The sequence below is a fragment of the Lagenorhynchus albirostris genome, chromosome 2 (assembly GCF_949774975.1).
Source record: "Lagenorhynchus albirostris chromosome 2, mLagAlb1.1, whole genome shotgun sequence".
NCBI classification, from domain to species: domain Eukaryota; kingdom Metazoa; phylum Chordata; class Mammalia; order Artiodactyla; family Delphinidae; genus Lagenorhynchus; species Lagenorhynchus albirostris.
Genome location: NC_083096.1, coordinates 158,277,577 through 158,347,275, shown reverse-complemented (window position 1 = coordinate 158,347,275; position 69,699 = coordinate 158,277,577). Strand labels below are relative to the sequence as shown.

The 69,699-nt window shown below is 39.3% G+C and overlaps 2 protein-coding genes across 21 annotated transcripts; one reads left to right on the top strand and one right to left on the bottom strand.

Moving 5' to 3' along the window:
• Nucleotides 1-9,076: 9,076 nt before the first annotated feature.
• On the top strand, nt 9,077-46,836 carry ZMYM1 (zinc finger MYM-type containing 1). Of its 19 annotated transcripts, none has more exons than XR_009538996.1 (14): nt 9,103-9,155; nt 9,802-9,846; nt 21,040-21,209; nt 22,330-22,402; nt 22,607-22,856; nt 29,039-29,213; nt 29,303-29,515; nt 32,436-32,589; nt 33,478-33,615; nt 33,802-33,836; nt 34,191-34,422; nt 36,022-36,482; nt 39,835-39,970; nt 44,293-44,362. XR_009538996.1 is itself a non-coding variant. In XM_060140612.1 (14 exons), the coding sequence occupies exons 3-13, from the start codon at nt 21,114-21,116 to the stop codon at nt 39,947-39,949; spliced, it is 1,536 nt and encodes a 511-aa protein (XP_059996595.1). In that variant the 5' UTR covers nt 9,103-9,155; nt 9,802-9,846; nt 21,040-21,113; the 3' UTR covers nt 39,950-39,970; nt 44,293-44,362. The 19 variants fall into 19 exon arrangements, 16 of the variants coding, with proteins under 16 accessions (XP_059996582.1, XP_059996584.1, XP_059996595.1 ...); XM_060140612.1 differs by lacking the exon at nt 36,022-36,482 and adding an exon at nt 39,074-39,128; XR_009538997.1 differs by lacking the exons at nt 36,022-36,482; nt 39,835-39,970 and adding an exon at nt 46,623-46,836 and having other exon boundaries at nt 44,293-45,317.
• A 2,701-nt stretch (nt 46,837-49,537) lies between these two features.
• SFPQ (splicing factor proline and glutamine rich) lies at nt 49,538-64,993 on the bottom strand. Of its 2 annotated transcripts, XM_060140583.1 has the most exons (13): nt 64,054-64,993; nt 63,187-63,375; nt 62,518-62,819; nt 62,319-62,414; nt 61,225-61,421; nt 61,038-61,122; nt 60,593-60,710; nt 60,135-60,183; nt 59,933-60,054; nt 54,287-57,473; nt 51,141-51,188; nt 50,553-50,641; nt 49,538-49,627 (listed from the first exon to the last, which is right to left on the bottom strand). In XM_060140583.1, exons 1-10 carry the CDS (start codon nt 64,873-64,875, stop codon nt 57,336-57,338), a joined length of 2,118 nt encoding a protein of 705 aa, XP_059996566.1. In that variant the 5' UTR covers nt 64,876-64,993; the 3' UTR covers nt 49,538-49,627; nt 50,553-50,641; nt 51,141-51,188; nt 54,287-57,335. The 2 variants fall into 2 exon arrangements, with proteins under 2 accessions (XP_059996566.1, XP_059996565.1); XM_060140582.1 differs by lacking the exon at nt 54,287-57,473 and having other exon boundaries at nt 64,054-64,992.
• Nucleotides 64,994-69,699: the final 4,706 nt, after the last annotated feature.

Here is a 69,699-nt window from a genome sequence, read left to right as displayed (position 1 = left end):
AGCCGCATAGCACAGGGAGGTAGCTTGGTGCTTTGTGACCACCTAGAGGGGTGGGTTAGGGAGGGTGGGAGGAAGGGTGACACAAGAGGGAAAAGATATGGGAACATATGTATAACTAATTCACTTTGTTATAAAGCAGAAACTAACACACCATTGTAAAGCAATTATACTCCAATAAAGATTAAAAAAAAAAGAGTTTGCACGTCACAACTAAGGAGCCCTTGAGCTGTAACTAAGGAGCCCGCCTGCTGCAACTAAGGAGCCCGTCTGCTGCAACTAAGGAGCTGGCAAGCCACAACTAAGGAGCCCACCTGCCACAACTAAAACCCAGTGCAACCAAATAAATAAATATGTTTTAAAAAATAAAAAAAATTAAAAGTACCAAGTATAGGAAGGAGCCATCAGCACTAGTGATTTCATAAAATTATCATGACCAGATAAAAGACAGCCCAGCAGTTACTCAGCACCAGATTAACAGTAAGCAAGTAAAAATAGAGTTCAACAGATATTCTAAAGATGAGAAAAGTGAATCAAACTTTCATCTCTCAGGTGATAAAACAACTAAATGGCCCTACTACTTATAATAAAATACTGGTTAGAAATACCTAAGTTTTCAAGCAGAATGATGTTATGTAATGGCAGGATGATTGATTAGGGACTATTGATCATGCAAAACTTAGGGCTTACAAAGTTTCCAGTATAGACACTAAGCTTCAAAAATTAAAAACCATAAGGACGACAGAGAGTTATGTCTTATGATATTTTTTTAAATTTTACTACTTAAAAAAAGGCTTTTAAGTTAGTCTAAATTACCTTGAACAGCAAAACTAGGTCTTAAATCCCAACTAAGAAAGAATTAGTTGATATCGCAGATCCCAGAACCTCAACTGGTCTAAAATTGCATTTTTTTCTATTGAATTTGGTAATATTTCTGAAATCCCAGAAATATTTAAAATAATATTACTGAAACCTTAAGAAGATAACGAAGTATAGGTATAATATAGGTATAAACTTAAGAGGTATAAAAACAGTGCAAAAATAATGCAGTAATATTTAACCTACGGCATTAAATAGGTTAAATATAAGTGTAGTCAATTGTGTAATCTTTGCATTTGTACATGCTTTGCTGATTTTTAAGGCATATGAGATATTCAAAAGTATCAGCCAGGGACTTCCCTGGTGGTGCAGTGGTTAAGAATCCGCCTGCCAATGCAGGGGACACGGGTTCGAGCCCTGGTCCGGGAAGATCCCACATGCCATGGAGCAACTAAGCCTGTGCACCACAACTACAGAGCCTGTGCTCTAGAGCCCGCAAGCCACAACTACTGAGCCTGTGTGCCACAACTACTGAAGCCCGCATGCCTAGAGCCCATGCTCTGCAACAAGAGAAGCCACTGCAATGAGAAGCTCGCGCACCACAACAAAGAGTAGCCCCCACTCGCTGCAACTAGATAAAGACAGCGCGCAGCAAGGAAGACCCAAAGCAGCCAAAAATAAATAAATAAAGTATCAGCCATATTAAATTTGTAACTGCAGTTTAAATTGTTTAAGGAAGTTAAAGTAATCAAACGTGTATTCCATGTTTAATGCTCAAGAAGAAAATGATTTCAACATATTGTTTATTAGAAATATGACTTTAGTAAATTGGGTGTTAAGCAACAAACAAGTAGCTCTGAGTATTCTCCCCCAGGCACAAAAGTCCCCTGGATGTAAAAGAATCCATCAAATATACTGAATCATGGGCTTCCCTGGTGGCGCAGTGGGTGAGAGTCCGCCTGCCAATGCAGGGGACACGGGTTCGAGCCCTGGTCCGGGAAGATCCCACATGCCGCAGATCGGCTAGGCCCGTGAGCCATGGCCGCTGAGGCTGCAAATACTGAATCATAAGTCACGAAGTAGATAATATGCTTTTACTACTCCTTAGGAAGAAGAGAATGTAATAAATGGGGAACTGGAATAAAGGGTTGGTTGAAAGAATCAGGGAAACTGTGCCACATACACTTTCTGAGAAGGACAGACAACCAAACAGATAATTAGTCTACAGTGTGGTGAGTATTACAGAAGAGATACTCTGGGAGCACAAGGAAAGAGAAGTTAACTCAAAAAAAAAAAAAGAAGTTAACTCAACCTGTGTACCCTTTACATACCAGACATAATAAAATACTATGCAATTGGCCAGATGTTTGTAACCAAAATCACGGAAACCTCACATCCAATGGCCACAATCTGAATCCTTCAACCACCTAAATTTGCTCCACCTGTGAAATAATATATTAAGATATCCCACTTTCTGACTACAGCCTTCTACCTTTTCTATTTTCTCACTCAATTTCTCTCTCTAAAGCTACACTTCTATCTTATGAAGACATCTGGTTCCTTAATCAGTCTATTTTCATCCTATTAACCTTCCACTGTCTTCTCTTCCTTTTAGATTTTTGTACTAGTCACTTGCCAATACGCTCACCTTTCTCCTGTGGCCCTTCTGTTGTACCTACCTGGAAAAAACAACCCTGAATCAACTTCTCCATGCCTACACCTGGGCTGCTTACTATTGTTGGTAAAAAATCATACAGCCTACCAGGCTGGCATGAATATACATTCAAGTTCCTCAACCTCAACTGTGCTAATGGTATTGTCCAGAAATCTTCCCATGCCTTTTTTGTCAGTTCTCTCTTTCATTCTTCACAATGACTATTCAGAGTTTCTCCCTTCTCTTCAAATCTGTGACCCTTTCATCTCACTCATGGCAGATGACCTGACCTCTTAGTCCATAGAGAAAATACCATAGAAGCCATTAAATAAGAACTTCTTCCGTTCCTAGCACCAAACTCACAAGGTTTTCTGCAATTATACCAACCATTCTTTCTTTCCTCCAATTACAAAGGAGGGAGTGTCTCACCAGCTACCACTTTATCTTCTTTGTCATAACAACACACCTCTTGGAAGAGCTGATTATACTCACTGTTTTCATTTCTTCGTATCACACCCACTCTTCAATCCACTGCTATGATACCATATTCACTGCTTTGTGATACAATATTCTCGTACGCCTTGGTCATTTCTTTTTAATCTCTTTCCTATGTTCCCATATCTGTACTAATTTTTAAATTATCAGTGCTCCTCAAGGTCTCTCTCTTTGGTCTTCTTTTCACCTCATTGTACCCACAATAGGTGTACTCTCATCACCCACTTCTGTGGCTATAATCATCAACACTGTGGTGACCCAATGCTATAACTCTTTCCCAGATGTTTCTTCTGAACTGTTCCAGCTGCCTATTAAATATTTTCCTTTGGGTATTCCATAGGACCTGAAACTCAACAAATCTAATATTGCACCCATTATTTGCCCCAGTGCCCCACCCCCTCAACTACTTCTCCTTCTCCTGTGTTCCCTATTTCATGGAATGATACCACCATCCACCAGGTTTTCTTTCCACCACCACCGCCCCCCCCCAATTGGCAGTGGAAGTGCGAACTCCTAACCACTGGACTGCCAGGGAATTCCCTACCAGGTTTTCTGATCATCATGCTTAACTCCTTCATCTCATACTAATCCATAGTGATTTTCTCTTAAACATCTCTTTAATAGGTCCTTTTTTCTCCATCCCCACTTCTACTCCTGGGTCAGACCACCATCATCTCTGATTTGGATTACTACAGCAGTCTCTGAACTGGTCTTCAGAAGTGGTCTCTGTACCTACAGCTATTCTGCCCTTCCTACCCTTACCCCCAACCAGCCAAAGCAATTTTTCTAAAGTGTAAATCCGATCAAGTAACTTCCTTGATTAAAATTCTTTTGTCTTCCCACTACCCTTCCCACTCCCTAACCTAGTTTATAAGGCCTAACATGATGTGACCCCCATCTACTTCCAGCCTCAATTCTAGCTGCTCCTTCCACTTTGTATAATAGGCTTCAATAATACTGAATTTATTTCAATTCCTCAAATGCTTCAAGCTCTTTCTTGCCTCAGCCTTTGAACAGGCCGTTTCTAGAATACTCTTCCCCCTTCTCTTTGCCTGGCTAAGTCCTACTCAGACTTCTTTTATCAACTTTTATGTTATTTTCTCCTGGAAGCCTTCCTTGACCTCCAAGCCTGAGCTAGATGGGAACTTTTATGGGCCTCCCAGCATCCCATACTTCCACTCTCATAGGGTCATACTGGTAATACCTAGTTACATGTCAAAATCCCCCACTAGACCAGCTCTATGAAGGCAGGAATTTGTGTCTATCTTGGTGCTTTTTTTAATCCCTACCATCTAGTATAGTGCCTGTCACATAAACAACACTCAACAGATACCTGTTAATTAATAATAATAATTAATGATATTCAGCACTTACTTTTGGGCAGATATTATGCTTTATATACATTTTCCCGTTTGATCTTCTCAGCAACCCCATAAAGTATTATTGTCATTTCCATTTTACACATGAGGAAACTGAGGCTCACACAGGTTAACGCCCAAGGTCATTCAACTAGTAAATGAGAGAGCCAGAATTTACACATGGGCTGTCTGACTCCAAAGATAGTATTGTTATATGCTGATCTTTAAAATGGGAAGATGAGCTAGCAGGAAAAGAATACTATTATTTCAGATATTACCAACTAGGTTGGCCCAGATTAAGTGACTCCAAGAGTTCCATGGAGGTCATGATGGAAACACTGGGGAACAGTGCCAAATGCCAGGCCCCTGTAAGATTTAATATCAGCTGAAAAAAATAAGCCAATTTCAAGGTGAATTTATTTAGTATTTGGTCATTTGTATTCATAGTCCAGAGACAGTAACAATGAGAAATAGAAACAAAGACATCCTGAGGCAGAAATGATACATTCACTGATCCATTCATTAAACAAACATTTATCGAGTGACTCCTTGTCCACTATTGTGTTAAGTGCTAGGAAATAAGATGTAAGAGGCAAAGACACCCAGTTTCAGAAACAGAGAAAGTGCACGTGAGGCAGAGATGCAGAGCAAGACTCACACAAAGAGTTTCATCTGAGTTTGTTTGTGTGATAACCAGCAAATAAAATCTAAAATGTATTTCAAAGAATTGTCCTGAGACACATAATTAAGGTGCTTTAAAAAAAAATTTTTTTTAGCATAAAGAACTTTGAGGAGGGAGAAGGGCTCTTCAAGGAGACAAACAATTGACACATTCTTACTCTCCCTGTGGCACATTGTTCCACATATTGCCAGTTAGCTACGTACTCACAAGCTGGTGAAATCTCACACTACAGTTTTGCATCGTTCTTTGACTCTTGATTTCTTTCTCCCAGCAAATTTATGAGGATTTTTCCCCATTATAAAAGTGATACAAGGTTATGGTTGGGGTGGTGGGGGAGATAAATAAATAAAGAAAGAAATATTTTAAGTTGTAAGGGAAAAAGAAATCTACCCTCAGTCTCATTGTCTCAAAGACAGCAATTCTTTACATTTAGCATATTTTCCCTTATCTTCTTTCCGTGAGTTATTTTTTAAAATGTATTTGAAATGATGCTACTTATGCAATCCTCCATTCCAACTGTCCTCACTGTGTGGTAGCCATGTGCTTCAAAGAGGACTGATACTACCACTCAATTCCAAGGGTTGTTCCTGATATAATTCAGTAACAGTATCCTAAGACTCCTTACCACACTAATTGGTTCAAAATCAGCACAAGATCCCAGATAGGCCAGCTGGTTGTGAATGAGAAAGTATACTCCATGGTAATGAGCTTGCTACCATGAAGGAGGCCAGCTTGAAAATAAAGTCAATCAAAGAAGGCAGAGCTGGGGCTTCCCTGGTGGCACAGTGGTTGAGAGTCCGCCTGCCGATGCAGGGGACACGGGTTCGTGCCCCAGTCCGGGAAGATCCCACATGCCGTGGAGCGGCTGGGCCCGTGAGCCATGGACGCTGAGCTTGCGCGTCCGGAGCCTGTGCTCCGCAAGGGGTGGGATAGGGAGGGTGGGAGGGAGACACAAGAGGAAGGGGATATAGGGATACATGTATATGTATAGTTGATTTACTTTGTTATACAGCAGAAACTAACACAACAATGTAAGGCAATTATACTTCAATAAAGATGTTTAAAATTTTTTTAAAAGGCAGAGCTTCATTATGTAATACACCTGAAACTAACGTACCTAAGTCAACTATATTTCAACTAAAAAAAAAAGAGGGTAGAGCTGAGAGAATTACAGAAAAATACAACCTAGTCCAGACAAGTATGGAGTTTATCTTCTTTCTATACTGTTCAATTTTATGACTCAATGCATTCCCTTTATTGTTTAAACCTGTTAAAGTTGAGTTATATAATACTTGCAAACAAGCATGCTAAACGGATATACTACCCAAATGGGATAATCAAATGAAGGAATTTTAGCACTAGACTTTAAAAAAATAAATGAAGCCTGTTGTGGGGCGGGGCATAGAATACAAAGAATAAAGTTGTGGTATTAATTCCCATTCTTTCTGAACTCCTACTCTTGGGCCAAAAGCAGGATACTCTTAATATCTGGGTGTTTTCCTAAGGGTATGAATGTCATTGATTATGGATGAGATCCTGAGGGCTTTTCTTGGACTATGGCTTGACTCCTACTGGGCTTCTCTCTTTAGATACTTATTTCAAAGAGGTAAGGCAAGGAAACAAGTTGGGTTCCCATGCTTCATCCAAAAGTAACAGGTATGAATTTTAGGGCATACGCAAGTATGGAGGAAATAACTTACTTGTTTTCTCATAATCAGCTTAAATCTAAATCTGAGACCTCATGCTTACACTGGCAGAAAATTTAATCTCAGTCATTATTGGTGTTCCCGAGAAGAATGCCACCAGAGGTATGTATAGGTCCCATGGTGGGTCTTACTCGCCACCAAAGCATCATGGAATCTCTGCAGCTATTAGCTCAGTAGTCCAGACTGGTTACATCAGAGATGACCATTGCCCCAGTCTGCAGGTTCTCATCAGGACCAGTGGCTTGATCATGAGTATCTTCGGCAAGGATGTAACTCCTTATTCTCAGGGTCCAGCACTCTCCCCATAATGCGGTTGAAGAACATGTTGCAGGTCCCCTAAAATCACAGAACTATAGACCTTCATCCTCTTCCTGTAATTCTGAAATCTTTTCTTCCTTGGTTTCCTCTAAGGCATGTCTCTGCCTCCTGTCTCCCCTAACAACTCTCTCTCTCTCTCCCTCCCTTCCTGGATAATTTCATACTCTTTTCAGTCAGACTGAATTTTTACAAAACACGAGACCAGCTCTTGACTTCCAACAGCTTCTGCTTTTGGTCCTACTAAAATCCCTGAGATAATGATACAAGGGAGGAAAAGTGTACAACAAATAACACAAATTAATATCTCAAAAATTAGATAACTGGGGCTTCCCTGGTGGCGCAGTGGTTGAGAGTCTGCCTGCCGATGCAGGGGACACGGGTTCGTGCCCTGGTCCGGGAAGATCCCACATGCCGCGGAGCGGCTGGGCCCGTGAGCCATGGCCGCTGAGCCTGCACGTCTGGAGCCTGTGCTCTGCAACAGGAGAGGCCACAGCAGTGAGAGGCCCACGTACTGCAAAAAAAAAAAAAAAAAAAAATTAGATAACTGCCCCATGAACAAGCAGTTTGCACACCCGATGGAAGTCCTCACCCAGAACGAGGATTCAATTTTTTTTATAGTGTTTTTTTTCTTTTTCCTCAGTCCTGTTATCAGAAGCAGAGGTATGCACTCACTGCTCCAGTTCTCTTAAAGTTTCTACACAAAAGGTAAGGCTTGTCTCATGGATATTTTTTACTCGTAAGAGTCATTCATTAGAAACAGGAGCCTATACATCTTATAGGCTCAACTGCTTTATCTTGCTGAGTGAGACAAACTTTATGAACCTAGAAAGTAAAACACATTTATTGTTAGGAATTGCTCATGAGTACATTTATTAAAAGACAGGATTTTGTGGACTTCCCTGGTGGCACAGTGGTTAAGAATCTGCCTGCCAATGCAGGGGATAGGGGTCCCATCCCTGGTCTGGGAGGATTCCACATGCCACGGAACAACTAAGCCCATGCACCACAACTATTAAGCCTGCGGTCTAGAGCCCGCAAGCCACAACTACTGAAGCCCACGCTCCATAACTACTGAAGCCCATGCACCTAGAGCCCGTGCTCCGCAACAAGAGAAGCCATCACGAGAAGCCCACGAGTAGCCTCTGCTCGCCGCAACTAGAGAACGCCCATGCACAGCAATGAAGACCCAACGCAACCAACAATAATTAAACAAATTTATTTAAAAAAAGACAGGATTTTGTACTGCAAGTGACAGAAAACCAAGTCAACATAGGTTAAGAAAACCTAGGGCTTCCCTGGTGGCGCAGTGGTTGAGAGTCCGCCTGCCGATGCAGGGGACACGGGTTCGTGCCCCGGTCCGGGAAAATCCCACATGCCGCGGAGAGGCTGGTCCCGTGAGCCATGGCCACTGAGCCTGCGCGTCCAGAACCTGTGCTCCGCAACGGGAGAGGCCACAACAGCGAGAGGCCCGCGTACAGCAAAAAAAAAAAAAAGAAAACCTAATGTGTCACATAATTTGAAAGTTCAAGAGTTGGACATCTGGGGCGTCCCTGGTGGCGCAGTGGTTAAGAATCCGCCTGCCAACGCAGGAGACAGGGGATCGAGCCCTGGTCCGGAAGATCCCACATGCCTCGGAGCAACTTAGCCCGTGCGCACAACTACTGAGCCTGCACTCTAGAGCCCCCCAAGCCACAACTACTGAAGCCCGTGCGCCCCAACAAAGAGAAGCCACCACAATGAGAAGCCTGCTCGCTGCAACTAGAGTAATCCTGTGCGCAGCAACGAAGACCCAACACAGCCAAAAACACAGCAAATAAATTAATTTATTTTAAAAAATAAAAAAAGAAATGTCCAAATCTGGCTGCCACCTATAATACATAGGGCTTCAGGGCTAAACTCCTAGTCCCTAGTGAGGGATCTGAACAGCCCCCTCACCCACCCCCAAGGCTGCCTTTTCCTATTGACGGAAAAGTGGCCCAGAGCCTGGGTGGGCGGGGGTGGGCGGCGGATGCACTGCGCATGCTCGGCCGCAGAGAACGACGGGGAAGGGGTGGGGCCTGCGCGACCGTTTCCCGTTGAAGTTCTTTTGAGAAACGTAGCGCGGCGACCGTCGGTGAGAGAAATTAGTAAGCCTTCTTAAGCGCTTGTAGTGTCGGTCTTTATTTCTGTGCTTTACCAGAGACGGGCAGAGAGTTTGGCCAGGCGGAGGAAGGATGAAATGTCTGGGAGGGCCGGGGTTCTAGGGACTCAGCCCTGCGTGCGGATGCCGCCATGTGGGGGCCGGGAATTCGGGGTCAGGCCCCTGGATAGTGTTTGTCGTCTCCTTTAACCTAGTCTGCAGAGAGTCGGGGCGTTTTGCCACCCCCCGACCCCCCCGCCAGCTTCCTGCGTTTCTCAGCGCCTTCTCTGCTCCTGCGCCGTACCTGCCTTCAGCCTTCGGTCTTTCTCCATGGCCTCCGTTTCTAAAACATTACTTTGATCCCACCTGTGGCTCTCCCTCGTTAAGCAGTGATTTTTTTTCAAACTGAAAAAAAAATCATGGAACTCCTTTTGCAAATAGAGTTGTACATGGGATCTTAAATAAAAGGTATTTTTTAATTATTATAAATGTTTGGCTCGTCATGAAATGGGATTTGAAATTTTGATTAGATGAAGGTACAGTCTTTGTCATTTTATGTTATGTCATTTTGCTTTTGTGTACAAGATTGAATCGAAAGTATCTTGGTTGCATGGACTAATGTTTACAAACGGTGACTTTTTTAACTTTCTCAGGTTGCAATCTCATCATACTTTTAAATTAAACTGACTGGAAAGTAGGTAAGTGGAGAATTTTCTCTTTAAGTATTGAATCACTGATAACATCTGACGATAGCTTGTATTCCTCATCACAAATATATAAGACAAGAAGCCCCCGAAATTTATAACAAGAACTACATTTAGTCCTAACACTTTGCACATTGAACTCTTAGGTTGAGGCAAGAGTATTAAAGGAGTAGATGCCCTTGCTAAAACAGTAAATTCACTTCTAGGATTTTCTGTGAGTGGACGTATACAGTTTAGAACCCAAAAAGCGTAAGTGCAAAGCTGTAAACTTCCTCATCAATGACACAGCTACAAGGCATTGAATTATATTCACCCTGGTGGCAGGAAAAGCTATTTTCTGAAGGTCTCTGTTAATCTAGCACAAATTAATGCTTTGGAGGTCACCAAAATACTTCACATTTGGTATGTAACACAGTTAAGTGTATCTCATAATTTTATTAGTTTTTTTAAAGTAAATTTTTACTTAAAGAAATATGAAGTGTTTGATGAACCCCAAAAGCTACTGATGTTCAAGACTTAAGTTCAAGGTTTTTGGTATTTAAGGACTTTCCGGATATGAACCACATCTGCTTTTCCAACTTCATTTCCTTCCACTAGCACTCTTGCATTTTATCTTCATCAGTAACTCCACTTCTTATAGTTCCCATATATTTGTGTTTTTCCACATACTGTCCCTATATCTGAAATATCCCCCGTGATTGCTTCATAGACACCTACTTGAAAACCTAGCTCAAATATAACCTTCTAAGACTTCTTTGACCATCTTCTCTTACCTCATTTCTGCTTTGTACCTCATGTATGCTTACATTGTGCTAGGCAGAGTGTTATGAGAGTCTGCACATGGTAATTATCTCTATAACCCCAGCACCTATGCACTTCATCAGTAGTGGCTCCCCATTGCCTACAGAACTAAAAATGGACATTTTAGTTTGGTGTGAGAAGCGTTTAGCCTTCTGCCTCCAGTCTTCCTATCATTCCAGTAAAAGAGCTTGCAGAACTCAACGAATAAAACAAATCTTTGGAAAGTGTAATGCGTAAAGAAGTAGCTGTAATGCAAAGAAATAAGAGTATACCTGCTTCTGGACTCTTACATTACTCATTTTATTTTTGCTTGTGTCCATACCATACCATCTTAACTACTGTAGCTTTTTAGTAAGTCCTCAAATTTTTTTCTTTTTTGAGATTGTAGTGCCTATTCGAGGTTGTGTATACATTTTATGTACATTATGGTCATCTTGCAGGTTCAACAAAAACTGGGATTTTGATCTGTAGCTCAGTTTGGGGAAAACTGACTTAATATTGAGTCAATCACTGTCTCTCTCCATTTATTTAGATCTTACTTTATTTCTCTCAGCATTGTTTTGTTTTCAGTCTAGAGATCTTGACGTATTTCATTAGATTTATTCCAATATTTGATGTTTTATGACACTATAGAAAATAGTTATTTTAAATTTTTAAATTTCTAATTCTACAAAGAAATATAATTGATTTTTTTAATATTGACCTTGCTAAATTTACTTAATAATTTCAGTAGTTATTTGGAAATCCTTTTGGATTTTCTATATACACAATATGTCATCTATAAGTAATGATGATTTTAATTTTTTTTTTTTTTTTCCTTCGGTACGCGGGCTTCTCACTGTTGTGGCCTTTCCCGTTGCGGAGCACAGGCTCTGGACGCGCAGGCTCAGCGGCCATGGCTCATGGGCCTAGCCACTCCGCGGCATGTGGGATCTTCCCGGACCGGGGCACGAACCCGTGTCCCCTGCATCGGCAGGCGGACTCTCAACCACTGTACCACCAGGGAAGCCCTCACTTTTATTTTTGAAGAATGTTTTTACTGACTATAGAATTTTAGATAGATTTTTTCCCCCCAGCATTTTAAAGTTATCCCATTGGCCTCTGGCCTTCATTGTTTCTGACAAGACAGCCTTCATTCTTATTTTTGTTACCCTGTATGTTAACGTCCTTTTTTTCTAGCTGCCTTTAAGATTTTCTTTTTATCTTTGGTTTTCACCAGTGTGACTATGATGTGCAGAGTTGTCTTTTCCTTATGTTTATCTTATTTTTATTCACAGAACTTCTTGAATTCGTGTGGTTTGAAACTTTTGTTCATTTTGGGGAAATTGTCCAGCCAGTATTTCTTTAAATGATGCTCCTGTTTCATTGCCTGTTTTCTCTTATTCTCAGGCTCAGTTTACATGTGTGTCAGACCATTTTGCTATTTCCCACATGTTGCTTACATTATTTGTATCCTTTTATGTATCAGTCTGACTACTTTCTACTAACCTGTCTTCTAGTTCACTAATTTGATATTAAATTCATCTGTTGAATTCTTAATTTCCCTATTTTACTTTCCAATTCTCAAATTCCCACGATTTTTTTTAAAAATTGAATTCCAGGATTCTGCTGAACTTTTCCATCTTTTTCTGTATTTTCTTAAACACATAAAAGTTCTTGCCTACTAACATCAGTATGAGCCACACTGGGGGTCTGTTTCTGTTGTCTTTTTTCCCCTTGGTTTTTAGTTTTGTTTTGTTTGATTAAATTATTTATTTGGTTGTGCTGGGTCTTAGTTGTGGCAGGCGGGCTCCCTAGTTGCGGCATGCAAACTCTTGGTTGCAGTATGCGAACTCTTAGTTGTGACATGCATGTGTGATCTAGTTTCCTGACTAGGGATTGAAACCGGGCCCCCTGCATTAGGAGCACGGAGTCTTAACCACTGCACCGCCAGAGAAGTCCCTTCAGTTTTGTTTGTTGGGGGGTTGGGGGGAGTTTGCTCATACATTTTTATTCTGGACATTGTGGGTGAAAATTTTGAAAGACTCCTCCAGAGAGGACTGCAGTTCATTTAGGTGTGCAAATAGTACTAGCAGATTACATTGATCCTGTTGAGGGATTCTGTTAGGCATTAATTAGGGCTGATCTATTTAGGTTTGCCCTTTCTTCTAGGAAGTAGTCTTTTCTCCTGGGTTGTGGCCCTTACTCTTAGGGCTTGGCCTCCTGGAGTCTCAACTGAAAGTCCACATCTTTACCAAGTCCCCTCTTCCTTATCTGGGCTTAAATTTCAACTGTTCTTAGTTTTGCAAAGCTACTGTAATCTCTTTTAGCCTCCCAACTGCTGTTTTCTGCTAGGTTTTTTGGAGTCTTGCTCTGTAGATGTGCAGTTTAAGGGTTAGCTAATAAGTGGAGATGGGGAATATTTGTGTGCAAATTTGGGGGCTTATTTCTCTGAGGTTCTTTCCTCCCAGATTGTGCCTCTTGAGTTCCAGCTACTTAGGCACCCAGAACTCCTATCTCCGTAGCTCACTATGCTGCTATTCTCTGCTTGGGCATTTTCCTTTATCCTGGAAGGTGCCCTCAAAGGTAAAGCCTGTTAATTTTTTTTTTTTTTTTTTTTTTGCGGTACGCAGGCCTCTCACTGTTGCGGCCTCTCCCGTTGTGGAGCACAGGCTCCGAACGCCAGGCCCAGTGGCCATGGCTCACGGGTCCAGCCGCTCCGCGGCATGTGGGATCCCCCTGGACCGGGGTACGAACCCGCGTCCCCTGCATCGGCAGGCGGACCCCCAACCACTGCGCCACCAGGGAAGCCCAAGCCTGTTAATTTTATAATTGTTTCCAGTGGAAGAATTTAGCATACTAAAAGCTATTCTGTTATACCTAGATTTATCTTATCTAGGCATATCTTATTTTTAATTCTTGCCAATTTGATAAAATCTAGAGCTGAGTTGGTTTAGAAGCTGAGTAGAATTTGAATAGGCAGAAATGACTTTGCAAGTAGAACAGTAAGAGCACAAGTGTAGTGGGGAGGGAAATTCTCTCTTTCTTAGATTGACAATTAATCTTTCATTGACAGGTTTATGTATGCAATATTGTGCTAATTTTCCAGGAGGAAAGTGTATACATTCCGTCTGGAGGTCTGTCTGTGTGTCTAGAAGTAACTGCTAATAGCTTGCCATTTCTTTGCAGTCTCAAGGGTTTTTGTTTGTTTTATTGAAGTATAGTTGATTTAAAATATTGTGTTAGTTTCAGGTGTACAGCAGAGTGATTCAGTTATATATATATTTCTTCAGATTATTTTCCATTATAGGTTATTACAAATATTGAATATATATATATATATATTTACTGTGCTATACAGTAAATCCTTGTTGCTTAGCTATTTTATGTATAGAGGTTTGTATTACTTAATCCCATACTCCTAATTTATCCCTCCCCCTTCCCTTTCCTTTCGGTAACTGTAAGTTTGTTTTCTGTGTCTGTTTGTTTCTATTTTGTGTATAGACTTATTTGTATTATTTTTTAGATTCCACATATAAGTGATATCATACAATATTTGTCTTTGAGTGACTTACTTCACTTAGTATGATATTCTCGAGGTCCATCCTTGTTGCTGCAAATGGCAATGTTTCATTTTTTATGGCTTAATAATATTCCGTTGTATATATATACCAATCTTCTTAACCCAGCCATCTGTTAATGGGCACTTGGGTTGTTTCTATATCTTGGCTATTGTAAATAGTGCTGCTATGAACATTGGGGTGCATGTATGTTTTTGAATCAGAGTTTTCATCTTTTCCTGATATATGCCTGGAAGTGGAATTGCTGAATCACATGGTAGCTCTATTTTTAGCGGTTTTTTAATTTATTTATTTATTTTATTTTATTTATTTTTCACTGTGTTGGGTCTTTGTTGCTGTGCGCCAGCTTTCTCTAGTGGCAGCAAGCGGGGGCTACTTTTTGTTGAGTGCGCAGGCTTCTCGTTGTGGTGGCTTCTCTTGTTGAGGAGCACGGGCTCTAGGCGCGCGAGCTTCAGTAGTTGTGGCTCACAGGTTCAGTAGTTGTGGTTCGTGGGCTCTAGAGTGCAGACTCAGTAGTTGTGGTGCATGGGCTTAGTTGCTCCGTGGCATGTGGGATCTTCCTGGACCATGCCTCAAACCTGTGTCCCCTGCATTGGCAAGCGGATTCTTAACCACTGCGCCACCAGGGAAGCCCTATTTTTAGTTTTTTAAGGAACTTCCATACTGTTCTCCATAGTGCCTGCACCAATTTACATTCCCACTAAAGTGTAGGAGAGTTCCCTTTTCTCCACACCCTCTCCTGCATTTATTATTTGTAGACTTTTTGATGATAGCCATTCTGACTGGTGTGAGGTTATACCTTATTGTAGTTTTGATTTGCATTTCTCTAATAATGTTGAGCATCTTTTCATATGCCTGTTGGCTATCTGTATGTCTTCTTTGGAGAAATGTCTATTTAGGTCTTCTGCCCATTCTTTGATTGGGTTGTTTGGGGTTTTTGATGTTGAGTTGTATGACCTGTTTTTATATGTTGGAAGTTAAGGCCTTGTCGGTCACATCATTTGCAAATATTTTCTCCCATTCTGTAGGTTGTCTTTTTGTTTTGTTGATTGTTTCCTCTGCTGTGCCAAAGCTTTTGATGAGGTCCCGTTTATTTTTGCTTTTATTTGTTTTGCCTTGGGAGACTGATCTAAGAAAATACTATTACGATTTATGTCAGAAAATGTTTTGCCTTTGTTCCTTTCTAGGAGTTTTATGGCGTCTTATATTTAGGTCTTTAAACCATTTGGAGTTTATTTTTGTATGTGGTGTGAGGGGGTGTTCTAATTTCATTGATTTACATGTAACTGTCCAGCTTTCCCACCACCAGTTGCTGAAAAGACTGTCTTTTCTCCATTGTATTTTCTTGCATCCTTCATCATAAATTAATTGACCATAGGTGTGTGGGTTTATTTCTGGGCTCTCTATTATGTTCCATTGATCTGTATGTCTGTTTTTGTGCCAATACCATGCTGTTTTGATAACTATAGATTTGTAGTATAGTCTGAAATCTGGAAGCATTATGCCTCTGGCTTTGTTCTTTGTCTTTTATGGTTCCCTATAAATTTTAGGATTATTTGTTCTACTTCTGTGAAAAGTGTCATGGGTGTTTTGATAGGGATTACATTAAATCTGTAGATTGCTTTAGGTAGTATGGCCATTTTAACAATATTAATTCTTCCAATCTAAGAGTATGGGATATCTTTCCATTTCTTTGAATCGTGTTCAGTTTCTTTTATCAATGTTATATCGTTTTCAGTGTATTGGTCTTTTACTTCCTAGTATAAATTTATTCCTTAAGGTTTTATGGGAGTTTCTTTTTTTTTTTTTTTGCGATACGCGGGCCTCTCACCACTGTGGCCTCTGCCGTTGCGGAGCACAGGCTCCGGACGCGCAGGCTCAACGGCCATGGCTCACGGGCCCAGCCGCTCCGCGGCATGTGGGATCCTCCCGGACCAGGGCACGAACCCATGTCCCCTGCATTGGCAGGCAGACTCTCAACCACTGCGCCACCAGGGAAGCCCTATGGGAGTTTCTAACATGATTTTGAATGAGATTTTTTTTTTTAACTTTCTCTTTCTGATACTCATGTTTTCCTTTAAAAACATGTGAATTTTGTTTTCTGCTCCATGATATATCCCTCTTTGGTTTAAATTAAAATGTTTTAAATTACTTATTACCAAGTAGTACTAACTAGCAGAAAGATATTTATCCTATGACGGCTAATAGTCTCCAACATACATAGTTTAGCCCCAGTTGGGGAAGATGGGTGCGACTATGTTAAAAAGAGGTCTCTAGGATTTATTTTACTCCTTTGTTCATTGTACTGAAAAAGGAAGTAATGAATTTGTTATTCGTATATGTCTTTTGCTCTTTTTGGTTTTTTAGTAGCTAAAGAAATGTTATATACCATTTTCCTCTACTTCAGAAGTATATATATATTTTTTAATATTTAACTGCTCTGCCTTTTTTTATACTTTATTTATTTATTTGGCTGTGCCAAGTGTTAGTTGCAGCACACAGGATCTTCATTGCCGGGTGCAGGATCTTCGTTGTGTGGCCTGCGGGATCTTTTAGTTGTGGCACGTGGTATGTTTAGTTGCAGCATGCAAACTCTTAGTTGCAGCATGTGAACTCTTAGTTGTGGCATGTGGGATCTAGTTCCCTGACCAGGGATCCAGCCCGGCCCCTTGCATTGGGAGTGCAGAGTCTTAGCCACTGGACCACCAGGGAAGTCCCAGAAATATATTTTAGATTAATTACACTTTCAGGGTACTTTCTATTCTTTGCCTATGTGATGACTGACATGTATGAAGGGATTCCTAGATGTTTTATTTTTAATTGATCTTTAGACTTAACATAGCATATTTACTTTCAGATGAAGGGAATATACAATCTAGTAGTTAATTTCCAGTGAGTTTTGCTTTGCTGGTTGTATGTAACACTCAGATGGGTTGAGCAGAGACTATATGAGCTTTTATTGCACTTCACAGTCAGACCTTATTTAATTTTCTGCCTTGGGATAGGAGTATCAACTACAAATTAGCACTTGCCGTTGGCACTTGCCAACTACCTCTACAAGGATTAAATCATGTGCTGCTGCAGCTGCTGACTTTCAACACCCCCTGAAAGGAGTTCAGGGTGGAGAACAGAAATGAGGCACTCTGTGCTCTGGGAAAAACTGGCAGAACAGGTCTTCAGATAGTTAGATATTTTCAGGAGCCGATTTTATGAGCCCAATTCTTGTTATCTCCTCATATCTAGAAAAGCACTAAAATCCTTCATGGTGATGACTGCTCCTCCGACTAGCAGAAATATACTCCCCCTTCACCAAAGTCACATATATACTGACCTTCCCCCCTACGTCTTTGGAGCAGTTTCTCAGAGCTATCTGAAATGCTGTCTCCCTGTCCTCATTTTGCCCCAAATAAAACTTAACTCGCAACTCTTACGTTGTGCATTTTTTAAGTCTACAGGAGCTTTCAGTAAGAGCTGAGTTAAAGATCAGTGAGTTGAGTGGCAGAGTCCCAACCTCAAAAATAAAAGACAATTACAGAACTTCGGGGTTTTCAACGTACTAACTCAGAATAAAACCACAGACCTGGAGTTAATCATATCTGTTCTACTTATCTCCTACCCTCCATAATCATTAGTTGTAAAGCCCTTTTTTTAAGAGTATCCTTTTCTCTTGGAGGTGATGTAAGAGGAATCCAGGAGACTTGTCCTCTGCAGCCAAGTTAGGATTGCAGGAAGGGAAAGAGTTCCAAAGGATTTAGAATTGGAGGTGGCAGCTACAAGTAAAATGGAAAATAGACCTCAGTTAAGGAAAAAGAAGAACACAAGGAACCAGTCTGTCCTTGAGAGAAGAGGCCTTGGAGCTGAACAGTTGTTACCTGAAAACTGGGTTTGCCCCTTGGTGGGCGTCAAGCCAGTAGACGCAACCAAGCCAAAGATCTGGAGAAGGAAGGATTTATTTATTATTACTTGCAGCAAATAAGGAGAACACTGGGGATCTTTACCAAAGCAGTATCTCCCCAACAGCAAAATTGGGGAAGTTTTAAGCTAAGGGTACATGCCTGTTCACGAAGGGACTTGAGCAGAGGAGAATTCAGCGTAGAATTGGGGGAAAGGTCAACAGAGTCCAAGCTTTAGTTGATTGAAGTCTGGAGGCGCAGCATCATCTTTCCATCCTCCACCTGGGTGGGAGCCTTAGCTCTTGCAGAACTGAAAGATATATTGTTATTCCCTTGAGGAACCAGGACCCTTGCCCCAAGGCTGCACTGTTGTTTCTTGACTGCTCCTCCCTTGTTTCTGTATTCCCTCAAGATCATTAATTACTGAGACCTGTTCAAGGCCAAGCATTGAGGCCAGGCTTAGATCACAAAATGGCTTAGGCCAAAATGGGTTCTCTTATGTCAGGAAAGCCATTCCTGGTTCTCTTTCTCCAGGGACCCCCTGAGCTATCTGCTTACACAATCCAAGGCTCCTGTAGTTCCTCAAAAGTTATAAAATGGAATTCTTTTTTAAGCTTGAATGCACAGCAATCTTTTATATTGATTTTGGATTTTAGCTATTGTTTGGGGGGTTTTTTTGCAGTTTTTTTTTTGTTTGTTTGGCTGTATTGGGTCTTCATTGCGCGCGGGCTTTCTCTAGTTGAGGCGGGGTCTACTCTTCGTTGCGGTGCCTGGGCTTCTCATTGCGGTGGCTTCTCTTTGTTGCGGAGCACAGGCTCTAGGCACACACGTTTCGGTAGTTGTGGCACATGAGCTCAGTAGTTGTGGCGCACGGGCTTAGTTGCTCCGCAGCATGTGCTATCTTCCCAGACCAGGGCTCGAACCCGTGTCCCCTGCATTGGCAGGTGGATTCTTAACCACTGAGCCACCAGGGAAGTCCTTAGCTGTTGTTTAAAAAGAAAAAAAAAAAATTCAACCCAGTAAATTTGAAGATCTAACTGACCTTATTCATGAATCTGGCAGTATCCCATCTAGTAAATAGCAGGGCACTCAAGGAACTGTACAAGATGGAACGTTTTTATAGGCAGAAAGAGGGTAGGACAAGAAAGCTAAAAGAGTGGACTAGTTTAGACAGGGTCACCTTCCCTTAGGGGAAAGCAGGGGGTCTTGGGCAGATGACCTCACTAGTGCTGACCAGGAAATTAAACTGACTGGCTTAAAATTCCACTCCTTGGAGAGACTGAAACTACAGTTCTGTTAGGAATTATCAATAAGTCTTGGCGGGGCTTAGCACAGTTAAGGCCAGCTTGGGCTTGTTGTTTCTTCTTAACACTATTTACCAAAAAGGAATCCGTTGATGGGGGGGGGGAATTAAGTATAATGGGGAAATAGCTTCAAGACATAATTAGAAGGTATATTTGATATAATTTGGTGATTAGATGTGGGAGAAGAGGCATTTAGGACTGTCCCTAGATTTCTGGCTTGGGAAATTGAGTATATACCATAGTGTCATTTCCCAAGAAAGGGAACATGTGTAAATCAGGTTTATGTGGATAATATAAGAATATGATTTTAAATCTCCTGGACTTGAGGGACCTGTAGAACATACAAGTGGAGATATTTAATAGGCAATTGGGTATATGGGCTAGAGCTCAGGTATGTAGGGGAAAAATAGCCTATAGATGATAGTTGAATCCCAGGTTGTGCCCATAGAGCAAGCAAGAAGAGTCCTGAGGAATTGTGCTTTGGAGGAACACAGATATTCAGAAGCAGGTGAAATAAATGTTTGAGAAAAAGACTGGCAAAGAGGTAGGAGGAGAGATAGGTCTTGGAGTCTCAAGAGTCAAGGAAGGAGAGGGACTTCCCTGGTGGTCCATTGGTAAAGAATCTGCCTTCCAATGCACGAGACATGGGTTGGATCCCTAGTTGGGGAGCTAAGGTACCATGTGCTGCGGGGCAACCAAGCTCATGCACCACAAGTACTGAGCTTGTGCACCTCAAGGAGAGAGCCCGCGTGCCACAAACTACAGAGCCCATGTGTTCTGTAGCCTGTGCGCCACAACAAAGAGCCTGCACCTCAATGAAAGATCCTGCAGCCTCAACAAAGACCCCTGCATGCTGCAACTAAGACCCGACGCAGCCAAACAAATAAAGAAAATAAATAAAAGAAATCCTTCGCCTTTAAAAAAAAAAAAAGTCAAGGAAGGAGAGAATTTCCAAGACAAGTGAAGGAACAGTCAGAGGGAGGGCAGTAGCTTTAGAAATTTTTGAATGTATTTAAATGATTCTATGAGAGAAACCAATAAGGAGGGGAAGAGGCGACCTGAGGGAATAGAAATAGAGACTAGTCTCTATGCAAGAAAAAAGCATAAAGGTTTATCTACTGGAGAAGGCAGAAAGCAAAGCTATATTGGGGAGTAATGGATGAGGGAAGGAAGCTAGTGTTGTGAAAGAACGTTTTGTGCTTCCAGAAAATTACTATATTTGAAGGGACTAATGTTTAAAAATCAGATTCTTGAGACTTCCCTGGTGGTGCAGTGGTTAAGAATCCACCTGCCAGTGCAGGGGACACACATTCAATCCCTGGTCCAGAAAGACACCACATGCTGCAGAGCCAACTAAGCCCGTGTGCCACAACTACAGAGCCTGCTCTCTAGAGCCCTCAAGCCACAACTACTGAGCCCGCACACCACAACTACTGAAGCCCGCACGCCTAGAGCCCGTGATGCGCAACAAGAGAAGCCACCACAACGAGAAGCCCGCACACCACAACAAAGAGTAGCCCCCGCTCACTGCAACTAGAGAGAAAGCCTGCGTGCAGCAGCAAAGACCCAACACAGCCAAAATAAATAAAATTAAAATCAGACTCTTTATCAGTTCGTATTTTATTTTAGGAATCTGGATACTGTTCTCCAAGAAAAAACCCATTAGTTTGGAACTGGAGGATTTCTTTGCATCAGATAGTAAGATGAAAGAATCAACAACAGATGGTGAATGTGACAAGGCAGTGGCGCCACAACTGAAGAGGCTAGATGAAATTAAGGCAGAACCTGACAATGCTCAGGTAAATATTTTACCTTATTTTCTATTTTCTAGAGTAGCATTTAATTATAAATTTTAGTTATGCAGGTGCTGGTTTATCAGTTGAAAATCTTAATTCCTTCCCCAAAGCAGTTGACCAAGTAACAACAGGGTGTGCAGTAAGTGCTGTAGTGAGCATATGCAAGAATATGAGAGAAGGCTGGACTGTTTGGAAGTGGGTTTGGGGGTTGATAAAAGGATTGCTTAGGGTATTATGGGCGTAACTGAGGTTAACACATTTTTGTTTTCATTTTTCTTAACTTGAAACAATACAAATAATTACTTATATGTTTTTATGCTGCTGTCTCTATTAAGTAGTAGAATTATTTAGTACATTTTAAATTCTTAGAATTTTTCTTTATTATTTGTTTATCCAAATTAGTTTCATATTTATCCTTAAACTTCTTTAAACATGTCAGATGCTAAAGAACCTATAAAGGAAAAACTGAATCAAGCTGTGAGTGTTTTGTAAGTAGGGCCAAATTTCCTTAGAATGTTTATATATGAACCAGCTGAAATTTATAGTGAAATGAAAAGTAATTTCATTTTTAATTAATTTCTAGTATTCTGTTTACAAATAGCTAAAGTAAATCAATACCAAGTAAGGATATGACTCCCATTGAGTTGGTGACAATGGGAATATTGTCCATCTAGGAAGTACCCGTTGTTCCTTCAGCCCGTGGACATTCAAAGACATAGATCAAGTTTAGGTAAATTGCCTGCTGCTCTGAAAAAAATCCTCCTTCGTTAGACTCATTCAGCCTAACCTAACAATTTTTGTGTTTAAGGACTTTATGAAGACAATTAGCTATTGGTGATCAGAACAAGAAGGGAAAATAGGTATCATTGAGTATGTCTACTCTCTTTTTGTAGTAGCTAGTGAGGGACTCTGTTAACAAAACTTTATAAAGTCATATCTAGGTACAGCAGGAAATATTGTAGTAGTTGATGGGTGTTATCAGCCAAAGGTCACCAAAAGGGTAGTGCTTACTTATGTACCATGGTTCAATTCAATTATGCAATTCACTGAACAGACTTGAGCATAATATATCATTTTCTATTGATTGACTGGTCGTTTTCATTATTTTTCAACTCTTTTTTAGGAGTATAGTCAAGCCCAACAGCCCAAAACTCAGGAGAATGACCTGAAAATAAACACTACGTTTTCAGACAATGGTAATAGAATTACTTAAGTTAATCATATTTATTCTGACCAATGTGATAGCCAGTTTATTCTGCTTTTTTAGAATGCCTTTGAATAGTGCATTGATTGTTTTGGGTTTCAAGTCCAAGAGAAGTAACCTCTATGAGATAATGGAAGAATGCATGCTTAATATTATGTAAATACTAATTTTTTTCCTTCCTGTTTTGTGTTTATAGCTTCTCCGATGACTACAGGCATTCAGCTTTCTCTGGCCTCATCTGGCATGAATAAGATGCTTCCCTCAGTTTCAACCACAGCTATTCAGGTTTCCTGTTCTGGCTGTAAAAAAATTCTTCAAAAGGGGCAAACTGCTTATCAGAGGAAAGGGTCTACTCAGCTTTTCTGCTCCACACCGTGCATCACTGAATACATTTCATCTCTCAATTCACCAGCTCTTCCGAAGAGAACTTGTTCAAACTGCTCAAAGTATATAATTTTAAATTATGGCCCCTTTTACTTCCCTACATAGATCTTGATCAGAATCTTGGTTGTAATTTTCCGCATGGGTTTTTTTTTTTTCTGAAGAAGTAATCACCTAGGTTTAGGTAAAAGAAGCTACTTCTGCTTTTAGTTCCTCTAATAGATTCTTCAGAAATAGTTTTTTTTATCAAGAGATTTCCAGAAATTAAAATGATAGGAGCTGTGTTTCTCTTCACCTTTAAATAATGACTTCTGAAACTTATTTTCCTATTCTTTTCATTTGAAATTCTCTGTAAGTGGGGTTATTGCATGCCCATTATATTTTATCATTTAACTGTATAGTGAGCAACCTACTAAAAATTTAATCATATAACAGTTATTTTTTTGACCTTCCAAGGTGTAAAGTTATTTAATGTTTCTCTTGTAATGGCAAGTGAAGTAGTTTAATTGTTTTGAAAATTGAATAGCCTTAGGTAAACATAGATGTATGTATGTAATCTTTTTACGTTTTCTGTGAACTATTATTGGGGTCTTTTTTGCTAACGTTTTTACATATGTAAAGCAATTTAGATGAGAAGAAGGGAAGTAGTAGTGATTTCATAATGTCCAGAACTTTGAACACTACACTAAGATGTCTAAAGGATCAGTGCTTTGAGAGTCCCATAGTATTATAATTCTGGTTTGTTAGCACTCGTTAAATGCTAGTGTTAAGTTTAAATGTCTTTGTTTCAGAACGAGAAAACGCATAGGCTACCAATTTTGCCAGTAAATATAAATTCCTTTCAGATAATATCTTGTTTTGGAATCAGATTGCCACAATTTGAATCTTGCTTCCTCAATTTACATTTTGCTACTCTATGTGATCCCTGAGCCACTATACAGCATCATCATTTGGGAGCTTGTTAAAAATGCAGAATCTCAGGTGTCACCCAGGCCTATTGAATCAGAACTACATTTATCCCCAAATGATTCATATACGTGCTAAAGTTCGAAAAGCATTGAGAACTTCTTTTTTAGTATTCCCATCTATTTTGTTAAATGTATGTAAGAATTTTGATCATTAAATAATATATTTAAGTGATCAGAATAATATTTGCATGTAATAAGAACCCAGTAAATGTTGGCTGTCACTATTATTCTCTTAACAAACTCACATACCCTTTATACTGGTTGCTTCAGCTCCTCATTTGGCTGCTGCTTCAGGAGTTAACCTTTGCTTCAAGTCTTCCTCCACAGAACTCTACTTACCTTTCTTTTGTGCTTTGTAAACCCTTTAACACTATACTTTGTCCTTTTTCTTTTTTGCTGTGAGCTGTATGGCACTCTCTTCAGCATGCTTTCTTTCTCTGCAGAGTCATAAAACTGGAAGGGACCTTAGAGATCATCCAGTCCAAATATTTTCTTTTGGTTTTGAGGAAACTGAGGCTCTGAGAAGTTAAAGTATCATGTTGCTGTGTTTGGAGTTTACCCATTATACATCTTCAGCGGAGCTCCCAGACAGATGACAGATTGAAAAGGCTGAAGCAGGAAAGATTTAGTGTGTAAGTTGTTCTCTAAGGCAAAGAAATCCAATATGAACAAAACATGAAATAAGTTTTACTTCCTTTGGAATAAAAATGTTTTGATAGAAAATACTATTTTATAGGTTGGTGGAAATGTGGTACAGTGATGCGTAGGCTGCGAGAGGCTGTCCATTGTTCAGAGTAACCTTTACTGTTTTCAGAACTTTTTACTGTACATTCATTAGCCTCTTGTATTAGGTATGTAGTTCTCAAGATTTTACCTAATTATCAGTTGAGGTTTTTGATGAGGTTTTTTTTTAATAGTGATTTTAAATCTGTTCTGAGTCGCTATAGGTTTTTTTTTAAATTGAAGTATAGTTGATTTACAATGTTGTGTTAGAGTCAATGTAGTTTTTATTGTGTTTCATGAACCAAATGAAAGATAACTTTGAAAATGACATTTAAAGTCATGTTAGAAAGATAAGACTGTTCTTTTGAGAGCTATGTATTTAAGTGTATTTCTGTACTTCTGTATCCCAATTGAAGCTAACCAGAGGTCCTGAAAGAAATTAGTGGAGTTTAAAATAGGCCTATGCACTAATGATGTAACACTTATTTGTAAGAAAGTTGTTCAGACCTATGCTCAGCCTTTGGTTAAGCTAATTTTAGGCACTTTTAACAAAATTCATTTTTGATTTTTTTTTTCTTTAAATAAGGCCTTAGTAGATTAGAAGCTAGCAATCTAATATGCTAATAGCAGTAAAAGCCAATAAGCATTTTCAGACTTCAGTGCTTCTGCCAGTGCTATTTCTTCTGCCTTCCTTCCCATCTGGCTAATTTCTTACTATCTTAAAGGTCTGCCTCAAATATCTGTACCCTTTGTCTATTCCCATACCATTCCTTCCTCTTATTCCCCCCAGCCACCCAGATAATTGTTCCATGGTCTGTGTTTCCATAGTGTTCATAACTCCCAAAACATTGATTGTAAAATTAATGTTATTAAAGAATCGATAATGCTACAGTTAGACTATGAACCTCTTGACATTAGGGACCAGATTATACTCATTTTTATGTCCCCAAGGCCTAAACACTGCTTGGCAGACAGTGAATCCTAGAAAAAAATTTGTCACAACTCAGATACTGCATGTAGAGCTACATCTTAAGCCAGTAAAATGACTGGTGTTGTGATAATGAAAATTAACCTGTAATTTTGGTGCTGTTTAAGGAGGCAGAAAGATTATAGTACAGATAGTCCCTAACTTACAATTGTTCTACATAATGATTTTTCAACTTTACAGCGGTGCTAAAGCGATACACATTCAGTAGAAACCTACTTCGAATTTTGAATTTTGTTCTTTTGCTGGGCTAGTATGATAGTATGCAGTATGATATTCTCATGATGCCGGGCAGCGGCAGTGAGCCCCACCTCCCAGTCAGCCACGTGATCACAAGGGTAAACAACCCATACACTTAAAATCATTCTGTACAACCATTCTGTTTTTCATATTCAGTAAACCACATGATATGTTCATCATTTTATTATAAAACAGGCTTTGTGTTAGATGATTTTACCCAAGTGTAAGCTAAGGTAAGTGTTCTGAGCACCTTTAAGGTAGACTAGGCTAAGCTGTGGTGTTCTGTAGGTTAGGTGTATTAAATGCGTCTTTGACTTATGATATTTTCAATTTAAGATGGGTTTATCTGGACATAACCCCATTGTAAGTCAAGGAAGATTTGTACACTAAAAATTTGTGAATATTGAGGTTTAAAATAGTGTTGATTTCAGGAGTATTTCATCTGGAAAACTATTATCCTGAAAGATTGATATTCTGAGGGATCTAGGTAAGCCAGATATCTTGGTATTTCCTGTAGTAGCAGTTCTCACATTTTCTGGTTTCTGGACCCCTTTACAATCTTAAAAATTTTTGAAGACCCAAAGAACTTTAGTTTATGTAGCTTACATCTACCTATACATATATTGTGTTAGAAATTAAAACTGAGGAATTTTTAACTATTAACTCATTTAAAAGTAATAAACTCTGCATGTTGACCTAATTTTTTTTTTTTGAATAATAGCGTTTTTTAAAATTTAGGAGAAATTTTAAGAAAAATTTAGTGAGCACTGTTTTATTAGTTTTGCAAACTGCTTTACTGTCTGGCCGGGTTCTCATATCTGCTTCTGCATTCACTTGGTTATAAAATGTTGTTTTGGTTGAAGTCTGAAGAAAAGCTGACCTTACAAATAAGTATTTGGAAAAGGGAGGAGTGTTTTAATAGCATTTCATATAATTGTGGAAGTTCTTTGATACTACAATTTTCTTAAAGGATACTACAGTTTCTTAAAGGTTAGTTACAATGTAGAATCTGAAGCCATATCAATGAATTTTTTGTACTGTCACGTTAAAATTTATTGGTCTAGGGCTTCCCTGGTGGCGCAGTGTTTGAGAGTCCGCCTGCCGATGCAGGGGACACAGGTTTGTGCCCCGGTCTGGGAAGATCCCACATGCCACGGAGCAGCTAGGCCTGTGAGCCATGGCCGCTGAGCCTGCACGTCCGGAGGCTGTGCTCCGCAACGGGAGAGGCCACAACAGTGAGAGGCCTGCGTACCGCAAAAAAAAAAAAAAAAAAAAAAAAAAAAGTATTGGTCTATTTGTACTTTGAATTGTTCTTCTACCCACAACTGATTTTTGCTTCATGCTATCATCATTTGGAAAATATTGATTCCCTGAGGTATGCAGATCTAAATGTCGTGTTTCATTATGCAGTATTTTAAAAATCACATTTTAGAAAATATCACTAATCTCACTAAGAAAGTCTACATATTAGGAAGCTATCAAGCTGGAGGTTTTCCAAAATTCTAATTTTCAGTGAAAGCTCATATTTTATCATTGGCAATAACTACTGCCAGTTGTTTTCCTTGAGGTAACAGTCTTACTTTATTCATTTTTGAGAAAATATCTGCCAGATACCTACTTCTGGTTAATAGTTTCCCTGATAGTCATTCTTTGAAATAAATAGGTATTCCATGAAAAAAGTAGCTAACTCAGTTATTTATTTGTTTGTTTGTTTATGGCTGCGTTGGGTCTTTGTTGCTGCGCGTGGGCTTTCTCTAGTTGTGGCGAGCAGGGGCTACTCGGGGGCTTCTCTTTGCGGTGGCTTCTCTTGTTGCGGAGCACGGGCTCTAGGCACTTGGGCTTCAGTAGCTGTGGCATGTGGGTTCTAGAGCACAGGCTCAGTAGTTGTGGCACACAGACTTAGTTGCTCCGTGGCATGTGGGATCTTCCCGGACCAGGGCTCGAACCCATGTCCCCTACTTTGGCAGTCAGATTCTTAACTACTGTGCCACCAGGGAGGTCCCCTAACTCAGGTTTTAACTCTTAACATTCCTACATGAGATTTTCCTTGAAACAACCATCATACTTTGGTGTGCAGGAGAAATAATTTATGCCTACGTCCCATTTCATCTCACAGAATCTTAAAAAGATGTACTGAAGGATTGAGTTTTAATAAAGTAAATAACTTACAACAAATTCATGGTTGTGAACAGTGCGAATACTGGTACCTTTTGGCGTCACTGCCTTGATTTATGCTAAATAAGGCTCTGGCAGTTTTACCCACCATCGCTTTTTTTTTTCCTCCCTATTTATTGAGGTGAAATTCATATAACAAAAACCATTTCAGTACCTTTTAATACATTTACAGTATTGTACAACTACCACCTCTATCTAGTTCCAAAACATTTCTATCATCCCAAAGTAAAATGCCTTATCTGTTAAGGAGTTTCTCCCCATTCCCCTATCTTCACTCCCCTCAACCCCTGGCAACCACCAATCTGCATTCTATCTATGGATTTATCTATTATGAATATTTTATATAGACGGAATCACAACTTGTGACCTTTTATGTTTGGCTTCTTTCCCTTAGCATAGTGTTTTCAAGATTCATTCATGTTGTGGCATGTGTATCAGTACTTCATTCTTTTTTTTTATAGCCGAATAATATACCACAATTTGTTTATCCGTTCATTTGTTGATGAACATTTAGGCTGTTGCTATCTGTTGTAACTGTTAGGAACCCTTGTGTATATGTACTTTTTTGAGTACTTTTTTTCAGTTCTTTGGCATATATACCTAGGAGTGGAATTGCAGGGGCCCACCATTGCTTTTGCACCATCCGTTCAAATGTCAACACAGTGAAAAAGGCAAATAACATGTTAATATTATGAAAATAGTTTTGATCCTGTGGACCTCCTGAAAGTATCTGGAGAATCCCCAGGAATTTGTAGATCAAACTTCTAAATCCTCTGTCTTGTAGATTCCAAAGTTTGTCAGGTATGAATATGTGATTTCTCATCATCACTCTATAATCACTAGCACCAACTAATACAGGCAAGGTAATCCTCAAACTGTACTATCAGATGTGTTTATAATCCTTAACGTTATAGATGAAGAAATTAACATTTAGGGAATATAAATGACTTAATCACTGTTACTTAATGTAAGTGATAGAACTAGGTACCAAATTCAGGTTTTCTTATTTCAAGGCTGATGTTCCTACTATTTCACAGTTCTTCGGGTAAATGAAACAACAGGGGAGAGGGTTATTTAAGGGAGTGATTTAGCTTATGAAAAGAAAGAAATAATTGTGGTAAAAGAGTTTAATGGTACCCTTGTTATTTATTTTTAGAGACATTGTAAATCTAAAGGATGTGATCAGTATGCAGCTGGAAGATACTACCACTAGTAAAACTTTTTGCAGCCAATCTTGTCTTTCATCATATGAAGAAAAAAGAAAACCATTTGATACCATATGTACTAATAGCATTCCAGCCAAGTGCAGCATGTGTCAGAAGACTACTGTTGTAAGTTGCAATATGTCTTAACCTTGAGGGACTCTGATTATTCTGCTTAAATATCAGAGTTTTTACTAAGTCTTTTTTTTAAATCCTAGATTCAGTATGAAGTAAAATACCAGAACATGAAACGTAGTCTTTGCAGTAATGCCTGTTTTTCAAAGTTTCACTCTGCTAACAACCTCATGATGAACTGTTGTGAGAACTGTGGAGCTTACTGTTCCACTAGCTCTAGTCTGTTCCATATACTTCACATGGAAGCACAGTCTCATTACTTTAATAGTTCAAAGCGTATTACAGCATATAAGCAGGTATGAATAAAGATCTATTGCATAAAGTGAGGACCACTCCATTTGAATTTGATTGCATAAGACTCAAATGAAAAATGGAAGGTTGAGTTCCTTCCATTAGTTGGCTTGTGAATGTTTCCACTTTAGGAAACTGGCGGTATAGATTTTAGTACCATTGGGAATATTTTTCGTTGGTAAGATGATGAAGGAGATGATATAAAAGACTTCTGACAGTTGTTTTTCACATAACAATTCATGATAAATGCTGCATGGAGATTTTCCTAAAGAATCTCAAGGTGATGATCTTGTCTTGAAGAAAAGGCAATCAGAGGGAAGCTTATTTATAAGTTAGATAGCAAGCATAACAATAGTCTATTGGTCAGTAGGACTCAACCACAGAAATGTTTTTTATTTTTTAATTCCATGTATTTCTTACACCTAAGCAAGGTTAAGATAAATCAAGAATGTCACATGCTTTTTTCTGAATCAGGAGTCCTAGTAGGCAGTAAACCAATGAGAAATAATCCCCTATTTCTGATAGGAGAGCCTTGGATGGGTGGCTCTGAGAGCAGAGAAGCTGGCCCTGCTTTGCAGGACTAAGTGAGCTGAACACAATAGTGGTCTGAGCCCCTTTCATGAGGTGGACTGTCCCATGTCTTGCTTGTTCTGGTGACGCTTTGAGACCCAATTGTATCCCTATAAATTCTTCCTTAAAAACAAGCAACTGAAGATGGGAGTCTTAACAAGCCACAGTTCAAATAGGTCATTTGTGAGCCACAGCTTTTCTATGACAGAATGCCCACACCATGAGAGTACCCTGCCTTGGGACCAGAAATGGGAGAACAGAGAGCATAGAACCCTTTGTCTGAAAGCAGTTAATGCCATTCCTTCTTTTCTTTCTTTACCCCTCACACTCAATAAATAGACCTTCTCCTGTTTTTTTGTTTTTTTTTTTTTTTTGCGGTACGCGGGCCTTTCACTGTTGTGGCCTCTCCAGTTGCAGAGCACAGTCATCCAGACGCGCAGGCTCAGCGGCCATGGCTCACGGGCCCAGCCGCTCCGCGGCATATGGGATCTTCCCAGACCGGGGCACGAACCCGCGTCCCCTGCGTCGGCAGGCGGAATCCCAACCACTGCGCCACCAGGGAAGCCCCCTTCTGTTTTTAAGAGCCTGTATTTGAGTACTCAGTTATTCAGCATATGTGAAGGGGCACGGCTTATTTGGCTAGATGAGTTAAGAAGCACCACCTAACACTATGCCCTGCTGCATTTAAGATATTGTATGATTGTGATAATGTAGAAAATCCATATTGTTAGTGAACTGTAATCAAGAATTAGATTCCCCGGCGGTCCAGTGGCTGGGACTCTGCGCTTTTACTGACAAGGGCCTGGGTTCAGTCCCTGGTCAGGGAACTAGGATCCTGCAAGCTGCACAGCGTGGCCAAAAAAAAAAAAAAAATTAGTAAAGCACTCAAACTTATGAATCCAAAAATGCAAAAATGGGGTGGCTTTTTATTTTAAAAAGTTGATTGGTATAATTGTAATTATTTTGGCCACATCTTTTAAAAAATTAATTAACTTATTTATTTATTTATTGCTGCGTTGGGTCTTCACTGCCACGTGTGGGCTTTCTCTAGTTACAGTGAGCGGGGGCTACTCACTGCACGTTGTGGTGTGCGGGCTTCTCATTGCGGTGGCTCCTCTTGTTGCGGAGCATGGGCTCTAGGCACGTGGGCTTCAGTAGGTGTGGCACGCAGGCTCAGTAGTTGTGGCGCGTGGGCTTAGTTGCTCTGCAGCATGTGGGATCTTCCCAGACCAGGACTTGAACTGTGTCCCCTGCATTGGCAGGCGGATTCTTAACCACTGCACCACCAGGGAAGCCCCCAAAATTCTTAAAAGTATAAATTTCTGGGTCAACATACAGGGATACTTTAAATATTGATAGATATTAATGTTTTGTGAATCTTCTCAACCACTGTGCCACCAGGGAAGTCCCTGGCCATATCTTCTTACTAGAGTACATTAGTTAAGTATTAGCTTTCCCACATGAGTAATAAATTAGTTATAAATTATACCACTACTGTTGGTTAATGTAAACATTGGTGAGTTGTTATATTTCGTAAAATATGAAAATTCCTACTAATAAGGGACAAAAATAGTAATTTTCAAAATTACACTCTACTTTTTGTTTCATTGTTCCTTTGCCAATATCCCATTCTTTCCCAGAAAAAGAAAATCTGTGTAAGATTTTCATTTGTCTTTGCACTTTGTGTACCCCTAAAAGCTGTTCCATTTCATCATTGTCGTTAGTGTTAACTTAGTATTAAGTCCAGGAATGATGGCTCCTGTTTCACCCAGAAGAGTAGGTGGTGAACCTCCCCATTTTCTATCCTTTTCCTTTGCAACCTTACTGCTTACAGAATGCACTATGTTCTGTACCTCTTACTGCTTGTGTGCTGCTTTTTTACAACGTGCTTGAATTTTCACCATGAAGTTAGGCTAGCAAAACAGTGTTTCCCACAGCATCTTGTAATGTGTGTTAGGCACCCTTTTTTGGCTCCTCCTTAGCACCAGTAAAAGGCTTTCCTTAGTTGATGCGCAAGTTGGCATTAAAGACAGACCTGTAATTATAAGACTTTTGTTGATTTGTCCAGTTGGCTTTAGTTGCCTGGGATGATGAACATCTTTTATGACCACTTTCTTCACTGCTTGCATATGTATTGTTATAGCTATTAATATACCTGACAAATAATACAAATAGTTACCTACTAGATTGATCAGTTTCCTTCATTTTAGTCATTACAATCTATAAGTGCCTTTTTCCTGTTTTTAAGAAAGTACAAAAATATGACTTCATTGTTATTATAATATTTCAACTAAGCAATGGTTGTGAGCATATGTCATATACCAGGAATATGAATATTATTTTACTCTCTAACAGAAACCAGCCAAAACACTTACATCTGTTCTTTGCAAATCACTGAAACCCTCAGACGAAATGATTGAGACTACCAATGACTCGGGGAAGACAGAGCTTTTCTGCTCTGTTCATTGTTTCTCTGCTTACAGTAAAGCTAAGATGGAATCTTCTACAGGTACTGTTTTTTTTTAGCAGTTACCAGAGATTTAGTAACTGTTGAAGAATATTACTGCTTTCCTTTAATTTGTAACCTTGATTCATTTCTAAATTAAACTGACTTAAAAGTCAAAACAATCTAAAACTTGTTTCAAAGAACAGTTTCCAGTATTTTTGCATAAAAGGAAGGCTACTTCATCACCAGAGATTTAATATTTATTTGTAAAGATTGTCATATTAGAATATAGAATCTTCTAGTTAGCCCTGCTTTGTAAAAACAAGGCTATTAGTTACATTTTTCACATGGAGTAGAGCTAGTCGGAAATACTTTGATGTTCACTAATAGAAAGGGACAGAGAATCCAGAGCCAACTGTGTATTCTATCAAAGAGCCTCATATAGGACCAGTGGTGCTAATTTCATAGACGGTGGAATGAATGATTCCCCTGGGGCTTGTGCATCATGCAGACTGGCTTATTATAGAAAGCTCTTTAATACTAGCTTAGACACCAACTCAGCTCCATTCATACTGAGTTTATGAATCCTGGAATGGTTAGAAATGATACCCATTAGGAGATTCTCTAGCAATGTTCTTCATGGGTAATTTCACAGTAAAGATTTGCTTGACAGTTCAAGCAAATAGTATAAAAGGACTGATAAACTGCGTGCAAAGGTAAAAGATATAAAATGATGGGAAATGTAAATTATCTGTTTAATGTTGATATTAATCTTATCCTAAAGAACCTGGATATTCCTGAGCCCTAATAAAAATTACTCCAGTACCCACTAATACTTAAAGCAATTATTGATAGATATTTGCGTTATTCGTTGAAACACTTGTAATTAAACAGTGCTTTCTGACTGATTGATTCTGCCTGGTTTATAAGATATCATTTAATTTTTATCAGTAAATGTTTCCATGGTGCATGATGCTTCAACAGATCTCCTTTCTCCGAAGAAAGATACAACTCCAGTTATAAGCAATATAGTGTCATTGGCAGATACTCATGAAGCCCTGCCCGTCATGAACTCTGATGTATTACAAGGTAAAAATTGATGTGACGTTCTTTGACATATACACTGTTTTGCCATACTTGATTAGAATATAGAATCTGTCTTTAAGTTTTCTTTTGGTTGCCTATGAAACCAAAAGAAATAAGCAATTATATAGTTAATGATGCTATTTTATAGATTATGGTATAAGATCTAGAATTTATGCTTTATTTTAACAGGTACAGTTTCTTCAGTAACAGCAAATGTTGAGGATGTAAGTTTTATTCTTAACTGTTTTTGCTACTATCTTTTTTAAGCTTTCTTTTTTAAACATATTGTGCATGTGTGTATTTGAGCATATTCATTCCTGATTTGATCATAGAGCTCAAAAATGTAGAGCAATAAACACCTTTTGTTATTCACGTTCAGTTTCCCAAATCTCAAGTTTGACTTGAAATTATTAATAAGAATACTAAGTTATAAATAATTGTTAATGTTTCCCCCTAGTGGAGCTCATACTGTTACTCACCCATTGATTTTTTTTGTTATTAGAATGGATATGTTCGATATTTTAATTGATTATTTGAAAACTGTTCAAAGAAATGTTATTTTGTCATTTTCTCCCAAGATTTCTAAGACTTCACCCAGTGAATCAAGTAATGGTGTTGCTAATAGTAATGTGGAACAGCCAAGCCTTGCACCATCTTCATCAGTACTCAGTCAGCATACAACTGGCTGCAGTATAGAAGTACAAAAAGATCATGTGTCAAACCAAGATGCTACAAACAGTATGAAATCCATGAAAATAAGAGATGGACTACGTCACCCAAAATTTACATCCAAAGTACAAAAAGTTAAAGGTAAATCACGAAGTATTAAAAAATCTTGGTGTTCAAATTTTCAGCAATTAGAAAACAGTATTAAAAAGGATGTGATATTCTGTTATTCGTGTCAGTTGTTCTGCCAAAAAAAATTTAGCTATGGAGGAGAGTCATTTGCAGCCCAAGGAATTTCCAATTGGAAAAAAACTCTGGAAAAATTCAGAAAGCATGAAAAAAGTGAAATGCATTCAAAGTCATTGCAATTTTGGAGGGAATACCAGTTTTGTGATGAAGCCGTTAATGACAGTTTATCTAATCATTCAAAACAGATTGAGGGAAATAAAAAGTACCTAAAGCTTATAATTGAAAATATTTTATTTCTTGGAAAGCAGTGTTTACTCTTAAGAGGAAATGACCAGTCTGTTTCATCTGTGAATAAAGGCAATTTTTTAGAATTGTTAGAAATCCGAGCAAAAGATAAAGGAGAAGAAATATTTCGACTTACGAATTCACAAGTTGACTTCTACAATAGTACACAAATTCAAAATGATATTATTGAAATAATAAAGACTGAAATGTTACAAGATATTGTAAATGAGATCAATGTCTCCTCAGCTTTTTCAATAATATGTGATGAAACAACTGATAGTGCCACTAAAGGGCAATTCTCTATTTGTGTAAGATACCCACAGAAAACATCAAAGGCTATATTAATTAAAGAAAGATTTTTGGGTTTCATAGATGTTGAAGAGATGACTGGGACCAACTTACACAGGAGTATTAAAACTTACCTGCAGCAAATTGGAGTTGATTTGGATAAAATACGAGGCCAGGCCTATGATAGCACCAGTAACTGGAGGGGAAAATTTAATAAAATTGCAGCAGAATTCAAGAAGGAAGAGCCAAGAGCTTTATACCTGCATTGTTATGCACATTTTTTGGATTTGGCGGTGATTAGGTTTTGCAAAGAAGTAAAAGAGCTCCGAAGTGCTCTAAATACTCTCAGTTCTTTGTTCAACACTATTCATGGGGAAATGTCTGTAAATTTTCAAAACATTTATAAGCTAAGTCAAAACAAAACATGCAAAAAACATACATCACAATCATGTTGGACAGTCCACGATCGTACGTTACTATCTGTGATTGAGGGTCTTCCAGAGGTTATTGAAACACTGGAAGTTCTATCAAGCCATTCTTCAAACACAAGTTTAGCTGATGAATTGAGTGATTTGTTGGCATTGGTTTCCAAATTTGAATTTATCTTTTGTTTGAAATTTCTTTATCGAGTACTAAGTGTTACAGGAATTCTTTCCAAAGAGCTTCAAAGTGAAACCATAGACATTTTTTCTTTGTCTTCAAAAATAGAAGCAATTTTGGAATGTTTATCATCTGAAAGAAATGATACTTATTTCAAAACTATCTGGGATGGAGCAGAGGAAGTATGTCAAAAAATAACCTGTAAAGGTTTTGAAGTTGAAAGGCCTTCATTTCAGAAAAGAAGAAAAATTCAGAAAACAATAGATCCTAGCAATTCAGACAGTATGTTTTTTCCTACCTCAACAGAAGAACAATATAAAATTAATATTTATTACCAAGGCTTGGATACTATATTACAAAATTTAAAATTGTGTTTTTCAGAGTTTGATTATTGTAAAATGAAGCAGATTTCAGAACTGTTACTTAAATGGAATGAACCGTTAAATGAAGCAACAGCTAAAGATGTCCAAGAATTTTATAAACTTGATGCAGACATCATCCCAGAACTTAGATTTTATCGGCAATATGCAAAGCTCAACTTTGTCCTAGATTATGATTGCATCAGCTTCAGCAATCTTGGCCATTTGTTTATTCAGCATGGTCTTCACAATAATATTCCTTGCATATCAGTGCTATTATATATTGCTTTGTCTTGGCCAGTTACTTCAGCAAGTGTTGAAAATTCATTTTCTACACTGTCTCGTCTTAAAACATATTTATGTCATACCAGGGGACAAGAAAAGCTTAGTGGCTTAGCCCTAATGGCTGTTGAGCAGGAATTGGTAAATAAACTGATGGAACCTGAAAGACTCAATGGAACTGTGGAAAAGTTTATCCTACAGGTGAAAGAAATATAAAACTTGCTAACTTGAATTTACCTGAAAGAATTTTGTATTTCTGTTGGCTATCAGTTTTTATTTCAAATTTTTGTCTTTTAAGAAAAGAAGTTTTTTCATCAGAACATGTAACGTTCATTTGGTTCAAAATTCATGACACAGAATGATATACAGTGAAAAGTTTCCTTCCCTTTTTTAGTACCCAGTTTCCCCTCCCAGAAGTATTAACTGTTTTTTAAATATCCTTCTGGAGATACTTAATCATAAATGTACTGTGCAGTGCACATTGTTCTTCAGCTTGCCGTTTTCACTTAACATGATTTTGTGAGATTGTCCCATATCAGTACATAGAGTTTCTTGATTCTTTTTTTAATAACTGCGTAAGATTTAATTGTATGGATGTACCATAATATATTGGAGCAGTCCCTACTGACAAACATTTTCTTTCCAGTCTCTTACTCTTGCAAATAATGCTGCATTTAATAACCGTGTACATAGGTCATGTTGCACATTAGTGAGTTGCTGTGAGAAAAAATTTTAAACTGAAGTTATTAGGTCAGAAGATTTGTACATTTTTATTTTTCGTAGATATTGGCAAATTGCTTTCTATAAGGATTGTATCATTTTATACTCCCACCAACGTGTGAGAGTTCCTATTTCCTCGAATCTTTATAAAGTATTAACAAACATTTTGATCTTTGCCAGTCTGTTGAATAATGATATGTTAATCTCTGTGGAGATTAAATCTCAATAGAATTTTTTATTTTCACTTAAAAATAAGGTTGCGTATCTGCTTGAGCCATTTGTATTTCCTTTTCTGTGAAACCTCATATATTAAACATTAAAACTCTAAATATCGCTGTGGTTTTGGTTGACTTAGCTGGGTGACACAATAGGAATTCCTAATCTACTTTATGAAAATATGACTAATTTTTAAATCTGAAAGAAAGAACTCTTTCTGTCTTAACACTTTAGAAAAGTTTAGATAACAAGGGAAATGTGTTCCTCAGAGATTTGAAAGAATTTAGTGGTAGATATATCTGAGGCTGGTTTTCTTTTATAACTTGTAATTTTTCTAGAAAGAGCATCTATTTCATTGAGTCCTTCTTTCAAATGAATTTGCTTAGAGTTGTAGAAAGTATTCTCTTAATTTCTTCTATATACCTATACTTGCTTTCTTCATTGATCTTCTATACACATTTTCTTTCTTGATTAGGCCAAAACTAGTGATTTATTTTTAGTTGTTTTCCATACACATTCTTAGGTTTATTTATCAATCCTACTCTACTTTTTAATTATGGTTGATTTTTAACATAAAAATAAAAGAACGTAATAATTAACATTTAGTTCTATTAAATCCTAACATTTTGCCATGCTCCAGATTTTTATTTCAGAAATAAAATATTATAGATTGGGTTAAAGCTCCCTTGTAAATCTTTTCCTGATAATATTTCTGTTTTTCCACAGAGGCAATGATTATTTGGTGTGCATCATTCCATGCTTATATAATTTTATACTTAATACATAGCCTTGTTGCACATGATTGTAAACTTTATATAAAACTTTAAGTTGCATTGTGCTTATCTTTCTGCAATTTGCTTTCTTTCACTCAGTGTTGTTTGAGATTTATATGTGGATTTCTAGTTTGTTTATTCTAATTGCTGAATACCATTCCATTATATGAGTATACAAGTTCATCCTTTATTTATTTATTTTGTGTGCGCGCTGAAATTTTTTTTTAACATCTTTATTGGAGTATAATTGCTTTACAGTGGTGTGTTTCTTTTGTATAACAAAGTAAATCAGCTATACATATACATATATCCCCGTATCTCCTCCCTCTTGTGTCTCCCTCCCACCCTCTCTATCCCACTCCTCTAGGGTGGACATCCTTTATTTAAATGGATATTTTATATGTCTGATTTTGCATTTTTATAATATTCCAGTGATCCTTTTTTTTATATAGTATGCACATTGAACAAATATTTATTGAGCAAGTACAATATACTAGATGCTATTCTAGCTGCTGGATATCCAGCAGAGAATAAAATAAGGCCTTGACTCCAATGAAACTTGGCTTTCTAATGTGGAAATCCAAGAAAGATATTAGAAGAGGTTGCTTACCAACTCTTCATGTAGATAGATAGATGATAATACAGAAAAGAATATTTGTATGCTTCATAGCATAAAAGATGAGGCTTTGCGAGCTGTGGCCACCTGAGGCTTTACCCTACTGGCCCACAAGTTGGGAAGGTCTGTTCTAAGGTACTTACTTAGAGGTGGACTTGATGGGCCAAGGCTATGTGCATCTTCCACTTTAATTAGACTTCTCAGTTATACCATTTTTCTACTCCCACCCACAATATCTGTGTCTGTTGTTCCACATCCTTGCCAACATTTAATATGGTCATTTTACTCTCTTTAAAAAATACATTGATTTCTACTTTAATAGAAGGCAGTTAATCTTTAGTATTCAATGCTTATTGCTTACATTTTCATTCTTTTCTGTTTGGTAATGAAAGTGCTTAACACTATGAACTTTCCTCTGAAGTGACATTTGCCTACCATGTGTTCTTCTCATTTTCATTATTTTCTAGCTATTCGCATTTGTGATTTCTATCTTACTGTGGAAGCAAGAGTTAATTTCAAGAGGTAGGGTGGTTTTTTTCCCTTTTTTTTTTACTTTTTTAATAGTCTACTATAAAGCCAGTAAAATAAGAGCTAGACCTGAAAAAGAAAAAAAGGATAACTACAGTAATTAAAACAGCTTTCCTGGGAATTCCCTGGTGGTCCAGTGGTTAGCATTCAGTGCTTCCACTGCTGGGGGCCTGGGTTCAATCCCTGGTCGGGGAACTAAGATCCTGCAAGTGTGGCCAAAAAAAAAAAAAAACACACCAGCTTTCTTTGTTGAATACCTACTATGTAACCTAGTACTTTTCGCAGTGCTTTATGTTATTTCACTTCTCACAACCTATTATTTTATGGGAGAAACTAAGACACAGAGGTTAAAGATCACATAATTAGTAAACAGTGAATCTAGGATTTGTACCCAGGCAGTGTGACTCCATAGCTCATGCTTCTAATCACTGTGCTCTACTACCTTTTATATAAACTGTTATCACAGATATTCCTAAATAAAAAATTAACTACCAGAAGTACATTGAAGAATAGAAGATGACAGAAATAGCAGTGTATTTTTTTAATCTCCCAAATCCCTTCATAAAAGCAAAATCCCATGCATGGCATCTATAGCAAGTCTTGGTGACAAGGTATCCCCACAATCCCAAAATAAAATTAGATAGTGACAAACTCAAAAGCAACTGTAAAACCTGAGTAGTGCCATTTATCTGTATGGAAGGTCATGGATGAAAATCAGTGGGACGTCTGATGGCCTTGAGAATAGATCTCCCAAATCAACAGGTTTCCACTGGAAAGCATGGCTGGCCAATTTGAAAACTGCAGCCAAAAAGTGACCTGGAGATGCCAATTTGCAGGTGAGTTAAGGGGACTGTGCTAAATTCCAAATTTGTTGGAGTAATCTAGGTCCTTATGGGCTCTTGAAACTAACAAATGTAAGCTTCATTCCAAAACAGAACCCTTTCAAGGAGAAACTGCTGGCTGTATACACCAAATTCTGCAGGACAGGGACAATAGGGTCAAAGGAAAGACAATGTATAGTGTGAAGTGAGGGAGAGGCAAAGGAAGCAGGTCTCAGAACTAGGTCATTTATTTTAGTCACTTTGTGAAAATAATAGTATTTCATGAACCTTGAAGACGGAAAAGTTAATTCTGTCTCAAAAGTACAGGTAAATGTTTCACTTAAAACTTAGCAACAGAAAAGAATTGTGAAATATACAAAATTATAAGAATAAAGAACAGTAAATCCTTACAAAACAAAAACCTGTTTCAAACCAAGCTAAAAGAAATTAAATGATAAAAGCTATAAAAGAACTATAAACAAGAATTAGAAAAACTCAGATGAGTGGATAAAAAGAAAGGTTTAAAAAGATAAATGACAAGAATTCAGGAAAGCATTAGAAATTAAAAGAAATAAAAGTCACTGTAAAAGTGAAAACTAATCTAGAAGGAACTCAAAAGTGAATAAACAATGGATAATCCCTAAGAGAAATAGAGGGTGGAAATAGAAAGAAGGAAAATGTTTTAAATCAAGAGAAGAGTGATATCACATATTGAAAACCTGATATCCATATAAATAGAGTCTGCAAAGAAATCCAAAGCAATGGGAAAGAGCAAATACTAAAAACTATGTGCCAGTTATGCTATTTTCTATGCACCCACCCCTCTATACTCGGCTTTGTGGTGATCATTTCTGCTTTAGCAGGATTTATGTTAGCCTCTGCCAATAGGAGTCACTAGAGGGAGACTGCAAGTCTGAAGGAAAGGATTTGTTCCATCCTGTCTACTTTCTGTGAGCTTTATGTCTGCTTGTGGTTCTTGTGACCATTATGCCAGCAATGCTGTCTTCATCCAGCACTTCCTTCCCTAGCAGCAGCTGAATCTGGTTGCAGTTTCTATTACACTTGCAGAAGCCTTATCGTCATGCTTCCTTCTGACAGAGACACCTGCAGCCCCTCTTCAGGGATCTAGGTCTTAGGCCCAAGCTCAGAGACCAGCACCAGCATCATCCCTCCTCAGAGCTGTAACTTCCAGCTCCATGAGGCCCCTCTAAATTTAAATTCCTATCTCCTTTCTTTGTTCTCTCATCTCAGGATATTAGCTGCTACCTCCAAGACATCTTGATGTTCTCTTTATCCTTTCAGTAACTTAGTTAACTTTATACTTAATGTGTTTTTACATTCTCTCTGTTCAGATAACTAGTATGGCTTCTGCTTCCTGACTGAACCCTGGCTGATGCACTGAATTCAAGAGAACTTGCTTGAAATTAGAAAGACTTTATGTATTGAAAAGACACTGTGCACCTAGGAACACTGACCCAGGATGGTCAGTGCTGAGTAATGGCCTAAAAAAAGAATGAAAAAATTTTTAAAGGGTTTTTTGAAGAAAAAGTCCTTTGAGAGTCCATGCCAAAAAAAAAAAAAAAAAAAAGCTGGTATAGGGAAGGTAAATCCGATTATTTTCACACTTTTCCATAATGACACTCTATGCCAAAAGACAATGAAGTAATATGAACTTACTCAGGATTTTATATCCAACCAAATGGACTTTAAAGCGTAAGAGTCACAGGCTATCATCAATATGCAAATTCATGGAACATTGTTTCCATGACCCCTACCTGAGGAATGTATTAGAATAGGGTTCAGATAACCAGATTGACTGAGAGGCACTGATGTAAAGCATGGTAAAGTTTTGCAAGTATTAAATGATGAATAAAATTAAAATAGTACCTTGTTTAATTAATGCATCTAGGCAATGATCATCATTGGCTGCTAACATCACTAATACAGCCAGACATTGTGTACTTCTAATAGACATATTCACCAGCTGAGATATGCATCCTTCTCAGAGGTCTGAATTTAAGGACTCTTCTTCCAGGCTTCTAAGTATTAATAATTCCAACTTCTCTTTTTTCTCCCAGTCCTAGCAGCTTCCTACAGTTGCTGCTGCTGTAATACCTTAGTGCTCTAGCCTTTCTAGTTCTATAGTTCAAATAACATGTGGTTCCAGTCTCCTGGCTGGACTTTGACTGATATAGCACTACCTATGAAGTAATCTTGCCAAATAATTTGATCTTGAATCTTATCAAGACCCTAGATCTAGCTGCATGTTTACTGGAAATACAGTGGGTCAGAGGAACATATTAAACAACATCAATGGGATTAACCAGCAAAATCCAAATCCTAGGAGACTGCACAGGATAAACAAAAAACTTTAACAAAAACTTACAAGGAAAACATAAGATGGCAGAGAATCCTATAGATTAAAGAAGTAGGAGTCATGTCAATGAATTGCAGTGTGTAAACCATGTTTAGATCTTTAAGCAACTGTGAACAATGGATATTTGTAATGACGTTGTGGTTATGTGTTTTTTTTTAAGTCACTTTTAGGGACTTCCCTGGTGGTGCAGTAGTTAAGAATCTGCCTGCCGATGCAGGGGACACAGGTTCGAGTCCTGGTCCGGGAAGATCCCACATGCCGCGGAGCAACTAAGCCCGTGCACCACAACTAATGAGCCTGCGTTCTAGAGCCCACAAGCCACAAATACTGAGTCTGCGTGCCACAGCTACTGAAGCCCGCGTGCCTAGAGCCCATGCTCTGTACCAAAGAGAAACCACTGCAATGAGAAGCCAACACACCACAACGAAGAGTAGACCCCTTGCCACAACTAGAGAAAGCCCGGGTGCAGCAACGAAGACCCAACGCAGCCAATAAATAAAAAGTCACTTTTAGACAAAAATACTTCAGGAATTAGTGGATGAGATTACATGAAATCTAGGGCTTCAAAATAATAACGGGAGAGGGGGAGTACTTGAGGGTCAAGATGAAACAAGATTGTCCGTGATTTCATAGTTGTTGAATCTAGGTGATAGGTACATAGGGATTCATTGTATTGTTACTCAGCTTTTTTTTTTTGGCTGCATTGGGTCTTCATTGCTGCGCACGGACTTTCTCTAATTGTGGTGAGCGGGGGCTACTCTTCATTGCGGTGAGCGGGCTTCTCCCTGTAGTGGCTTCTTTTGTTGCGGAGCATGGGGTTTTGGTGCACGGGCCTCAGTAGTTGTGGCTCACAGGCTCTAGAGCACAGGTTTAGTAGTTGTGGCGCACAGGCTTAGCTACTACGCCGCACGTGGCATCTTCCCGGACCAAGGCTCGAACCCGTGTCCCCTTCATTGGCAGGCGGATTCTTAACCACTGCGCCACCAGGGAAGTCCCTGTTACTCAGCTTTTACATGTGAAGTTTTCTATTATAAAAAATTTTTTAAGTGATGCACTATTACCCATTGCAGTTCATGTCAAGAATGTAAAGGTGTTTCAATATTAGGAAATGTATTTATGAAATGCAACAAAATATATCAAATTAAGAAAATGATATCAATATATACAATAAAAGCATTGATAAAGCTTTAACTTTTGTGCCTGATTTTTAAAACCTTGGTAAAATTAGAATTAAAGGTTTTTTCTGTTAACAATAAAATGTTGGTAATATATTTATTAATGTGTATGTATAGACCTAGACAATAGTATGTATAACATCATGCTTAAAGGTGAAATATTAGGAGCACTACCACAAAAGTATCAGAAACAAGACATAGATACTATCAACCATCTTATGTAACACTTTTAAATTAAGATATTTTAAGATAAAGTAGCAAGAAATAATACAGAAGGATCTCATATATCGTTCACCCAGCTTCCCCCTATGGTAACATCTTGCATAACTATAATACAGTATCACAACAGGAATTTAAACATTGATACCATCCACTGATCTTATTCAGATTCACCAGTTTTACATGTACTCGTGTACTTGTGTTTACTTTTATGCAGTTTTATCATGTATGGATTTATGTAATCACCACTATAGTCAAGATACGAAACAATTCCACCAACACAATGCTCCCTTGTGATACTTTTATAAGTACACCAACCTTCCTCTCTCCCTTCTATCCCTAACCATTGGCAACTACTAATCTATACTCCATCTCTATAATTTTGTCTTTTCAAGAATGAATGGAATCATAGAGCATATAGCCTTTTGGGACTGCTTTTTTCACTCAGCATAATACCCTTAAAATCTACCCAAGTTGTTAACGTGTCTAAATAGTCCACTCCTGTTTGTCCCTGAATAATGTTATTGATGTACTTGTTTAACAGTTCACTATTTTTTTTTTTACAGTTCACGCTTTGAAGGACATTTGGATTGTTTCCAGTTTTAGACTATTACAAATAAAGCTGCTATGAACATTTGTATACATGATTTTTGTGTAAACATAAATTTTCATTTTTCTAGTCTAAATGCCCAGGAGTACCATTGCTGGTACAAACAAAAAAAACAAAAAAAAATTGCTGGTATAAAAAAAAAACAACCAAAAAAAATGCCAAACTATTTTCCAAAGTGGCTGTACCATTTTACATTCCACCAGCAATGTATGAGCGATCCAGATTCTCTGCATCCCTTGCAACATTTGATGTTATCACTACTTTTTATTTTAGCCATTCTGATAGGTGTGTAGTTATATCCCACTGGAGATTAGATGATAGATGATAGATGATGATAGATAGATAGATATAGATATATATACCCCCATTAATTTGCATTTCTCTTAAGGTAATGATGTTGGGGATATTTCCATGTGGTTATTTGCCATCCTCTTTGGTGAAGAAGTTGGCCTCAGCTAGAAATATGGACAGTTCATCCATTATAACAGAAGAAAAAGAATATGTAGGTACAGGGACTTCCCTGGTGGTCCAGTGGGTAAGACTCTGCACTCCTCATGCAGGGGGCTGGGGTTCGATCCCTGGTCAGGGAATTGGATCCCACATGCATGCCGCAACTAAGAGTCCGCATGCTGCAACTATGAGCCCAGATGGCACAACTAAAGATCCTGCATGCCACAACGAAGATCCCACATGATGCAACTGGGACCCGGCACAGCCAAAATGAATAAGTACATTTTTTAAAAAAAAAAAAGGAAAATGTAGGTACAGATGTAGGTAGGTGGGGAGATATGACTGTAGAAGCTTGTGAAAGTTCTGAGTGTTTCTATTTTCTCAGTGAAACAGAAAAGGTCATCTTCTGAAAATGAGGATGAAAGAAGAGGCATTGGAGCTTTGAAGAAAGAGGATATGGCATGAAATAGAATTTAATAAAGACAAAAATCGTGTGGTTGCTGGGCAGCAAAAAGGGATCCCTAGAGATCAGTAAGCAGACTTTAAAGACAGTCAATGTATATGGATTAGACAGAGAATTGGATTTTATCATGACTTTGATTTTTGCCAGATGAGTTCAATTAAGCAGAAGGCAGGCAGAGGAGTTAGAATGTATGCAATGCCAAATTAAACTTACCAGTATTAAGTATCTACCAGTTTCCCGAGTGCTTACCATCTACTAGGAACATTAAAAAGTAGCAAAGTATTGAAAGTAAACTTCTTATCTCAATCCATTCTTATATCTAGGAAATGGTGTTAACTCTTCATTCTGCTCCCTCTTTAGGCAGGCCAAATCTTCTAGGGAGATGGCAAGGGCAATAAGCACGCTGAAAAATGTTTCTAGATTACTACAATCCCAGGCCAGCTCACATGGGACAGTGGTAGAGAGCCTCCCTGTGAGCCTCCTTGCCCCTTTTCTTTAGTTCAAGGTTTTCTTCATGCAGTGATACTTACAAAATAGCAAACAGTCAAAACAAGGTGGGTATACAATTACGTGCTTCATTAATTACAATGACATTACTTGAGCCCTCAGGAGAAGCAGCACAGCTCCAATACCCTGAAAGTTCTCCAACACGCATGTTTAAATTTATATATGCATACAAAACCAAAAGCCCTCTCTTCTTTTTCCCTTGTTTGACTCCACCTGAGTGTCCACCAGTATGTCTCTTGGTAGAAGTCTATACCAGTTCCATGGACTACCCACTTTCACGCCCCAGAGACCTTTGCTTTTACACCCATCTTGTTTTATTACCTTTATTAGTATCTGCTCAGTTCTTCCTTAATGCTAGTTATAATGTTAGTTGGTTTTCCTCCAAATATGTGGAAGGTATATTTTGCTTTTTAATCAAAAGTATGCCCCCCCAAAAAAAGTATGCCCCCCAAAATATATGTGTGCGTATAATCTATTGCTTGTTTCTCTGAAGAACCCTAAGATGTATATACTTATTCCACTAAATAAAATGAGTCCATAGAAAACCAAAGAAAATCTTTTCTTTAGAAAAAAAAAAAAAAAACTACTGAAACTCATATAAAGCAATGAAATTTAAAATATGACATCTATGTAGGAATGGATAGTTCACTGGGCCAGATATATAAAGAAATCTAGTATATGATGAAGACAGCTGAACTAGTGAAGGCAATTTTGATTATCAAGTGACCGAAGCAATTCTATAAAGCAGTGTTGGTAACTAGAGTCACCATGTTATACATTAGATCCTCAGACATTCATCTTATAGCTGAAAGTTTGAAGTGGTATTTCGGGGTTTTGATTTGCTTTTTTCGTTTGTTTTTGGCCAGACCGAGCAGCTTTTGGGATCTTAGTTCCACGACCAGGAATCAAACCCAGGACCCCTGCAGTGGAAGCTCAGAGTCCTAACCACTGGACCACCAGGGAATTCCCTGCACTTTCTTATTGACTAATGATGCCAAGCAACGTTTCATGTACTTAATTGGCATTTCTGTATACCTTCCTTGCAGAAATTTCTATTTAAATCCTTTGCCTATTTCTCAATTGGGTTTATTTTTTACATATTCTGGATACAAGTCCCTAACCAGTTATGATTTACAAATATTTTCTTCCATTCCATGAGTTTTCACTTTCTTGATGATGTCCTTTGAAGCAGTGATTAATTTTGGTAAATCCAATTTGCCTTTTTTGTTGTTCATGTTTTTGGTGTCATTTAATAATCTAAGTTTTATAATTTCATTCTTACATTTAGGCATTTCACTCTTTTTTAGTTAACTTTTGTATAGGTGTGAAGTAAGGGTCCATATGAAACTTAGAATCAGCGTTATCAATTTCAAGAAGTCAGCTGGAACATGGTAAATGAGTAAATTATTTTGGGGAATGCTACGTCAATGAACACGGAATGTTTTTCTATTTGGATCTTTGTCTTTTTCCCCTCATTCCCTCTTACCTCAAGCACGTTTAGAACCCAACCCACTTTAGATGCAAAACATTACATACCTGATAAACCATTTGTTAAAAATCTTGAGGACTGGGGCTTCCCTGGTGGTGCAGTGGTTGAGAGTCTGCCTGCCGATGCAGGGGATACGGGTTCGTGCCCCGGTCCGGGAAGATCCCACGTGCTGCGGAGCGGCTAGGCCGACGAACTATGGCCGCTGAGCCTGCGCGTCCGGAGCCTGTGCTCCACAACAGGAGAGGCCACAACAGAGAGAGGCCCGCATACCGCAAAAAAAAAAAAAAAAACAACTTTGAGGACTTGTTTTGAGCTTTAAGCTCCCCACTCGACTCCCAACACACTTAAAATACCAACTAATCAACATACAACCCTGCTAGGCAGGGAATTTTTTAATTTCTTTTGGCTGCACTGGGTCTTGTGACATGCAGGATCTTCAGTTGCTGCATGCAAGCTCTTGGTTGTGGCACGTGGGATCTAGTTCCCCGAACAGGGATGGAAGCTGGGCCCCCTGCATTTGGGGTGCAGAGTCTTAGCCACTGGACCACCAGGTAAGCCCCTAGGCAGGGATTCTTAATCCTATTATAACATCATGTTAAGAGATTATGGAAAAACTCAAAACTTTTTGGCCAAACCAATATACAACTTGTCCAAGTTAAATGGTCTCTCCCACGAATCCCAATCCTCAGTCCTAAGGATCTATTACTAATTTCCCCTTGTGGACTCCACAGTCTAAAAGCTTACCAAAATTAACAATTTCCTATTCTCTATAAAATATAAAAATCCTGGACCTGTTGCCTGTGAACCCTGATAACTAGTAAATTTATTTGAAAATGCCACATGCTCCTTTTGTTTTTGTCTCCGTGCAAGTTCATTTATGTACACCCACCTTTTACCCCAATGAAGAAAAAGTAGTATGTTCATCCTATTGATGAGCAACCTGCAATTCAGGCAACTTGCCAGATAATGCAACTGGGCAAATTTCAGAATACTTGAACTCCAGTAGCAAGACCCTGTAACTCCTAACCAATATATTATACTGTAGATTTTTGCCTTGAGACCCATAAAGATGCTAAGCAAGCTGGCAATCAGAAAGGAGTAACAGGGCTTCCCCGGTGGCGCAGTGGTTGGGAGTCCGCTTGCCGACGCAGGGGACGCAGGTTCTTGCCCGGTCCGGGAAGATCCCACATGCCGCAGAGCGGCTGGGCCCGTGAGCCATGGCCGCTGAGCCTGCGCTCCGCAATGGGAGAGGCCACAACAGTGAGAGGCCCGCGTACCGCAAAAAAAAAAAAAAAAAAGAGTAACAGTTGAACCAAGACATGGACTCAGATGATTCTTGATTTGGGATCTCTCATTTGCCTCTCTGAAGATATGCCAATCACAGATAATCAGAATGATTATGAACACTTAGAGCAGGATCTTGGGCCTCATCCCTGGTACTGACTACACACAGCTTTTCAAAGCAAATTCCATGGGACCAGTGACTGCTGTGGCTTTCAACTCTCTCCCTTTCCAGTTACAAGGGAATTCCCCAGTGATCCAGTGATTAGGACTCTGTGCTTCCACTGCAAGGGGCACAGGTATGATCCCTGGTCAGGGAAAGTAAGATCCTGCAGGCCATGTGGCACGGCTCCCAAAAAAACAAAACCAAAAAAAAAAAAACACCAAAAAGCAAACCCCGAATTACTTTTAATACGTACCTCATATTAATTTGGTGTGAAAGATCCCTTAAACAGTTTGTCAAGTTTTAATGAGAGCTTCAAGAATGGAGGGGGCAAGCAGATTTTATAGCAAATTCCAGAATTTTACACTGCGTATAAAATTCAACTCCACTTTAAAGAAATTGCTACTCAGGGTAACCAAAATATGGTTATTTGGCAAGACGCAATTCAGTCTCTACTCGTTAGTGAAGTAATGTCTTGACTACCCATAACCATAATCTGATAATCCTTTTGTAATATACAAAATGCTTTTTAACTGTTAATCACATGGTAATCTCAGGAATAAAACTTACTAAGGCTGAAGGCAATTTTAAAATAATGATGGCTAAATCAGGTGAGTTTGATAGTGTAGGGCCATCAGGTTGATTAGTAATTAAGAGGCTGAAGCAGCTCTGCCAAAAAGGCCTCAAGAAGTAGAGTCCTAAATTATGTAGTTTGTTTTATACTTACAACATGGAATGACTTTTTTAATGTCACCTAGAAACAAGTTGCTGACATATACAGAAAATTCTGGAAAACGGAAGAGTCCTCTCTACTTAAAAACAAAACCAAAACAAATGGAAGGACAATCTGATTTTAAAATGTCTTTATTAAACAACAGGTTGTTTTATTCTTCTTTGCTCTCTTCCTCACTGGTTTTCGGGACAGAGTTCACCGGATCCTGTCAATTAAAGGAAACAATTACTCCAAAAGACCTAAGAATCACATATCAAGGTCTCAAATATTTATCAGCATCAACCAAGTAAACTTCCTAAACAGCAAAGTAACATTAATCAAGTAATGTGGTAGTAATAGTATTTAATGATCTTTAGATAACTAAGGATTAAAGAAGCAGAAATGATTTTAATATCAGACTCACCCAATGAGTTTATTAAATTTTACTTCCATTTTCTACAAGAACTTTCTTACAAGGCAGATCTCTAACATTCAAGACACTCCATTAATTGGCACCCTCTTTCTAGGTATAAGATATAGCCTCAATTCTTCCGTTTTTGTTAATTTCAAACTGATTATGACAGCCCTTTATACCTAAGTGATACCTTGAACGAATGCAATTTCTGTAAGATGAAGGGACAGTAAGGTACCATCTACAAGTCACCTTTTTGTAAAAAAGTTTTATTGGAACACAGTCATGTCCATCTGTCTACGACTGCTTTCCAGCTAGAACAGCAGAGTTGAGTTGCCAATCCTTCTAGATCATCATCTATATTTATTTTTTCTTCCATCTATTCTCAACTATAGGTAATCCCACCATTTAACTATCTGATGAAAAACAGGGAACTTCAAATCTTCTGAACCTTCTTCTCCATGGTCTTATGGACCCAGAGGTGAATACAGATATATATTTTTATTTAAAACTTAAGTCCTGTTTTTGTGAGGCTTTAGCCAAACAGACAAGGTCTACCACACCTCAGAAGGCTGTAAAAATGTTTAAATATTTAAGTGTGTGCTATAAAAACATATTTCCTGTAAGAAAGTTTTAACGTAGAATAAATTAAAATGAGATATCCACACGAGTAGTTATTTTTATACCACCCGAGAGTCCTCCTGAAGGCAGTTTACAGAGTAAGAATCACTCAACTCACCTAGATATTTCATCAGTCTAACAAGCTGTAGCTTTCCTTCTTGATCAGCTCATGCTGTGTGATGTCTTGAGAACAAATATCTTATCCACCTATCATTAAAATATTAACTGTGTTAAAATAACATATTCAGCATATAACAGGTTGAATGAACCTGTTGAAAACAGGTTTTCCCTCCTACCAATGACTAGACAACTGTTCCTCACAATTTATTATGTAAAAAGGAATGGGATTTTGAATTGGTCCAAAGTTCATTTTAAGAGTACTGAAAATACATGTCTCCACTAATTCAAGCCATCTTTTCTGATCTAAATCTTTCATCTTTTTCTTCTATTGTTTGACATCTTTGTAATAATTTGTAATAATTGGGATTTGTAATAATCCCAATCTTTTCTCTTTCCAACTCACATACACCCACACGCATGCACACACATTAAAAAAAATAAATAAGGGTATTATCTTAGGAGAGGCGAACATCTTAAAAAAGAGTCAAACAGTTTTCACCCCACATAGCTAAATCAAATTATTTAACCATTAAATAGAAGTCAAACCCAAAATCCTCTACAGGTTAAACCTTCCAAGGAAACTTACTTCAACGGAATGAACACTCCAATATCAGCCAACATCAATCATTCTTACCTAAAGAATAATAAGAAAAAGTTAATATAAAAGACAAGGGCATAAAGATTTGAAAATGCTAGTTAATTTCAAAATTTAAAGAGTAAATTCCAGAGACAAAGATTGGGGGCAAGTTACAGCATAAAAAATAGGAAGAGACTTCATGGGGGGAAAAAATCTAAAATCATTCTGACGTAAGGTAGCAGTAGACACCTGAGTTCGAATGAGAATTGTATCCTCTTTAAAATACAAAAGCCTAACTGCATTTTCACCAGTCTGACCACAATGAAGTTTGACTGCAATCCAAAATATACTATCCCTTATGTGAAGGTATGTGACAACGTTTACCTTACCAAATGAGTTTTAACATCGGCTCTTTTCATATAAAAGCACGTACCCTGCTCCCCACCAAGCATGTCTTCCATTCTCAGGTGGACTGACCACCTTCAGCAGGAGTCCACCAAGAGAGCCCTCCCCCTTCCACAGTACACAACAATGCAGTTGTTATCCTGCAATCCTATATATTTGCCTCATTCTTTCCCTCTTAAGTCCTCACTGAGTTTTAAGTTAGGGCAGGGAAGCTATGCCTTATCGGGACAGCAAGGAACCTGAGTTTTTCTGAGGGAGAAGACATTCACCTTCACTATATATGCCTGGCAGGGCCACAGTGCACAAAAACCAGAAAGATCAGCCTTAATTCAAATTCCAGGTTTTTCTTCCTCCCTGATTATCAGCAACTGCCAAGGGTATATGAAATAGTTCCCTGTTGCACATGTACCATCCATAAGGGATACTATATCGTTTTGCATTCTTCCTCCATTCTCCAGATTATCCTATGCTGCATCCAGCCCCTTTTTCACCCTCCAAATAAATCTTTTCAGCACTGGTGTTCAAAAGCAACATTTTTATGTTTGATGGTTTACCAACTGTGAGCTTTCCACAGTTGAGTCTTAAAAATTGCCAATCATTATCTAGCAGCAATGACAGATGATTGGGAGCAGCCAAATCCTCTGAATTCTTTCCCTAATAGGCAGCCATTTGAGAACTGCACTAGCTGACAGAGCACTGAAACATTATCAGCTAAAGCCAAAACCAAATAAAGGCCCAGAACAAACATCCTGGCTCTCTAAAACCTGTCCAAAATCATTAAGGGAAAGGCAGTAAATGCAGGACTGTGTATCATGTCACTGCAGCTGACAATGATTAACAATAGGAAACATGCAACCCCCATTAAGGTTAAAAGTCCAAAACTAGTCACACGCATCTCTTTATTGGGGAAAAGTGAAACTATTATGCATTCTTTGTAGGTTTTGCAACCTTATGTGAAGAGCACCCATTGCATTTCTTTCATCTTTCATAAAGCACCGGTACCTGTTCCAAGGGCCTAACAGTACGAAAATGCATTCTGGCATCACACCTCTGAACTTCCGACCATTCTCATTAAAAATAATTTTGGTTTGTAACAAGAAAAGACTATGAAATACAATGCGAGCACCTCGGTATAGAGTTGTTACTGAAACCCATTTATCCCCAGCTTTTTGACTGAGTGATTTTTTTTAAGACCCTCTGCACTAAGATTCACAAATTACAGCTACATACAAATCAAAACTAGTAAGAATTGACTAAAGTCACAGGTTTCTCATCGAAAGTGCAAAAGCCTATTCATCAAGATAAGCAGAATGAAGCAAAATTACCCCCCCACCCCAATGATGTCCATATATTGTAACAAGTACATTCTCTCAAAATTGTTATTGACTGTTAAGAAACAAACCTGCGCTTTTATTTCTAAACAATCACTGAACCACGGTAGCAAGTGCTGGCCACCGACTTAATGGATTATGCCACAGGAAAACCCCATCAGGGATGCATGCCAATTTAGTGACACTCTTGTCACTAATACTGAGCATTATGTTTGATGTGCACTGTATTACTAATATAGAGAGCTAAACTAGTCACCATTTGCTCTTTCATCTAGCAGGAGAGTCAAGTCATTTGGTTGAATGGACTACGTATTAAAGTACAAATTTGTCCCCACCTTGTGAATCGCTTGCCAAAGAACAAGCCATTTGTCTTGATACAATGAAAGAAAATTCTCATAGTCATGAAGAGTTTTACCAACATTTATGCAAAATAAACCAAACTTTCCAGTTACAGAGCAGAAAACATTATACACGAAAGCTGTTTCTCATGCATGCTAGCTAAAAACCAGTTCATAGACCAAAGTTCAGTTGAATTGAGGTCTGGAACAACAGTCGATGCAAAGCTTAAATCCTAAGCAACAAAGGAAGGTGCTTTTGAAGACTTACTGTTTTGGTAGTTGAACAGTTTGGATTGTAACATCACATCCCTAAAGCTAAGGGAACCAAATTCAAAAAGCTACTCTGAACATTTGCAGTTATCCTACAGAATACGACGAAGTCTTATGATTGGGAAATGATTCCCAACATGTATTCAATAGGCAAGTCAACATGCCACACCACTTTCCCCCAGGTTTAGAGTATAAACATATTTAGACAAATCACAGAACTTGAACTATTCATGTTAGATTCCCATCTATGCCCCAAGTTAGTAACAGAGGTGTTCCGATGGAGCCCATTTAAAAAAATTTTTAAATCACATTACAAAAAAAACTGTACTTTTAGTCTTAATTCACTCAACCTACAGAGTAATTACCAAGATTACACTCAAACTGATATTGCTGACCTATGAGCAGGTCAGTTTGCTACAACAGAAACTAATTATCACATGCTATACAGTCTGTGTCAAGATGCTTAAAAAGCACTCTTACTTCCGAAGTATGGTATGGTCCCCTCCCCCACACCACTGATGTGTTTCATGTTATCTTCAGTTACAATGCAACTAAAAACCACACAACTGAATCAGATATACCAAATAATCAAGTTTGCACTTTTTATCTGAGAACTGCAACAGCACTGAATTCTGCCTGACAAATTACAGCTCTAAACCCAAACCCACGCAGTTTTGATATAAGCTAGCTTTATCATACAGGTGTTAGGTGCTGCACTGTAATTTCATTGTCAGAAGTATGATGTCAGAATGCCCACGGAATAAAAGTACATAGCAAGTCACCAAGTTAGATTATATTGCTTGTTACCTACCTGTATGCAGTCGGCAATGAGAATCTCGGAGCAAGCAGGAATACTACATCCGGGTCCTAATGTCCATTGCCATTTGCGGTACTACGTTCCTCACAGTTACGCACTGCAGAAATGCTGGCTAAATGCAGTTATGTAGCAGGCGACTACTTTAATAGTGCATAATTGCAGTCCAAGAACACCAGAAAATATTCCGCCACAACTTAGTGGCTTGCCCAAGAAAAGCCAAGTATCTAAATTTTTATCTGCCATAATATGCCACTTATAAAAATTGCACAGGCGTAACATTACAATTTCCCAAATTATTATGTTTATATTAGTGGTATAATACATCTAATAAAGAGTGGTGGGGCTTATAGTATTTCTTAGAAGTTTATCTAAGCAAAGAGGATTATGGTTTCACTAAACGTTGAGCCAATGGGTTAAGTTTCTAAAACACCTATTAAATACACTGGGATCTCTTAGAGAATGCAGTTTTTAAAGATTAGGAATTATAAGAGGAGTAATAAGTTTAAAAACAATCAGTGTTCCTCTTAAAACAAAATTATGAGAGAAAGTGGAGAAGAGGAAACGGGGGCAGGTGGTTTCTTTAAATGAGAAAAATGGCTAAAATACTTCAAAAGTACTACTTTCCCTTTCCCACCCCCAAGTTTCATAAATCAGCTTTTAGGAATCTACTTTTAAAGATGATTCAAATTCCCATTAGGCTAAAAACTATCATATACATTCCAAGACTTGTTGAAAGTCTATTTGAGTAGCTTACGACCCTTGGTACGCTGCTGTTTCAGTGATTAAAGTCAAAACTTAGTTGAAACTAAGCAACATTACTTGCTAAACAACGTTTAGCAATTCTACACAATGAGGCTATCAAAACCACAACTTTCAGGAGATTATCCATTAGCATCCTTCACCACTCTTCAAAGGTACAGTACTACCAAAAGCTTATTTTAGGGGTCTGTGCCAGCATCCCTTATAAAGAAAGGCATGTAATCTGAAAAATAAACTGAAACATTAATTTTATAGGCAGATTTTTCCATTTCCCCACCAGCCCCCGCCCACACATTCAAGTTCACCCTCTGTGGGTGTCCCATGAACACCCCTTATTTTCTTATCATTAGTGGAGTCCCTACCATACAATTCAATCAAATTGTAATGGACTCCTTTCAAATCAAGACCCTTGTTTCCGGTACAGAAAATCTCATACATTATCACCAATTAATAACTTGACTTGGGACAAAACTTCCTCATTGATATAATTCTGGTAGAACTACTCATTTCCAAGTGTCTTGGTGAACAGAAATAATGAACATTTTCTAATGAGATTCTCTCCCTTAATTAGTACACCAGGTACCTGTCAGTCACACAACCAGAATTCGGTGGCATGCCTTTATACTCCACTAGTGTTTTACTTTTAGTATTAACAGGTTTCCTATGCACGAGTGCTCAATTGTTTCAACAACAGGTTTCCCTTTGTACTCAGGCACAATACTAAGCCTTCAGTATTTAAACAAAGATTTGGTTTAGAATTTTACTTTTGCCAATTAACACCAACAGAGGTGAAAAGGAGGAAGACACATTCCATAGTAAGAGTTCTATAATGTACAAATTTGAATGGAAACATAACTAAGAACAAAGCCAAACCATTCAGTTACCTTACCTACTACTTTTAGGAAGTTATTCCTCTGCTAACAATATAAACATGGGAAAGCAGGTTCCCATTGTACTAACAGACAACAGTAACAATCTATTTTATTAATAAGTCAAAATGTCTCTAATGAAAGGAGATTCAATGAAGTTGACAATAAACTGACAACACCATCGAAAAGCTCCAAAGCTTTATGGTGGGAGGAAAGGATATTTGTACTGTGTAGCACGAGCAACTCTCCAGATTTAGTGCTACATCAAAAGGAAACTATGGAAAAACACGTTAAAAATATTTCACAGTAAGTATAGTTCTCTGCAACCCTATTTGTTATTAAGTCACTACCAGCTCTTAGAAAAGAAAATAAGTTTTTTTTATAGTCCTACAGATTTTTGCCCAACAGAAGTACCACAAGGAGATGTAAAAGTTAAGAGTACAAATGTATACATAGCCAAACCTACTTTATGATGACTATACCTTACTTTCGAGTTTAATTATTCAGACTAAACCCCATCTTTATAAATCACTTGAAGTAATACATGAAAAGACTTCATGTTTAACAATCTTTAATTCAGATGTGAATGTTCAATACAAGCCGTTCGTAGGGCTTGGGACTCGTTCTTTAAAAAACAAGAATGGAGGAATGCAACAAAATGATCTTTCCACTTGTTCTTCAGAAACTTTCAAGGAAAGGATAGATCATAGGGCCGTAAAAGATCCATTTAAGTCATACCCACTTTCTCCCCCTACCAATAGTCTTACACCCATTCCATAATCTTAATACACATTCCTGAATGAAGATTTACAGTTCAGCTTTGCTTACATAGCCATTTGAAAATACTAGCACCGGCTTGCTTCCTATAATGCCAAACAAATCAAATCATGAAACTATTCAATATGCATTTCTTCTTTTTAAAACAAGGGGGTACTTAAATGTAGAAAGCAATACTTAGCCTACAAATACATTTCCCAGAAATGGCATATGCCACTCAAAGGCCTAGACACTCTTATGCTTTCCAAGTGGAACACCTAGCCTAATGTGCATAGAAGCATGAATGGCAAAGTTGAAGATCAAAATCTTAACTATTTTTTCTATTTATTTGAAGCACAGTAAAAAAAAAAAATTGGTACACTTTGGAAATCAGTGGCACAAGGTACACTGCCATAAATTGAGGGACATTATACAGTTAAAAAAAAAAAAAGGAAAAAAAGGAAAAAAAAATTCCCCTGTTTCAAACACTGCATTACATAATTTTACCTGCCCAAACAGACCATTTACAAATATTAGGTCAATAAACTGCTAACATCCATAAAAAGGTAGCTTTCTTACTAAAATGCAAGAATTTAAAAGATTGCTATCTAAACAAGAAAAGACAAAAACAAACTGGAATGAAAGCCTAGATATCACATCTAAAATCGGGGTTTCTTGTTTGGGCCTTCATACTCTTCTCTCCCTCTACCATATCCTGCCGGAGTTCCAGGCCCCATTCCTCTAGGACCCTGTCCACCCACAGGTCCCGCACCTCCCTGCCCAAAGCGCTCAGTACGCTATTGGAACAGTTAAGTAACAGTTCATTATATGTAGTTGATGTCCATGTGTGTTAAGTAAATATTTTAGAAGGTTCCGTAGTCAACGTTCGTCGATACAATCACCAATGAGTCGATCCACAGGTACCGGGAACATAGAAAGGAAAAAAGGGTAATTTGAAAATTAGTTTACGATAATACATGCCTTGTGGTATGTTCCCACTTGAGCCATTCTCATACACCTGTTTCAAAGAATAGATCTTCCCTGTAGTGCTAAAAAATTTAAGAATTAGTGCAGATGTGAAAACCCATTCCAAAATGAGTTTTAAGAAATTTCACATCAGATTAACCCACTGAAAAGCTTACACACTTCTCACTTTCAAGGTCTGAACAGGAAATTTAATTTCCAAGTAAGCCTAACAAGCCCAACCAGACAGATTCAATTCACTCAATGAAGTGACAAAGACCTACTCACCAGTTAGTGGTATGTGCTGCATAAGAAACCTTGTGCTTTTCAAGATCTTAAGACACATCTGCTAAGTTGCAGAAACCTTAAAAGGTTCAAAGTTTTAATAAAATGCTACCAGACTACAAAAAGAAAAAGAATAAAAGACTAATAGATTTAGTCACTTAACCGGCACAGTAACTTGATTTAAAAGTGTGTTGCCATATTCTCACAGGTATACCACCTTCAGAGCCATCACTGTATAACCAGAGACAATTATGTTCACAGTACTGTTCTCTACAATTGCAAATTGACTGAATATACAGCCCACCCTCATAACAGCCCAACTTTCCCCTTAGGTCTGTAGAAAGTCCACTGACAGTTATGATTCCGTGTTTTGGGTGTCTCCCAAACAGCATTAACACCAAGCTTAAGTGACTGCAATAAAGCAGGACTTCATTACTCCACCTAGTTTTAGGTACTTCTAGTCCTAGAAACCTATGTTCCCAAACAGAAAAACCCTACAGATATGCAAAAGCACAGCAGCCTGAACTATCTTTCAAATTCTATTTAAAACAGACCAGTTATTCTGAGTATTGCTAGGAAAAAAACAAAACAAAACCCGAAAACCAGAACAAAAACCCCCCAGAAACTAAAACGGCATCAGGGTTTAACTGTTCCCATAAACGATTTCAACATGCTTCCTACAAAATACTACAGGGTTACTATAAAAATACTAAATCCTAATCCTTCAAACTATTTCAAAATCCTAAAATTCTTAGGTTTTCAGCGCGTTGTATGTTTTATCTCAAAAAGGTAAAGAGGAAATTTGGGGGTTTTACAATTATGTTATTACAGTATCTTAGAACCCAGGAGCTACATGTCACATGGACTACAGAATCTTAACTGTGGGAACATCATGTCAAATTACAGTTACAAATCTGATACATACCTACACCTGCCTATTAAGAAGGATATAAACCAAAATGTTACCCACATTATTTTTAAAATTCAATTTGAAGAAAGCTAACAGCACTACGTTTAACCCAACCAGCTACTTATGATTCTAATTCTCAAAAGCCTTAAGTAGAGTTTAAATAGATGAGGCCCCATTCTAAATCCGTATGTTCTTATTTGTAAAATGAATCTAGTGAGCTATATGCTGCAGCTTCCCTCCTTTGCCAAAAGCCTGTAGGTGAACTAATCAGATTCAATTCAGTCGTGACAATGTACTTTTCTCCAAACCCACCTCTACAGCCAATACTCAGTTCTTCTAAGGATTGTAAAGTCCTAATACAGCCACTCAGACCAACTCACTTGGTTGTTCTAAAGTATCCTGACAGACTATCTGTACAGCTAAAATATGACAGCATCAAGAAGGTTCAGATCAAATGCACACAACTAGTATGCTTAAAATTATCATTGACTTTTGCTACCCTGTAGCAAAACAGAGATGTCAGTTTATTTTAGAAGGTACACCTATAGACAGGCCCAACAGGTGGGAAACGACGAGTCCGAAGACTAAACAATTCCTTTTTCATGGGTAGAAGTCACACCAAATATAGGTCAAAGTCCTACACATTGCTAAAACATGCCTAAAGCTACAAACAAGTCTGATTCACACTTTTGGCAAATACCAGCTTAACGAATGACAGCTTGCCATTTGATTACTCTCACGTGGATGTAGAATAATGTTACATTATCTAACATTTAGAATTTGGATTTGCCATGAGCTATAGTGCAAAAGTACACAAGCAATATAATGGAAAGCACCTAAGTCTACTTATTGCCAAAGATAATTCCAACATACTACTAAAAGCATTGACTTTTTGTTGGCAACCTTATCTGTTTAGGTTACCACATTGAGTTCTTCTATGTTGCCAAAGTATTCCTCAATACTACGATTTACATGATAGGGGAACTAAAAGAGGTCCAGTCGCCTACTTAAAAACAAAAACAAAAACAAAAAAACACACACACATAAGTTGTGAAAACGAGAATTTCCTTTTGAACTATGTCCCACAGGATACATTACCATGTCGCTTCCCATCATGGAACCACTCATTGTTGCCGGTGGAACTCCAGGATTAGCTTCATAACCTATGCCACCACCACCACCTAGAGGTGGAAATTTCTGGCCTCCTGAACCATAGGGATCTAGGAAACAAAAATGCTGGTTACAACTCAACCAGAATACTGCTCTTCAGTGGTATTACTAATTTAATTTTCATTCTTACCTCCCATGTTCATTGCTCCTCCACCGCCCATTCTCATGTCTCTTTCTCTCTGAAAGCAAAAAAACCCGTTCATACACCTGTACTAAACCCATACCAAGCATTCTTGAATACAAAAGAATTTCCAAAGCTTAAAAAAAAAATTGTTTTTCAACTTAAGAGAAAACAACAATAAGGTAATTTTAAAAATCAGTATTCTGAAACCAGGTGAGACTCCATTATCAAAAGACCTATAAAGCAAGCTTCTTCCCAACCAATGAAATCTTTTGGCCCACCCAAGGAAAAGATAAAACTCAAAGGAAAAGGCATATCAATCATAATACACCACCTGGGTTAAAAAGAGAAAAAATGGCAGAATAGCTATAATATGAAAGGTTATATTTAACTGAATAAAATTTCATCCTAGATGTCTATAAACTTTGTAGAAAACTCCAATTACACTGCAAAAGAAGTTTACTTACCGGATCCATGTAGCCCATCCGGCTATAACTTTCCTCTCTTTGGCGTCTCATTTGTTCTTCCATCTCACGTTGACGAATCATCATCTCTTCTTCCCTCCTACGTCGTTCCTCCTCTTGCCTAGAAACATTCATCAAACATAAAAACTAAAGTTTTATCCACATTTTAAAAATTCAATTTGAAAAAAACTAGTAGTTTGCTTAAGAGCATTACAAAGTCTAGGTTAGAGCAAATACACACAAAGGCTGGGACAGTGACTAAGAAGAGCCCTAAAGGTATTTCAGCAAAGTAAGTGAGCCTTATAACAAAAATCTTACACTCTATTTCAATTTAAGCATTAAACCAAAGCTGCCCCAGTATTTAACACCTCTGTATTTCATCTGACTCACCTGCAAAATTTAGGTACACTTAATGCAGAAGCAAGGACTTAATTTAACAAGATTTTACCTCAATTGCATCTCTTTACGTTTCTGCATTTCTTGATTGTGAAGTTCTTCCATGCGTCTTAATTCTTCCTGGCGTCTCATCAGATCTGAACATTGGAAAATTTTGTCATACATTCACATTAATGAAATTCTAGTAAGTTCAAAAGGCAAACAACCCTAACGGTAATATTTCACAGAGAGTCCTTTACCTTGACGCAAAAGATTTGCCTGATGCTCATGATAGGCATCTTCCATTTCACTTTCCAATTTGTCCTTTGCATCTTTCATGTTTTTTTCAACTTGTTCCCGCTGCTGTTTTTCCATTTCATCCAGGGACTTCCACCTCTGAGAATACTCATACTCAAATGTGCCATGCTGGGCAAAACGAGGAGGGGTTTCTCTCTCCCTGACAATATTTAAATATGAACCAATTTATAGATGCACACAAGAAATATATCTGATTTCCCCTAAAAACAATGGTCACTTCACTGGCCTGTTACTGCTAAGAAATACTGAAAGGTACAGATCACCTTGATTCTTAATAAGGTATTTTTACAGCAAAAACGATACATGTTCCAGAACAACATACTCAACAGTAACATGGGCACTGAAGATAAATCCTACCTTCCTCACTTTCTAACTCATTTCCCTAGCCAAATTCTGATTCAAGAAATATTTTTTCAACCCTTAAAAATGAGGATACCGGGCTTCCCTGGTGGCACACTGGTTAAGAACCCGCCTGCTAACGCAGGGGAAATAGGTTCAAGCCCTGGTCCGGGAAGATCCCACATGCCGCGGAGCAACTAAGCCCGTGCACCTCAACTACTGAGCCTGCGCTCTAGCACCCGTGAGCCACAACTACTGAGCCCGTGTGCCACAACTACTGAAGCCTGTGCACCTAGAGCCTCTGCTCCACAACAGGAGAAGCCACCACAATGAGAAGCCCACGCACCGCAACAAAGAGCAGCCCCCACTCGCCGCAACTGGAGAAAACCTGCGTGCAGCAATGAAGACCCAACGCAGACAAAAATAAATTAATTAAAAAAAAAAGAGGATCCCTACAACACATCCTAACAACCATTAAGAACAAAACAAGAATGCATGTGAAATATACCTACCTCAGAAACAACACTAGGTATTTGAGTAACTGCTTCAAAACCTCTAGCTTTCTGAGCCTGAGGTTTTCATTATGCCCATCCATTTCAAAGAACTTTGCATATTTTAAGCAAAATTGAAAAATTACTCTAGCAAGTTCTCGTTTACACTTAAATTAAGAACTGCCCAAAAGTTCAACAGATCTTACTTTTGATACATTGGATTCTTCTGTGCAAGTTTTTCAGGAAGACCATCTTCATCATCTAACTGTTCAAGGGGTTCCACAATGACTGGACGAGGAGTTCTAACAACAAAAATGGTTCCATCTTAATTTTGTTCCAGTTTCATTGCATTTTCTTCATACAAGTTAATAAATAAAAGTTATTCGAATAAACATAAAAACTTACGTTGTTAGTAAGAAAACACCTTCACTGCATCTTTCAAATGCTTTTCTTGCTGCTGGTTTAGAAGCAAATTCAACAATGCCTTTCCCTGTAGATCTTCCACGATCATCCACAATTACAACAGCCCTTTCAATAGGACCAAACTGACTAAAGGCTTCTTCCAACAGTTCATTGGAAACATAAGGTGAAAGATTTCGAACAGAAAGGGCAGCAGCATGTGTGGCAAATCGAACCCGAAGCTGTCTACCTCTCATGGGTGTATCATCAAGTTCAGCTTTAGCAATTTCAGCTAATGCTCTAGATTCCTGAAAGCATCAAGACATACAGTCACGTTAATGACCTCAAAACTGGCTACTGCCCACCCTAAAATTGCCATAAGCCTAACTCCCGATCCTATTCTTCTGAAAGCTCTCAGCTCAACTATCTCCAGGCAGCCCACCCTGACACCATTCAGGGGAGGGAGGTAAATACCTTACCCACCCACTCCCTTCCTTTCTTAGATACCAACAATTATGCACTGTACAACAGCTGCAACTTTTGTGTGAGTGATGAAAAATTTAAAAACTAATTTATTCTTGTTGGTTTAAAAAACACTATGTTTGTTGTAGGAAAAAAAGACCCTTTTAATTCCACCAAAAAAAAACACAAACAAACAAAAACAAAAAAACTCACAAGCTTAATAAATCCAAATCCTTTGCCTTTGTTGATAAAAACTTCTCCTGGTTCTCCATATTTAGCAAATAATCTTTTGAATTCATCCTCCGTGATATCAGCAGGTAGATTACCAACAAACAACCGACAACGCTGCGTGTAAGTTTTCTCTCCAGGCCTCCTCAAGAGAGACAAGTTGGCTTTAAACCCCTAGTGAAAAAGGAAAGGAATTTTCAGATACCAGTTACCTCTGCAAATAGGAAGACCCAATAATAATTTTCGTTTTTCCAAGCTGGGTATGTTACAGTCAAGTTGCTCTCCTGTTCCATTTAAAGTCAAAGATGCTACTACATTTACGGGATTTCCAATGTAATTAGTCCGAACATCAAAGACACTAAACCATCCAGAACACTCTCGAGAACAGCCACAAACCTCTCTATAGAGTAGACTCTATATCAGGAACCTCGTCAGCGGTTTATGCTAAGTGTCAAAATCAAAATCATAGTGGGCAAAAGTTAAAATGGTGGTGAGATATTAAAGAAAACGACCAAAATTCCGTTGTCGACAAGCCCTGGGCCTGCGCGTGTAAGACCAGGCCTACCTCGATCTCTCCAATCCTCCACCCTATTCTGGCTTCCAGGATCCACTAGCTTTAACAAGGCCCACCATAGCTTCTCAGCGCCTCCTTCCGCCAGCCGGGAGGCCTAACCCGGGGTGGCGGGGGAACAGCTGGCAGACCCGAGCCGTCCGCCCCTCACTGCAGCAGCCGGCCCCGCCCCCCACCCCCGCGCGCAGGCGCCCTTTCCGGTCTCCAACAAAATGGAGGGCGGAAGGGGGGGGCCGCCGCCATCTTAGGGAAACCGACCCGTAGCGTAGAGAGACACTCACCTCGGAGTCAGAGATCTTCTCCTCGCTGCGGCCCCCGGGCCCGCCGGGCGGCGGCCCTTGGTGGTGCTGCTGGTGGTAGGGCGGGTGGTGTTGCCGGCCCCCGCGGGGCTCCCCGCCGCCTCGGTGCGGCGGCTTGGGGTGGCCGCCAGGAGTGCTTAGGCCCGGGCCGCCGCCGGGCTTCGGCCCGCCTGGCATTTTGCCGCCTTTGGGGCCGCCGGCTCCTGGGCCCTGCTTAGGCCCGGGGCCCGGGACCCCCGCGGGTGGAGGCGGCGGGCCGCCAGCCTGAGGGGGGGTGGTGGGGACCCCGCTGCTCGGCGGCGCGGGCGGGGGCACCCCGGGGGGCGCCGAGGTGACAGCGGGCGGCGGGGTCGGGGTGGGGCCTGGCCCCGTGGGGGCCCCCGAAGTCGGGGGTGTGGCGGGCGGCGCCGAGCCGGAGGCCGGGGGAGCGCTGCCTACTCCGGGAGCAGGGCCGGGTCCCTGAGGGACGGCAGGCTTAGATGAGTCCTGTGGCGGCGGCGGCGGCTGATGCGGCGGCTGCGGATGCGGCGGCTGGTGCGGCGGCGGCTGAAGCGGCGGCGGCTGCTGTGGTGGCGGCTGCTGCGGCGGTGGCTGCTGCTGTTGCTGGTGCGGAGGCGGTGGCGGGATCGGAGGCTTGGGGCCGCCCTGGCCCGGGCCGGGCCCCAAAGGTCCGCGGTTCTGATTGAGGCCCATGCCGGGTGGCGGAGAGCGGAAATCGTGGAGGCCGCCGCGGCCGCCTCCCCCTCCGCGTCGGTGGAAACCGCCACCGCCACCGCCCCGACTTCGGAACCGGTCCCGAGACATGTCTGTGATCAAGGGGCGGTCGAGGCAGAAGCGAAGAAGACGTTCGGGGAACGTGGAGGCCACCTTGCTTCGCACAAGATGGCGGATGACACAGGCGGCGCGCCGCCTTTGTCCTCTTCTTATATAGGCCGGCTGGCACGGCCCCGCCTACTTCTCGATCTGTAGCTCCAAAAGCCAGTTGCAAGTACTGTACTTGATGACGCTAAGTTACGAGAAACTAATCTTTCCTATTGGCTCCCGATGAGAGGCGGGAGGCGTGGAGTGGTTGAAGTTTCCAGTCGGCCAATGAGCGGAAAAGGAGTTGGCTGTAGGCCACAGTGATTTGCTGGGAGATATTTGAATGGGTTCTCCAGAGCAATTTTCCCGTGAAAGCAAATAGCCAGGGCCCTATCAGCAGCTCCTAGGGAGAGATGTTAGAAGGCTCCTTCCTTTCTTGATTGCTCTTAGGAGCAGCCTGCTGGTATCCTTCCCCAGAAAGAACAGCAGTCTCTGGTTCAAAAGCATAAATGAAGTGCCTGCTATCTCTTCCGCCTCGTGCTGGGCCAATAAAATTAGAGAAATAAAATCTTAACCGATTTCACACACACCATCTTACTGATTTTATTTTGGAACCTCATTGGAGTACTGGTTTGGTCTAGCAGTATAAATGGCTCAATAAGCTTCAGTGCCCTCTTTGTTAAAAGAGAAAGGCCTTGATTTTGTGTGTGTGTATATAGACTAGTAATTTACAAACACGAATCACAGAAAGAATTTAACATTTTTCTTAATTCTGCTACCTCAAAACACTTTATGAACAGATTAAGATACTTTAAAACTACAATATTAAAATATCTAGAATTGGGAGATTGGGATTGACATATATACACTAATATGTATAAAATGGATAACTAATAACCTGCTGAATAAAAAAATAAATAAAATTCAAAAATATATATATATGGGGCTTCCCTGGTGGCGTAGTGGTTAAGAATCCGCCTGCCAATGCAGGGGACACAGGTTCGAGCCCTGGTCCGGGAAGATCCCACATGCCGCGGGGCAGCTAAGCCTCTGTGCCACAACTACTGAGCCCGCGTGCGACTACTGAAGCCTGCCCGCCTAGCGCCTGTGCTCCACAACAAGAGAAGCCACCGCAGTGAGAAGCCCGCACACCACAACAGAGAGTAGACCCCACTCACCACAACTAGAGAAAGCCTGCGCACAGCACCGAAGACCCAACGCAGCCAAAAATAAATAAAATTAATGAATTTATTTTAAATAAATATATATATATATGGAATCAACAAATGGACAGCATCCTTCTTACTTCAAAATCTCCAACTACTTTGAAGTGCATGAGACATTTCCCTTAATACCTCTCCTAGTTAGTGTCATCTATGGACCTTTGGGTGGATCATTCCTCCCTCAGTTAATACTAGCTCATGGCTCATTGTCTTTCTTTCTACTTCTGTACATCATTTAACATCTGTGTGGATGACCACCCAATACTCTGTTAATCCTTTACCTACTCACCTCCAACAATCTTTCCCTCCATCCTATGTCAGCCACCCCACCCACATCATATATAGTTATTCCTGTTTGTTATTGCCAGGAATAACATCCCTAAAAAATCTCTATTTCAAGCATCCCAACTAACATAGTAACTTTGATTCTTTGGCTTCATCAAAACCTCCAAACCGGGACTCACCTAGCGGTCCAGTGGTTAAGACTCCATGCTCCCACTTTAGGGGGCATGGGTTAGATCCCTGGTGGAGGAATTAAGATCCCACAGGCTGCGTGGCCAAAAGCAAAAAACAACAAACAAAACGCCAAACCATTAAATGTATGACTTTTTCACTCTCTCTCACATTTTTATATTCATAACTTGCGTTAACCCAGTTTAGATGTTACGATTGCCACAACTCTTGTTTTTCTCTTTCCCCATATACTCACCTGGTAAAACCCCAATTCTGGTTGGACCAAAGAATTCACCTTCTTTAACAAGGACTGAGGCTTTCACTTTAAATTTTGACCACGGACCAGAAAAGGGCATTAGACTTTCCCTGGCAATCGTACTGAATTTCTCTAGTAAGTTCACTTTCCCACTTCCAGAGATAGTGTATTTCATGCTTTCTCTGTTCAAACTCCTACACCCTCTTCTCTCACTCTACCATAAATAATGACTTCTCATAGTTCTTTGAGAAAACAAAAATCAGGATCATTCTCATCCAACTAGGAGCTACAAGCCTACTTGCATCTGTACCCATTTCTGACTTCCTGGTACCATGAAAGATGTGTCTCTGCCCCTACCAAAGGGTAAACTCCACCCCCAGTGCTATGGATCCCACACCACCACCCCCATACCTTCTCAAGGATTTTTCCTTGCTGTACCATCAGTTACTTCTACTGAATCACTTCCGTCTTAAAAATAAACAAACCCTCCCTTTTACCCAGTCATCTCATTTCTTCACTCCTCTTTGCAACAATACGAAAACAAATTGCCCACACTAGAGGTCTCCATATCCTCACCTCTGTTTCCTCTTCAATCCAACTCAATCTGTCCACCCTTCTCTTAAACCTGAGAAGGATACCAATAAGCCACAAGTTGCCAAATCCAATAAACAGTTCTCGATACTATCTCTTTTTACCTGTTAGCAGCATTCGACATAGGTGGTACTCTGTCTTTCATGAAACACTTTTCTTACTGGCCTCTGTGACACCACACCCTTGTGATTTTCCTCTTGCCTAAGTGTCCTGTCTCCTTTGCTGACTTCTCCATCTTAGGACCCCTAAATGATGAGATATTTCAGATCTCAGTTCTGGGCCCGCTTTAACAACTAGGTTCTCTTATCTAGTCTCTTCAAGACTTCAAACACCATCTAAATGTTAATAATCTTTTTTTAAAAAGGGGTCTAGTTCCCCGACCAGGGATCGAACCCCTGCATTGGGAGCACGAAGTCTTAGCCACTGGACCACCAGGGAAAGCCCTAAATGTTAATAATTTTTACATTTTATTACCATGGTAGGATAGAGCTCTCCTCTGAGCTCCCAACTTATCCAACTACTTATTAGACACCTACATTTGGAGGTCTAGCTGGCATATCAGCTCATGCTCATGATTTTATCAACCTATCCTGTTCCTTCCAGTGTTCCCCAGCATGATAAATAGCATTATATAGTTAACAACAATAAGGATTTATCCTCTGCACGAAATCAAAAAATCAGTTCTACCTCCAACATATATCTTTTTTTTTTTTGGCTGTGTTGGGTCTTCATTGCAGTGCACGGGATTCTCATTGCAGTGGCTTCTCTTATTGCAGACCACAGGCTCTAGGTGCATGGGCTTCCGTAGTTGCAGCACGCGGGCTCAGTAGTTGTGACACACGGGCCCTAGAGCGTGTGGGCTTCAGTAGTTGTGGTGCGTGGGCTCAGTAGTTGTGGCACACAGGCTTAGTTACTCTGTGGCATGTGGAATCTTCCTGGACCACGGATCGAACCCGTGTCCCCTGCATTGGCAGATGGATTCTTAACCACTGCGCCACCAGGGAAGTCCCTGCTTTCCCAGTCTTATCTCTCTAGTTCTCAGACCCCGTCCACAGGGAGCCCTAATCTTTTCTTAGGATTTATCAAGTTACTTTGTCTGCATGCTTTTTGCCTCAAGGTATTTGGTCTTGCTGTTTGCTCAGCCCAAAGTGCTCTTCCCCCAACTTTCTGCAGTGTTATGGCTTCTTCATTCTTCTATTTCAGCTTGAATGTCACACAGAAAAGCCCTCCCTGCCTCTGTTACACCATCCTATATGTGATGTAATGTATATGAGATCTGTCTTCACAATTTGTAGTATTTATCTTGTTTATTTCTTCACTTGTTTATTGTCTGTCTTCTCTGTTAGGCTGGGATTCTGTCAACTTTTTTTTTTTAATTTATGTATTTGGTTGCACTGGGTCTTAGTTGCGGCAGGCGGCCTCCTTAGTTGTGGCATGCAAACTCTTAATTGCGGCATGCATGTGGGATCTAGTTCCCTGACCAGGGATCGAATCCTGGCCCCTTACATTGGGAGCTCGGAATCTTAACCACTGCGACACCAGGGAAGTCCCTCTGTCAGAGTTCTTTAAGGCTGTACCTTTGGTACCTAACAGACATGAGGACAGTGATGCTTAATAAATATGCCGAATGAATGAAAGAAAACGTAACCGTTTTCAGGCTCTGGTTTCATCTCCAGGGCCTTGTCCCAAGGTCCTTCACTTTTCTCCCACACTCCTTAGGGAAGTTGTGAGGATTATGTGAAGTGTTTTAGGGAAGTTGTGAGGATTATGTGAAGTGTTTAGTATACTTGCTAAGTGCTCAATAAATACTAGCTATTGTTATGAAAAAAATCAGAGGCTCTTGAATGTTATAGCCCAGAAGACAAATTGAGTTCAGTAATGAAAGTCTGGATAGGGCTTTCCTGGTGGCGCAGTGGTTGAGAGTCCACCTGCCGATGCAGGGGACACGGGTTCGTGCCCCGGTCTGGGAAGATCCCACGTGCTACGGAGCGGCTGGGCCCGTGAGCCATGGCTGCTGGGCCTGCGTGTCCGGAGCCTGTGCTCCGCAACGGGAGAAGCCACAACAGTGAGAGGCCCGTGTACCGCAAGAAAAAAAAAAAGTCTGGATAGTGTATTCTTCTCGAAGAGGCAAGGTTTGTAATGACTTTTATTTTTTTTTATATAAAGCTTATTGAAGTATAGTTGATTTACAATGTTGTATTAATTTCTGGTGTACAACAAAGTCAGTTATATACATATATATATAATATATTCTTTTTCACATTCTTTTGTGGTTTGTCACAGAATATTGAATATAGTTCCCTG

Excerpts from the sequence above, each read along its gene's own strand:
- ZMYM1 (XM_060140599.1), top strand. The coding sequence starts at position 21,114 with ATGAAAGAATCAACAACAGATGGTGAATGTGACAAGGCAGTGGCGCCA. Across the intron at positions 29,214-29,302 it reads TGTGTCAGAAGACTACTGTT|ATTCAGTATGAAGTAAAATA; the intron begins GTAAGTTGCAAT and ends TTTAAATCCTAG. Across the intron at positions 33,837-34,190 it reads TAACAGCAAATGTTGAGGAT|ATTTCTAAGACTTCACCCAG; the intron begins GTAAGTTTTATT and ends TTTTCTCCCAAG.
- SFPQ (XM_060140583.1), bottom strand. The coding sequence starts at position 64,875 with ATGTCTCGGGACCGGTTCCGAAGTCGGGGCGGTGGCGGTGGCGGTTTC. Across the intron at positions 62,415-62,517 it reads GGTGTTTTCTTACTAACAAC|AACTCCTCGTCCAGTCATTG; the intron begins GTAAGTTTTTAT and ends TTTTGTTGTTAG. Across the intron at positions 60,055-60,134 it reads AGGAGCAATGAACATGGGAG|ATCCCTATGGTTCAGGAGGC; the intron begins GTAAGAATGAAA and ends TTTGTTTCCTAG.